The sequence below is a fragment of the Cetorhinus maximus genome, chromosome 21, assembly GCF_964194155.1.
Source record: "Cetorhinus maximus chromosome 21, sCetMax3.hap1.1, whole genome shotgun sequence".
NCBI lineage: Eukaryota > Metazoa > Chordata > Chondrichthyes > Lamniformes > Cetorhinidae > Cetorhinus > Cetorhinus maximus.
The window spans coordinates 20,214,091-20,286,179 of NC_135899.1; the positions used below are offsets into that span (position 1 = coordinate 20,214,091).

A 72,089-nucleotide genomic window follows, 5' to 3' on the forward strand; every position below is an offset into this window, starting at 1 on the left:
GGGTCCTGCAGTCTCTTTCCAATTAAATTATATGTTGCTTTTCTATTCTGCCAAAGTGGACAAGTTCACATTTTCCCACATTATACTCCTGTTAATTGTTCTATTATTTTTAATGGCAAGGTAAACCTATCCATTTAAACTTATTGTTAGCTTAAAACCGCAACCAAGAGAAACTTCAGATCATTGAAGGAACTTAGCCTATGAGCTATAAACTGGGTCCTGAAATGAAATATCCTCCCTCCTAAGTGTTTTCAAACCAACAAAATTATCTCAGGGTAGAATATATCTACATTATAGCAGAATAAACTCTTATTAAGCTTACCAATATCAGCACTTCATATCCTAAAATTCTAAGTTAGGATTCTGTTATTATATGTGGGCTTGTGATGATATCATTAAGAGACTACAAATCTTTTATACTTGTTTATGAATATTTATTGTAAGAGCCAATTATAGATTATAGTAATGAAGACTATATCACAGAATAAATGGTAATTAAAGCTACTTATAACATGACAGTTCTACTTAAAATAACATACAATTTTTGAATCCACCTTAATAATCAATTTGGATATGCAAACAAATATTAATTTAAGGAAAACTATACTTACAGTCCAGTATGATATTTAATAGTTTGAAGTGTCTTTGCTTCAAAACTTTAGGGAAATTCTAATTTAGAACTCGACTCTTTGTGTCCTAAGATGGCTGACTTATGTCCCTCTAAGCTGTGATGGATTTTTTCGAGAACATTTTAGCTGTTACTAGACGGAATTGTATGACAGAAAAACAATTTTTAAAAATAATTCTTACCAAACTCAAAAATCTTTGAGGGCCCTTTCATTTGTTTACTAGTCTGAAGTTTGCTGGTGGCTGAATGGTTGGCTGGCCTCCAAGCAATCCAAGACCCTTGTCTGAATTCCTGCACTTTTGCCATAAAGCTAGTCAGCGCAATGATTCAACTGCTGTACAATGTATTTTAATTCCTTGATCCAATTTACCCCTCAATTTCTTCATTAAATGTGTGACTTTTTTTACAGTCCATCTGCCAATTGTTTGACCACTCACTTAACCTATCCATACCCCTTGCAGACTCTTTTTATGTCCTCTTCATAGGTTTCTCTTGTACCTATCTATGTGTCATCAGCAAATTTAGCAACATTTGGTCATTGGTATAGATTGTAAATAGTTGAGGCCCCAGCATTGATTCCTATGGCACTCCACTCATTACACCTTGCTAACCTGAAAATGACCCATTGTGCCCAGGGCTAGAATAGCCTTCTCTCTGGTTGGCTCTTAAATGTGCTGCTCTAAGAAATTGTCCAGAAAACACTGTGAACTCACTTCCAGGCTACCTTTGCCAATCTGCTTTGTCCAATCTATATGTAGATGGAAATTACCCATAGTTATCGCCGTACCTTCCTCACAAGCTTCATTATTTCTTCTACACCCTGTCTTACAGTGTGGCTACTGTAGGAAGCCTATACACCATTCCCACAAGTGACTTCTTAGCATTACTATTTCCTACCTCTATGCAAACTGTTAATACGTCTTGATCTGCATAACTAAAGTCATCTCTCTCTCTCTCATACCAATGTCATTCTTAATTAACAGAGCTACCCCTCTACCTTTTCCTAGTATCTTGTCCTTCCAAAATGTCATGTGCTCTTCAATATTCAGGTCCCAGCCATTGTCATCTTGCAGCCATGTCTCTGTAATGGCCATCAGGTCATGCATATTTATTTCTATTTAAGGTATCAGTTCATTATTTTTTGTATGAATGCTACGTGTATTCACATACAGAACCTTTCGTTCTGTATTTTTAAAATTTTTGCAACCTCTAGCCTTATCTACTGGCGCATGAAGTTTTTATGCTCTGTGGCAGGAAGGGACAATCTGGTTATCATTTCCCTTATTGCTACCTTGCTTTCTTGTCTTCACCTCTCTCTTAACCACATCTCTCCTCCCTTGATCCCTCAGCCCTCTCTACTGCTCTAATTATATGAGTCGCTAGAACACTGGTCCCAGCACGGTTCAGGTGAAGACTGTCCCAACGGTACAGCTCCCACTTTCCCCAGTAGCGGTGTCAATGTCCATTCAATCGAAACCCATTTCTACACCAATTTGCTTGTGGCTCAGGTAATAATCCAGGTGGTAAGATATTATTGCCTTTTTGAGGTTCTGCTTTCTAATTTAGCCCCTAGCTGCTCATACTCCCTCAGCAGAACCTCTTTGGTAGTCCATGTCATTGCAGCTAAGTGGTCGACAATAACTGGTTCCTCCCCCTCTCACTGCAAGTTCCTCTCCAGCCTAGAACAGATGTCCGGAACCCTGGCACCGAGTGGGCAACATAGTCTTCTGGACCCTCTATCTTAGTTATAGAGGACAATGCCTATCCATTGACTATATTGTTCTATACTAACATTACATTCCTGTTAACCACCCCACCACCCCCACCCCCGTCACTTGAATGGCATCCTGTACCATGGTGTGCCATGGCCTGTTCACTGATCCCCCCCGCTATCATCCATACAGACTGCAAGAACCTGGAACCTGTTGGACAGTTGCAGAGGCTCCTCCACCTCGACCTTCTCAATCCCCAAACCTGCCTCACTAGCAATCACACCCTCTTGTCCCTGCCTACAGGCCAAATCTGATGTCCCGACCCTCCAACAGTGAGATTGTCTCCTGCATCAAAGTGTCCAGATACCTTTCCCTGATGCATCACAGTGTCTGCAGCTCAGCCTCCAGCTCAATGACTCTGAGCTGAATTTCTTCCAGCTGCAGACGCTTGTTGCAGATGTATTTGCCTTGGATCATGCTGGTCTCCAGGATCTGCCACATTCTGCAGCTGTCACACGTCACATGCCCTGCCATCTTTATAACATTTAAGTCTCTATTCGTGCCTATGCTCATGTTACTTTTATTTCAATAAATGTTCTACTTACCCTGATTGAAATTCCCTAGCTAAGAAAAATAGAAACTACTCAGAAGCCAATCTAATAAACTTTCCTATTATTAGTAAACTGTCTACTAACTGATAAAACTTTTACACTAAGTAAAATTACTCGAGCTTGAAAAGATAAATGAGAAAAAATACTCGCCAACCAATCAACTACCTGTTTTCCTGTGATGTCACATTTGATTTTCCCAGAGCTTGGCTGGTCCCCTCTGGAGCCATGGATTGGCTCGGCTCGTTTAACCGGCCTGCCCCCGCTCTCTGTCTCGGCTCGTTTAACCGGCCTGCCCCCGCTCTCTGTCTCGGCTCGTTTAACCGGCCTGCCCCCCGCTCTCTGGCTCGGCTCGTTTAACTGGCCTGCCCCCGCTCTCTGTCTCGGCTCGTTTAACCGGCCTGCCACCACTCTCTGGCTCGGCTCGTTTAACCGGCTTGCCACCTCTCTGGCTCGGCTCGTTTAACCGGCCTGCCCCCGCTCTCTGGCTCGGCTCATTTAACCGGCCTGCCCCCGCTCTCTCTCTCTGCTTGTTTAACCGGCCTGCCCCCGCTCTCTGTCTCGGCTCGTTTAACCAGCCTGCCCCCGCTCTCTGTCTTGGCTCGTTTAACCAGCCTGCCCCCGCTCTCTGCAGGTGTTCCCTTTGCTGCTTTTGTATTTGTCTAGGAAAAACCATGTCAATAAACCTAGCCTGATCAAAATTATTTTATAAACACTATTATTCTTGGTGTGTGAACATCATTGGCGAGGCCAGCATTTATAGCCCATTCCCAGTGCCCTTGAAGATGGTGTTGAACTGCTGCATTCTATGTGGTGAAGGTGCTCCTACAATGAAGTACGTCAGGTGTAGGGACCCCCGGCATGTTTGCCCACTTGAGTTAGCGGCGACTCTACCGGCTCTGTCATGTGAGCCAAATGGATGACAGCCACATCCCCAAAAACGTGCTTTATGGCGAGCTTGCTTTCAGCATGAGACACACTGATAGTCCACGACTGCTATGTCAGGATGTCTACAAACGAGATCTCAGGTTGACTGGGATAAGAGTAGCTACATGGGAAATCCTTGCTGTTGACTGGAGTGCCAGGAGATGAGCAGTCAGGAAAGGCATAGAAAAAACCAAGGACAGAAATGATCAGAGTGTGGAAAAGAGAGATCACCAGAAGGAAAAAAAACAGCAGCCTGCCACGAGCCAATGCTATTCATCGGTGCAGAAGGAATTGCCACTCTCAAACTGGCCTCTACAGCCACAAGGGATTATGTTCAATCCTGAAGTGACCTATACCCATGGTGCAATCCATCATCTCTCAGGATGGATGGACACTAAGAATGCTAATGAAAGTCATTGCAAGATGGTTAGATATTCTCATGTTGAATGTCGTCATTTTCTACTCCTTGTGTAGAATGAATATCACTTGCCACTGATCAATCCAAACCTGAATATTGCCCAGGTCTTGCTGCATGCAGGATCGGACTGCTTTGTCATCTAAGGAGTTGCGATTCTGAACTGAACACTCTGCTATCATCGGCGATCAACCATACTTCTGACCTTATGATGGAGAGAAGGTCATTGATGAAGTAGCTGAAAGTGGTTGGGCCTGAAACACTGGTCTTCACCAATGGGATGTGATGATCAGCCTCTGACAACCGAAACCTCGTTATGTATGCTCGGCTGAGAGCCCAGACATCTATTTGAATAACAGAACACCTACTTCCCAGTGTAAGCATTGCTTGATAGGCATCCTCCTCTCTGCAGTGAATTTTCCAATGTTTATTGGCACAAGTTAAGTGGATTCAAGAGCTTGTGGTTTGTCATTTTTGAAACTTCAAAGAGCCTGAATAATTGACACTTTTGATTAGCTTTCACTCCAGACCTTTTTTTCTGAATAGGAGAAATTTATCAATGGAGTTGATTTTTTTTTTTTACTCGAGGATTATTTTTACACATCCAATTTACACAGTGATGTTCATTGGTTCTAGAAAGTATACAGCGTCAGTGGTTCTGGTGGGGGCAGAGGGAGTGGATTGGAGAGCAGAGCCTGGCATAGGGGGCGGGAGTGGACATAGCAGGTGAAAGGTCAGAACCTAGCATAGGGGGGGCCTGAGGGGGTTGTTGTGGGGCATGAGGTGGCATGCCTGGGCATGGGAGTGTTTGGGGGTTGGAGGGGTTTGAGGGGTGAGGGCTGGAGGGCCTTTGTGTTGTTTTTTTCCCTGTGGAACAAAGTTCCAGGGTACCAGGCCAGCCTTTTAAACAGCCCACCTCGACACCCGGTAGCCACTGTGGCTGCCTCCACACTTCTTCCCAGGTCAGGTGGCCTGACTTCATCTCGCAACCCTTGCCCCCAGCAATGAGGACCCCACTTTGGTGGGCATTTCCACCCGAGGCGGGTGGGCTGAGGTGGGAATTTTCCTGACTATCCAAGCATTTGTGTGTGTGTGTGTGTGTGTGTGCGCATGCGTTTCTGGCTCACTCTCAGTTTCAGGGTGCTCACCCACCCTCAACTCACACCCTCTCAGGCAGCGGGTGAGGATGAGCGAGTGAGCACCCTGAGACTGGGAGTGAGTTGGACATACACACACTCACCCTCTCACGCTCTAATGGCCGTCTTTATTCAATACCCATGTTTTAAAAATATATAAATTTGCTGCTTTGACATTTTTCCTCAATCAGCAAGTTTTTCTTGTCCTTTTTTTCACACCTCAACTTTATTTTTGAAATTCATGTTTAACTTTCCTAAATTTTCTCATCGGCCTCTTGAGTGAAGGACAAGAAATGAAATGTGGCCTGTCACACAAAGGGACACTCGAGTCTAACAAAACTGAGAGATTCCTTTCTTTAGCAGAGGCAGTAAAATGAGCAGATCAATAATATGGATGGGGGAATTTCACATGAGCTGTTCAACTTTGGTAGACTGTACGGTAACATTTGATGGAGAAAATTTTTTGGGAGAAAAACATTGCAGACTGATATTCTAATCATCTATTTAATGAAATCTTTAGTCAGTTCATTTTTGCATGAATGTAATTCATTGTATGTTTACATCAATCAACAAATAAATGCAGTAAAACAACATAACAGGAACGATGTGCATAGTCCAGTGTAGAAATCATGATGAAATGTAATTACCTGTAAGTACTGTGATCAAATACAACTGATAATTTGGAAATACAGCAGTTTTAGCCAGAATGGAAATCTTGCTTTATTTTGTTGAGAGTAATTACTGTAAGAATGGGAAGTGCTCCAGTATCTTCTGAGCAATGCATGCATATCATGATGGTGTACAGGAAGCTGAGGTGTTTGATCTGAGATTATTTCTCCAAAACTCGGTTCAACACCTAAAAGTGAAATTAAATAAAACCAACTCTCTCCTTGTAAACAAATCATATAGGATTAAATATTCAAGGGTTTAACACTTTGGAAGGAGTAATTTGACAAGGAAGTATTCAATGAACGGCATGGCACTAGGAAGTTCTGAGGAACAAAGGGACCTTAGCGTGTGTGTCCATAGATCTCTGAAGGCGGAGGGGCATGTTAGTGGGCTGGTGAAAAAGGCATATGGGACACTTGCCTTTATCAATCGAGGCATAGATTACAAAAGTAGGGAGGTCATGTTGGAGTTGTATAGAACCTTGGTGAGGCCACAGCTGGAGTACTGTGTGCAGTTCTGGTCGCCACATTATAGGATGTGATTGCACTGGAGGGGTTGCAGAGGAGATTCACCAGGATGTTGCCTGGGATGAAACATTTAAGTTATGAAGAGAGGTTGGATCGACTTGGATTGTTTTCGTTGGAGCAGAGAAGACTGAGGGGCGACCTGATGGAGGTGCACAAGATTATGAGGGGCATGGACAGGTTGGATAGTGGAAAGCTGTTCCCCTTAGCTGAAGGGTCGGACACAAGGGGGCATAAGTTCAAGGTGAGGGGCAGGAGGTTTAGGGGGAATGTGAGGAAAAACATTTTTACCCAGAGGGTGGTGATGGTCTGGAATGCACTGCCTGGGAGGCGAGTTGCCTCACATCCTTTAAAAAGTACCTAGATGAGCACTTGGCACGTCATATCATTCAAGGCTATGGGCCAAGTGCTGGTAAATGGGATTAGGTAGGTAGGTCAGGTGTTTCTCACGTGTTGGTGCAGACTCGATGGGCCGAAGGGCCTCTTCTGCACTGTGATTCTGTGATTAACACTGGAAAGTTGAAAATTTATAACTAAGTTTGTCTTTATTGAACTACAATAAATCTCTTGAAAAGAGCCTTAGCTTAAGAAAATAGGGGGGGATATTGAAACTGCTGCATGTGTGGAGATAATTTAAGGCACTTTAAGTACCAGTCCATGAAAAAGACACATGACTAGTTGGGGTGATAACACGATTTACAAAAACACCTTGGCTATAAGCTTTTTCATTTCTGTAACGGGGGAAAAAAAACTTTATTTGAAAGCATAATTTAAAGAGACAAGTCAAATACACATCACAAATTTGTTTTTCCTCATCTTTGTTATATGAAGAAAAGAATCAACCTTTTTTCAGCTGTTTGCAGACATTTTAATTCCCTTTGTCTTTATCCTGTGTGAGCTGAAAGAACCATTTCCTAAATCCAGGAGCATTGTTCCCTTAAATGCCTTAATTTGGGAGTATGACCGCAATTGAGGAACTACCTTAAATTGTGACTTTGAGTACCTGCGTACGATGAGCTCCCAACATCTTTAGCCCATTAATTTTAAATGCTGAAGGACAGATCTATGTTGATCGATAGTTGCACAACAGATATACCTTCCAATTCTTCCTTCACTGTCACAATTGATGAAGCTGGCTGTCAGAGAGAGTATGACACAGGATCATGCAGATGTTTCCAACCAGCTGTAAATGTGCTATGTTGTTGGTAAGCGGATGGGTCTTAATTGGACCGCCCACGTAAAATGGCGATGGGGCACGCTTCTCCGGTGGGGATCAGCTCCCCACCCGCCAGAAATTGGGTTGGGCCCGCCCGCCTGGCAGGCAAAAAATTCTGCCCTTTATTTCTAAAATTAACATTCAATGGGCAGTGCTTGGTATAACTTTAGCAGTTTTCAGGTGTGCAGAGCAGAGGTAATGTCAGATCAAAGGGCAGCTGCAAGCCTCCAACTGTCACCACAGGAATCAAAGTGAAAAGAACCTCACTTTCAATTTGTAAGGTGAAAATGCTTTGCCTGGAGTTTGGTTAAGTCTGTGGGTTGCTGTTGCCTTCGTGGAGATTAGTTTGGGAATTTGTTAAAAGTGATTATAGTAATTTGAAGCCATGTGTGTATATATATTTTAACTTGTGTAAATTAATAAAATGTTTCATTTAGTTTAACGTAAAGCCTTGAGAACTGGTGGTCTGATTCCTGAATTTAGAATCACATCTCAAACATAACACATAAAATTATAGGTTATGACAGTTGTTTAAAGATCCCTCTGGGGATTTTAAATAACTCAGCTTTACCAGTTGCATCGGTCATAACAGTTGGGGGTTGTGCTGGGATAAATTATATTTCTAATTCCTTGATTGGTTAGGAATTGGTAAATCTTAAGCTTACGAGTAAGAGAGGCACTTTGAATTCGGGATTGGGTGAGGTATTTTAGAAGTGGTGAGACTGCAAGATGACTTTGGCAATTGCTAAGAGTTATCTGGGAGTAGAAGAGATAACTCTGATTGGGTTGGAGAAAATAACCAAAAGTAAGTGAACAGAGTTGGCAGATAAGTTAAAATCGGGGTTACCTGAGGGTGCTAGGAAATCAGAGATAGTTACAAGTATAGCACAGCATCTACAGTTGGAAGTGAAACCTGACACTGTGAGTCAAAGCATAGTGAGACTTCCATTACAAATGAAGATGCTAGAATCTGAACAAGCAAAGGAACTGAAAAAGTTTGACTTTGAAGCAAAAGACAGAGAAATGGCTTTTAAAAGGGAATTAGAAATTGTGAAGATAGAGAAGGAGGAAAGAGAAAAAGAGAGAGAGGGAGAGAATTCCAACTGCAAATGTTAGCAGTTAAAAAAGAGCTGTCAGTAGGTGAGGAAGGATTTATCTCTAGAGTAGAACCCAGTGGGGATATGTATAAATTTGAGGAAAGATATTGAAGCATTCTTTATTTCATTTGAGAAGCTAGCTAAGCTTAAAACCGAATAATTTTGTCCAGTGTATACAGGCATTAAAAATAGAGACAACCTATGCAGCTCTTAGGAAAGTCGTTCTTCTGGAACAATTTAAAGATTCAATCCCTTTGGTAATGAGAACTCATGTGGAGAAACAGAGGGTTGATTCTGTAAGACAAGCAGCAGAGATAGCTGATGATTGAGTTAGTTCATTGAACTTAACCTTTTTTCCGTCACCCTTTCAAATTGGAAAAGGATAAAAAGTGGGATGGTAAAAGGAATGCAGGTCATCAGGGAAGAGAAGGAGCAGCTGGAAGTTCCCAGAAAGTTTTTTCTCAGAACAAAAAGGAAGGTGCTGAAGGTAGAAGTGACATTCGAAAATTGAGATATTTTCATTGTAATAAAGTGGGGCATACGAGGTCAGTATGTTGGAGGTTGCAAGGAAAATCTGTAGGAATTATTGGGGTACAGAAAAGCTCTGGAAGTAAAAGTACTGTGGGTTCTGAGGTTTCAGGCACAGGAGAAACCAGTGGTTTGTGTACAGGTGAAACAGGGAGAATCAGTGAAAGGTAAAGAAGTGGGGATGTGTTCACAGTTTACTCGAGAATTCTGGAGAGTAGGTTGCAGAAATGTTTAAAAACTTTGTATGTGAAGGGAAAGTCTTCCATGTGTACAGGGTGGGGTAGGTAAAGATGTTAAAATTTTAAGAGACACTGGGCTAGTCAATCCTTAATGTTGTGGGATAGTATTATTTGTTGTTCAAAGGGACTATCACAGGAGAAGATAATAATAAGTGGGGTTCGTGGCGATACTAAATCTATTCCCTTGTGGAAGGTAAATTTAAAGAGCAAGTGGAAGGTGGGTAAAGTTATAGTTGGAGTGGTGAAAAAATTGCCCATTGCAGGGGTTCAATTTATTCTGGGTAATGATACAGCTGGATCGCAAATGTAGGTGATGCCTATGGTAGTTGAGCAGCCTGTAGAAGTGTTTTTAACAGAAGTGCTGCAGAAGGAACATCCTGGATTGTTTCCTGATTGTGTTATAACGAGAGCAAAGTCCCATAGGGTAGAACAAAATAAACAAGGTGAGCAGGCATTTCAAAGGCAAGTAGAAGATGTCAAAATCCAATTAGCTGACACTTTATTTGATAACATTGTTCAGGAGGAAGGAATGCAGGACAGTTCAATTGAAGTGTTAACTCAAAGAGGCTAGTGGAGTTACAGAAAAATGATTTGCAATTAAAACAGTTATATCAGGAAGCTTATTCAGAAACTGAAGCAAAATGTATTTCGGTATGTTATCTTCGGGAAGGTATTCTGATGAGAAAATGGTGGTCTGATTATGTCACAGCAAATGAAAGCTGGAGGGAAGTGCATCAGATTGTTATCTGATTTAGGTATAGAAATGAGATTCTGAGGATTGCACAAGAAATTCCAATGGGGGGACATTGAGGAATTAGGAAAACACAGGAAAAGATAGAGGTTTTTTTTTGGCCAGGATTGCATAGGGATGTAGTCAAATTCCATAGAACCTGTCATATATGTCAAGTAACAGGAAAACCACAAGCAGTGATTAAGCCAGTGCCTTTAATCCCAATACCAGCATTTGAAGAACCAGGGTCACGATTGATTGTGTATGACCCCTCCCTAGTACTAAAATTGGAAATCAGTACTTACTAACAATAATGGATGTGTCTGCTAGGTTTCCTGAAGCGATACCTCTAAGAAATATTACAACTAAGAAGATTATGGAGGAGTTAATTAATTTTTTTTTACAAGATATGGTTTACCTAAAGAAATACAATCAGATCAGGGGTCAAATTTCATGTCACAGTTGTTTAAGGAAGTAATGAATAGTTTGGGGATAAAACAGTTAAAGTCAACAGCTTATCATCCGGAGTCACAAGGAGCTTTGGAAAAATGGCATCAAACTTTAAAAACTATGATAAGAGCATACTGTCAAGATTATGCACAGGATTGGGGTACAGGAATTCCATTTTTGTCATTTGCTAAAAGAGACACTCCTAATGCATCTCCTGGTTTTAGCCCTTTTGAACTAGTTTATGGCCATGAGGTAAAGGGACCACTGAAATTGTTTCATGAGGAATTGGTAGGAAAAAATTCAGAAAATACTCTCCTGGATTACGTTTCAAATTTCAGGGAAAGATTGAACAGAGCATGTGAGTTGGCTAAGGAACATTTAAAGACATTAAAGACAATAAATATTTGGATGTGCACTTGCGATTCCACGGCATACAAGGCTATGGGCCTAGTGCTGGAAATAGGATTAGAATAGTTAGGTACTTGTTTGACTGGTGCAGACTCGATGGGCCGAAGGGCCTTTTTCTGTGCTGTAGAGCTCTATGACTCTATATCACAGCAAGTGATGAAAGTGAAAGCAGATAAGAAAGCTAAAACAAAAACAAAAATAGCTGGAAAAACTCAGCAGGTCTGACAGCACCTGCGGAGAGGAAGACAGTTAACGTTTCGAGTCCGTATGAATCTTCATCAGAACATCTGACGAAGAGTCATACAGACTCGAAACGTTAACTGTATTCCTCTCCACAGGTGCTGTCAGACCTGCTGTGTTTTTCCAGCTATTTTTATTTTTGTTTCAGATTTCCAATATCCGCAGTATTTTGTTTTTCTCTAAGAAGGCTAAAATTCGTAGTTCTGTTTCTGGAGAGGAAATACTAATTTCCTGGGTCTCTGGAATACTCATCTAGTGATAATACCACAATGCCACCGCCTCCACCTAATAACGTGAGATGGGTTATTAAAATGAAGTCATCTTTTAGAATTATCAAGGTTCATTTTCCGATAAGGAGGGGATGTCTTGAATATATTATTGTATATAATATTTTGGAAAATATTTTTCTTTTAAAGTAGAGGTTTAGTCTGTGGGTGTGTCTTAATTGGATTAAAGTCAGGTAGCCTGGGTGCTTTGATGTGTACTAATTTGATATGTAAAGGAGAAAGCATGCATTTGAATTTTTTGAATAGAACATTCATGAAGTGAGGAGAAAAATGATACCTATCTAGCAGATACCAAGCCATATGTTTATATTACTAATAAAATTGGTACTATGAAAGGGGTTTTATTGTTAGAGAAGTTTAGTTCAGAATATATTGATACAATGAGAATTAACATTCAATGGACAGTGGTGGGTATAACTTTAGCAGTTTTCAGGTGTGCAGAGCAGAGGTAATGTGAGATCAAAAGGCAGCTGCCAGCCTCCAACTGTCTCCACAGGAACCAAGATGAAAAGGACCTAATTTTGAATTTGTAAGGTGAAAATGCTTTGGTTAAGTCTGTGGGTTGCTGTTGTTTAAATGGAGATTAGTTTGGGAATTTGTTATAAGTGATGATAGTAGTAGTTTGAAGCCATGTGCAGATATATTTTAACCTGTATAAATTAATAAAATGTTTAATTTAGTTTAATGTAAAGCCTCGAGAACTGGTGGTCTGATTCCTGAATTTAGAGTCACATCTCAAACATAACACTTAAAATTATAGGTTATGACAGTTGTTTAAAGTTTCCCCTGTGAATTTTAAACAACTCAGCTTTACCAATTGTATCGGTCATAACAGTTTTCCTGAAACTGGATCCTTTCCAGTACAAAGAGCTGTCGATAATTGAGTGTTGCAAATTGACACTCTACAAGACCTGGGATTACATCCTAAGGGACACTAAACCTTGGGGCATTTGCCACAAAGCCTCAATAGGCAAAAAGCATTGTACACTCATAGTCTGGAACCCATGTAAATTCTTGGGTTGTTTGTACCAGAGAATGACATGAAATGTAATGTCTATTGTAAATATAACCTGTGATGACAAGTGTAGTGGGAAATCTCATGTCCTGTATTGAAAGAAACTGATCCGTATTGCACTTGATATAATGTGAAACTTGAACTGTGATCTTATTGCAAATTTTATCAATAAAGTATATTTTTTGGGAAGAAGCTGGTTGGTTCCCGGGTTTATTCCAGCGGGTGTGTGAGTGACTTTAACATACACCGTACATTAATCCCAGATCTACGAGCTAGAGGTTCTGTCAAAGACTGCAGCAGGTTTGAGCCATGAGGTTTATTGATATTTGTAATGTTGTGTAACCAAATGAAGAATCAATGCTTCAGTTAGGGAATGGTTTGATTGCACAGAAGTGTGGGACTCACATCACTTAGTATAACAGCCCCAGCTTCTCTAATCTATACATCTCAAGTTCCTCAGCCCTGGAATCATACTTGTGAATCTTTTTTGTACCTTCTCTGAAGCATTCATCATTGTTGGGCATCCTTCTAAACACATAAGATGATAGCCATGCAGCACATCCATTGGAGATGGCTGCAGTGCAATTGGAAACGTACTATATGACCAACGTACCCACTCCTATGTCGAATTTCATGTATCCAGCAACTTCTGGGCAAAAACAAGAGAAGCTGCATACACAACATCTTAGAAGACTCCTGCCCTGGCCACTCTGAGTCAACCTGCATGCTCCAGATGGCCTGCAACTGATCATGGACAAGATAAAATCAATAGCAAACCCCCATCATTCTCATTTGACTGCAGACTCCAGAAGGAATTGCATTACTCCTGTATGACACAATCACCATGTGCAAGTGCGCGCACATATACACTCAAACAATGTAGCAAAATGCTGGGAATCTGAAAAAAACTGAAAGCTCTTGGAAACACTTAGTCAGCATCTGTGGAAAGGGAAGTAAATTAAATGGTTCAGATCAATGTAACTTGAGGAGGACGAGGAAGTAAAATATATTTGAATGTGTAAGTGGAGACTATAATTGCTATTACCTTATTGTGAATTAGAGCAGAGAGGAGATTAAAGAGCGAGTCCGAGCCAGGAAACAGTTAGAAGGGAGGGGTGTGTGTGTGTGTTGGATACATTGCAACATATAAGAGTGGGCCTGGTTTCTAAACCAAACATTGCTCTATCTTCATTAATGTCCCTTCTTTTCATTTATAATTCTGACTCTTTCCACACTCTGTTCACAGCCATTTCTCAGAATAAGATTTGGGCATTGCTGTTGTGACAATCCTTGGCCAGACCCTGGGATGTGGGGGGAGATCCGGTTAGGGACTAATAACGTTTTGTAGATAAAGGTTGAGATTCAAGACACTTTCTTTTGGAATAAAGCCACGAGATTCCTTGGATTTTGAACAAACAAAAACAAACATTACTACACAAGTTCAGAAAGATAAAACAGTTTCAAATCTGTCTTACACTCTAACATTCAGGGTAAGTATGCGGTACATGTGAATTAACAGATGAACTGTGGTCGAACACACCACACTACAGAGTAAATGGCAGAGGCAACCAAGACACAGCCCATGGATTTCTCAAGAACCCACCCAGACATCAGTAAACACCAGTCAAACAATCTCATTAAAACTCTGCCCCATGAGGGATTCCCAGCTCCTCCTTCGAAGAACTCTCCTTGGAATTCTCTCTGGGCACTTTAACAATGACCCATCTTACAGGGTTTCAATCTCGCCTTCTGAGATTCCTTCTCCCTAGATTCCCCAGTACAGTCAAACACTAGCTCACAAGCATACTTTCAGATCTATGGCCATGCCAAGCAGAGTAACACTGCCTACAGCCCACTTAAGGGGCAGGATTTTACCGTCGGTGAGCAGGGCCAGGGCCCGCTCGCCGACACGTAAAATGACACAGGATGACATTGGGTGGAACCCCCAACGTCACCCCGCTCCATTTAAATTTTCCGGGAGGCAGGGGCGCTGACCAATCTTGAGGCCATTGACAAGATCAATTAAGTAATTAAAGGACCTGCCCGTCCAACCTTAAGGTTGGCGGGTCGGCCAGGAGCCCCGGCAGCAACTAGAAAAAACATGAAACCTCATCCAGCGGCGGGATGAGGTTTTACGTAGGGTTTTTAAAATTGTAATAAAGTTGTTATGGAAATTATGAACATGCCCCAACTCATGTGACATTGGAGGGACTTTTCTTTCCTCTATTTTTAATATTTTTAAAAGTCGAGGCGATCTCCCTGAGGCTGCACTTAGCCTCAGGGAGATGAGTGCGCTCTTTCGTGTGCATGCACGAAAGTGCGCACTCTCAATTTTAGGGATTCCCCCCCCGCCCGCACAGGGAGCACATAGCGCTTCCTGGCAGACGTCACGCTGGGCGGGCCTTATTGGCCCACCCATGTAAAATGGCGGTGCAGTCCCGATCGCTTGCCGTGATCGGCTCCGCGCCCGCCCGCGATTGGGTCATGCCCGCCCGCCTCATGAACGGAAAATTCAGCCGAATGTCTGCTCCCCACAGCTCTTTCTTTAAATTGACTGAGACCTGTTCCTGTCCCTGTGTCTGTGACACTTGAAAGCCAACTTCTTGAAACTGACTGCTTCAAGGAGAGCTGTGCACTGACCCTTGAATTTAGCTGGGGACCAACTAACACTCCCAAGAGGGTCCCACCCTTGTTACTAGGCTGGAATCATTGTAACAGGCATTGGAACATCTGTACCTTTAAATATTACAATCGACACAGACTGCAAATTTAGCATCCATGGACACAAAAGATCAATGCATTTCATGACACTGTGTAGCATGTTGTCCAGAGGTGGTGCGACTTCCATGCTGCTTGCTTGCACCATACCATCTATTCTTGTTTCCCTTTTTCCATGTACAGCTATGTTTTTACATACCTGTGAAATGGGTTGGTTAGTTTTATTACAGTCTTTTATGGTATTTGAAATGCTGTTCAAATATGATTGTGTTAGACATTGGAAAGGCTGGTATTGGTGTTTTCCTTCTTGCAATGGTCACTTATTTAGCACATGGTGGAATATCGATAATAACTTCATGGTGAACTGTTTTGTGGAACGTTGTAAGCCTGCTCAGTTAACTCGAGTAACTGCACCTCATTGTTCAACTTGTCCGTTACAGCCTTCTGGGATCAACATTGAGTTCAACAATTTTAGATTCAGCATTTGCAATATTTTGCTTTTATATTATTGGGTTCAACAACCTTAGATCATAACCTCTGCCTCCATCTTGTTCTAGTTTTTGCTTTGCTGGATTGGTCTTGTCTCTTTATACCTTCTTTGCATTCAGGTGGTTGTTACATAGCCTTGTCTGGACAGTTTTGCTCCTCCTAACTATACCCATTTACCACTCTCTTTGGCTGTTGCATCATGAAACCTTGTGGGGGGGGGCGTCTGTTAGCTACGTTGGCTGGATAGCTGGCGTGTGTTACAGAATGACGCAACAGCACCGGTTCAATCCCCATCCCAGATGAAATCTTGTAGTATTTAATCTCCCCTGTCCTGCATAGACCTTCCCTTTTGTTCTTCCTGCCCTTTCCACTGACTTAATAGCTCCTCCATTTCTATCTTTCAACACTTCTGATGAAATCCCACCTCGATATGAAACATTAACTTTTGACCTATTTGTGTGTGTGTGTTACGGTTTATGGTGACGTTACCCTGTCCTTCAGATACACACTCCGCCCTTATCAGACGTGATGCCTTTTGCTGAACACGAGCCGCAAGTTATTTGTTGCCGCATTAGCCCCGCCCTTTATGCAAATCCGATTTTCCAGCTCCGGCGCTTCATGGTCGAAATGTTCGCCGGAGTCAAACACTTGCAGAAGGGGGGCAGATGGAGGGGAGCTCTCCGCCGCTGCTCCTCCACCTCCGTGAATGAACCGGGAGACGGGGGCTCGGAGCCGGGAGCCGGATTTGAAGAAGCTGAAAGCGTGTCCGCTTTGACTTTTGGGGGAACAAACGGATCAATTTGGATCCTGTCGACATGTTGCTCCCCGGCCCCCTCCTCCTTTTCCTCCTGCACCTCGGGATCGGTTCACTCGATACAGGAGGTAAGGACCTGGAATGGAGAAAGGGTTTAAAGAGATCGACAGCAGAGAGTCCGGGGCGGTTGTTTTTTTGCTGAAGGTGTTGGAGATATTGTTAAAAAAAAATGGCGCTTTGTCTGAGCTGAAGCTCCGAGTTTCCTTTCTACTCTTGTTCTGTTTATTGCCTTTTTGCCCCAGAGTCTGGGCGGTGGCTCAGAGTTTATTACATCCCCAGAGGGGCAACAGAGCAAATGGTGTTCAAACTGGAGGGGATTCCTGCAGCTTTTAGGTCTGATCATGTGCCATTTGAAAATGTTACTGTATTTACCTTGGGATTGGTTTTCCCCCCTCCCTCACTGTTCAGTATTTTTTTTATCTCTGGTCCCCCCCCTCCCTCATTGTTCAGTATTTTTAAAAAATATCTCTGGCTTCGTGTCAACATCTGTTTGTGGAGGAGCTTCCACCAAGTGGGGAAATCAAGGGTGGGGTAGAGAGGAATCCAAAGGCCGGGAGAGCAATTTATGGGATTCGGGACCAGGAGGAACTTCAATTCCACCAGTAACCTGTAATTCATTTCAAATGATGCTGGTAAGGAATAGTATTCCTGCTAAACTGGTAACCCCAGAGGCGCAGGGTAATGCTATGGGGACCGGAGTTAGAATCCCACCACTGCAGATGGTGAAATTTGATTTTTTTTTAAAAATCTGGAATTAAAAGTCTGATGATGATCACGAAACCATTGCCGATTTTGGTAAAAAAACCACCTGGTTCACTAATGTCCTTCGGTGAAGAAAATCTGCTGTCCTTACCTGGCCTGGCCAACATGTGACTCCAGATCTACAGCAAAGTGGTTGAATCTTAAAAATGCCCTCTCGACAAGAGCCGTGAGACATAATGGGGTCCAGAGTCGATGTTCAGGATTCCTAGGGCAACTCCCTCCTGACTGTATACCACTGTGCCACTATCTCTGCTGGGTCTGTGCTACCGGTGGGACAGGACATACCCAGGGATGGTGATGCTGGTGTCTGGGAGGTGTCTAAGTAATGATTCTGTGAGAGTGACTATGTTAGGCTGCTGCTTGACATAGTCTGTGAGACAGCGCTCCCAAATTTGGCACAAGCCCCCAGATGTTAGTAAGGAGGACTTTGCAGGGTCGACAGGGCTGAGTTTGCCATTTCCGGTGCTTAGGTTGATGCCAGGCTGTCTGTCCAGTTTCATTCCTTTGAGACTTATTAGTAATTCAATATAACTTGCTAGGCCATTTCAGAGGGCGTTTTAAAGAGTCAACCACATTACTGTGGGTCTGGAGTCACATCAGGATAGCAGATTTTCTTCCCTAGGGAACCAAATGGGTTCTTACCACAATCCGCAATGGTTTTGTGGTCATCACTAGGGAGTGTGGTGGAAATCGATTCGATTGTGGTTTTCAAAATGGATAAGCACCTGAAGAGAGGCAAAAAAATAAACTAGCAAGGGAAAGCACAGAGGAGTGGGACTAGAGGAGTGGCACTTGCAGAGAGCAAAAGCCGACCAAGCAGCCTGAATGGCTTTCTCCTGTGCTGTAAACATTGAGGATCCAAGTCATTGAGCCTCAATGCTGTCCACCAGCTTCAATCAATCCACACAAACTGAGCTCCTTCAGCCATGGGACCATTCTTATAACTCATTCCTGCAAAGCCCTCTAAAGCCGTCAACTGAGGAGCGGAGCTCAAAAACGGGACGCACTGCTCCGCTTGTGGTCGAACCAGCGGTTTATGAAAGTTGCCCGCGATGTGCGACTCAGCCGACAGCACCCAGCATCATTATTGTACCGCCCCAGCTTTCCGTTTTCAATATAGTCACAGTCCAGGGACCGCCCTGTTTCTTACAGTCAGTGAATCCCGATCGCTTCAGCAGCGAAGCAGGTCGGGGTGGGGGTGGTTTCTGTGTCGATACCGCTGATTTGTGGATGAGCTGGGACCGGGAGTCGGATTTGAACAACCTGATGTCGATGTCGTGATGTCCTGTTCGCCTTGACGTTCGTCTTCAGCGGATTAGATTCTGATTTTCTCCCCCCTCCCCCGAATTTACTGTCATGTTGCTCCTCCGCCTCCTTTACCTCAGCCTCTCGATTTGGCTGATGGACGCAGGAGGTAAGGATCTAAAATGTGGATGGGAAGCCGAGGATCCGGGTGGGAGGCCCTACTAACCGGGAGTTATTTTAATGTTGTTTTAACGGCCGAGACCGCAAGTTGATGATAAACCCAAACCCCGGCCGCACCGCTGTCCCCGCCCCTTCCCCCCGATTGGTTGATTGGCCCGCCCATCAGCGCCATCTGGTCGTCAGTTGGTCGGTTGCCCAATCAGAGGTTTTAATCTACGCGCTCGTGCGGGGGCGGTTTGAACGCGCACGCGACGTAACGGACGTGACTGTAATAAACAAAAATAAAAATAGCTGGAAAAACTCAGCAGGTCTGGCAGCATCTGTGGAGAGGAAAAGAGTTAACGTTCCGAATCCGTATGACTCTTCAACAGAACTAAGTAAATATAGAAAAGAGGTGAAATATAAGCTGGTTTAAGGGGGTGGTGGGTCAGGTAGAGCTGGATAGAGGCCAGTGATAGGTGGAGATAACCAAAAGATGTCATAGACAAAAGGACAAGAGGTGTTGAAGGTGGTGATATTATCTAAGGAATGTGATAATTAAGGGTAGAAAGCAGGCCAAGCAAGGTACAGATAGCCCTAGTGGGGGTGGGGTGAAGGTAAGGGATCGAAATAGGCTGAAAGGTAGAGATAAAACAATGGATGGAAATACATTTTAAAATAATGGAAATAGGTGGGAAAAGAAAAATCTATATAAATTATTGGAAAAAACAGGGGGGAATCGGAAAGGGGATGGGGATGGAGGAGAGAGTTCATGATCTAAAGTTGTTGAGCTCAATATTCAGTCCGGAAGGCTGTAAAGTGCCTAGTCGGAAGATGAGGTGCTGTTTCTCCAGTTTGCGTTAAGCTTCACTGGATCAATGCAGCAGGCCAAGGATGGACATGTGGGCATGAGAGCAGGGTGGAGTGTTGAAATGGCAAACGACAGGGAGGTCTGGGTCATGCTTGCGGACAGACCGAAGGTGTTCTGCAAAGCGGTCACCCAGTCTGCGTTTGGCCTCTCCAGTGTAGAGGAAACCACATTGGGAGCAACGAACGCAGTAGACTAAATTGAGGAAGTGCAAGTGAAATGCTGCTTCACTTGAAAGGAGTGTTTAGGCCCTTGGACAGTGAGGAGAAGGGAAGTAAAAGGTGTTGCACCTTCTGCGGTTGCATGGGAAGGTGCCGTGGGAGGGGGTTGAGGTGTAGGGGGTGATGGAGGAGTGGACCAGGGTGTCCTGGAGGGAACAATCCCTGCGGAATGCCATTGGGGGGGTGAAGGGAAGATGTGTTTGGTGGTGGCATCATGCTGGAGTTGGCAGAAATAGCAGAGGATGATCCTTTGAATGCGGAGGCTGGTGGGGTGATGAGTGAGGACAAGGGGGACCCTATCATGGTTCTGGGAGGGAGAGGAAGGTGTGAGAGCGGATGCGCGGGAGATGGGCCAGATACGGTTGAGGGCCTTGTCAACCACCGTGGGTGGAAAACCTCGGTTTAGGAAGAAGGAAGACATGTCAGAGGAACTGTTTTTGAAAGTGGCATCATCAGAACTGATGCGACGGAGGCGAAGGAACTGAGAGAATGGGATGGAGTTCTTACAGGAAGCGGGGTGTGAGGAGTTGTAGTCGAGGTAGCTGTGGGAGTCGGTAGGCTTATAATGAGTATTGGTGGACAGTCTATCACCAGAAATTGAGACAGAGAGGTCAAGGAAGGGAAGGGAAGTGTCAGAGATGGACCATGTGAAAATGATGGAGGGTGGAGATTGGAAGCAAAATTAATAAATTTTTCCAGGTCCAGACGAGAGCATGAAGCAGCACCGGAGCAATCATCGATGTACCGGAGAAAGAGTTGTGGGAGGGGGGCCGGAGTAGGACTGGAACAAGGAATGTTCCACAAACCCCATAAAGAGACAGGCATAGCTGGGGCCCATGCGTGTACCCATAGCCACACCTATTATTTGGAGGAAGTGAGAGGAGTTTAAGGAGAAATTGTTCAGTGTGAGAACAAGTTCAGCCAGATGGAGGAGAGTAGTGGTGGATGGGGATTGTTCGGGCCTCTGTTCGAGGAAGAAGTGGAGAGCCATCAGACCATCCCGGTGGGGGATGGAGGTGTATCTCTACCTTTTAGCCTATTTCAATCCCTTCCCTTCACCCCACCCCACCCCCACTAGGGCTATCTGTACCTTGCTTGTCCTGCTGTCTATGCTTAATTAGCACATTCCTTAGATAATATCACCACCGTCAACGCCTCTTTGTCCTTTTGTCTATGACATCTTTTGGCTATCTCCACCTATCACTGGCCCTCTATCCAGCTCTAACTGTCTCTCCCCCCCCCACCCCAAACCAGCTTATATTTCACCTCTTTTCTATTTTTACTTAGTTCTGTTAAAGAGTCATACGGACGCGATACGTTAACCGTGTTCCTCTCCGCAGATGCTGCCAGACCTGAGTTTTTCCCGGTATTTTTATTTTTGTTTTGGATTTCCAGCATCTGCAGTTTTTTGCTTTTATCTAACTGTTTGTAATAACCTGCTCGAGAGATGTCCTTTTAGCGAAGGGTATGAACATCGCTCTTTCTGTTTGATTAGAAAATTAACCAGCTGTAGGAATTTATTTTTTATGGGGGGGATTTTGGGAAATCGCTCTGAAGCGGCTTTGAGCGTGAACTGTGTTATGAAATAATGGGGGATGGTAATTTTTGAAAGCACTAGGTTTAAATGTTTTGGCTTGGGTTGTGGTTAATTTCATTGAATAGACTTGGTGGATAGATAAAGCAAAATACTGCGGATGCTGGAAATCTGAAACAAAAACAAAAATAGCTGGAAAAACTCAGCAGGTCTGATGGCATCTGCGGAGAGGAAAACAGTTAATGTTTTGAGTCAGTATGACTCTTCATCAGAACTAAGGAAAAAGAGAAATGAGGTGAAATATAAGTTGTTTAAGGGGGGGTTTGGACGGGTGAAGCTGGATAGAGGGCCAGTGATAGGTGGAGGCAAAGGAGAGATTGCCAAAGATGTCATAGACAAAAGGGCAAAGGGGTGTTGACAGTCGTGATATTAACTAAAGGATGTGCTAATGGTGACATTAAGGGTAGAAAGCAGGATGAGCAAGTGACAGGTAGCCCTAGTGAGGGTGGGGGGGAAGAGATCGAAATAGGCTAAAAGGTGGAGATAAAACAATGGATGGAAATACATTTAAAAATAATGGAAATAGGTAAAAAATACATATATATATATAAAAAATTTTAAAAGGGGGGGATCGGAAAGGGGGTGGGGATGGAGGAGAGAGGTCATGATCTGAAGTTGTTGAACTCAATATTGAGTCCGGAAGGCTGTAAAGAGCCGAATTGGAAGATGAGATGCTGTTCCTCCAGTTTGCATTGAGCTTCACTGGAACATTGCAGCAGGCCAAGGACGGACACGTGGGCATGAGAGCAGGGTGGTGTGTTGAAATGGCAAGCGACAGGGAGATCTGGGTCATGCTTGCGGACAGACCAAAGGTGTTCCGCTAAGTGGTCACCTAGTCTGCGTTTGGTCTCTCCGAGAATAGACTTGGGTAAAATCCTAAGAGTTGCGGAACTGTAAGAATAATGCGCCAAATCTTCCGATCCCCTCACCCCAGGGACAAAATTTAGAGAACCTTCGCGTGTTCTGCCTCCCATGTAGTATATCCTTCCAGAAATGTGGAGACCAAAAATCAAATTATTGCACTGATGTTAATTAGTGTCACTTTTTTTTGATTTTTAAAATTGGAATCATCATCGAAACTTCTGATGTGGTCAAATAACATTTGAGTTTTCCTGAGGATAGAATGTGAGAGAGCAGCCTGGATTGCATTGGAATTGTCAAGTCTCGAAGTAATGAAGGTCTGTATGAGGGTTTCGGCAGCAGAGGATGTGGTGAGACTGGGGTGAAGAGTGATAAGATGGAGGTGGAGATAGGCAGTCTTTGTGATGGCACAAATGTGAGGTTGGAAGCTCCTCTCGGGGCCAAATGTGACGTTAAGATTGCCCATTAACTGGCTTAATCTTGGAGACTTTTGCCAGGAGAGGGATAGGGTCAGTATTTAAGGAATGGGATTTGAATCATGGATCAAAAACAAGCTTCAGTTTTCTCTGTTTAATTGAATTTAATACAATTTCATTGCACTTCCAACTCACCCATTCAGGGTAGCAGTGCAACATCAGGGGAGGTCGATAGCCTACGCTCAGTGAAGTGCATCTGTGTGGAGTTGTGTTCAAATACTTATCTCATTGTTGCAATTCCAAATTCAGTCCACAATACAAATGGGATGAATTCAAAACAAGGGCACCTCTAACATATTGCAAAAGTAATGTATGTAGAGTCATAAAGGTAGAGGCAGGACTTCATTTTGCTTCTGATTAATTTATTTTGCAAAGGAGAATAACCAAAAAGCTAAACCCAATATGGGCAGAATTTTGATGCCAGCTTTCTGTGGAAATGAGACAGTAGCACCCTAAACATCAGGCTGGATCCTTTGCAACTCCTTTTTATGATTGGTATATCTATTGCTTCCTTTCATTTTTTTTAATGCAGCACTGACCATGGATTACAATAAAAACTCTAATCGTTGATGATCTGGGTTTATCTCTGGCATTTTCTATTATAGTTCGTCCATCTCTTCTGAGGGAGTTGTTGCCCATCTTATTGAGGATAACTGCCAAACACATCCCCAAACCCCCAACCTTCACTGGGGTTGATTACAAATTATATAGGGACTCATTTCAGTTCAGTTCATCCTGTCCACCAGCATTTCCTCATCACTGCTCTCTTTCTCTTTTTCACTCCCTTTCCCTTTCACTCCCTTTCCCATGCTTCCTTCCTCCTGTTCCAACTCTCACTCTCTCTCGGGAAAGATGGTGGCATCGTGGTAATGTCGCTGGATTAGTAATCCAGAGATCCAGGCGAATGGTCTGGGGACATGGATTCAAATGGAATTTAAACTGAATAAATAAAAATCTGGAATATAAGGCTGCTCTCAGTAATGGTTACCATGGAACTATCATTGATTGCCATAGAAACCTATCTGGTTCACTAAATGCCCTTTCGGGAAGGAAACCTGCCGTCTTTACTTGGTGTCTGTTTTCATGTGACTCCAGACCTGCAATAATGTGTGAGTCTTATGAAATAGCTTAGCACGCCGCTCAGTTCAAGGGTAATTAAGGATGTGCAGCAAATGCTGACCTTGCCAGCCACTTCCACATCCCATGAAAAAATAAGTGTCTCAACCTTTCAACCTCTCACTCTTCTTCCCATCACCCCTTTCCAATTCTCTCACTGTCCTCCCTTTCCCACTCTGTCTCACTTCCCCTTTTTCCCACCCTGTCTCTCTCATTGTCCCGCTTTTTGCACTCTCTCCTCACTCTTTCTCCCCTTTCCCACTCTGTTTCTCTCTCACTCTCTTCCCCTCTCCCATTTCCTACTGTCTCTCTCACTCTCTTCCCCCCTTTTCTTTCTCTGCCTCCCTCTCCTTTTCCCACTCTCTCACTATGATTTCCCCGCAAAGGGTTCAAATATTACACTTAGTTTCAACGTACTTCAGCATACACAGCCTTCACACCAGCACATCCATGTAAGTTCCTGGTTAGTCACTCGGCACATGTTGACAGAATGGGCAATCAGGTCACTGAAAGGTGTAAGGCTGTCCCATTGAGCAAATTTGCGAGTGCGGAGGCTCCTTAATCATAATGTGCAGGCCACAAACCCTGAATAAAAATCTATGGGTCCCTTGTTTGTACCAACTGAGTGGGGTGGGTTCATCCAGTGATGAGCCATGTTCACTGCTGCCATCTTGATAGACACCATTGTGCCTGCACTAGCCAAAAAAGAAAAAGAAACTAGCAACTCATTTTAATTCCACTTTCCAGCACCTGGAAATTATGTAAAGCAGGCAACAAGTGCAACAGGGTCCATACGCACCCATCTTTATAAGGGGCAATGTGCAGCAGGGTGTAATTAATCTGGGTCATGAAGTAGGAGGAGAGAGGACTCCTCTAAGACTGCTATCACGTCAGACATGCAAAGACGATTAGTACTCAGCACACCACCGTAGTGATGCAGCAAATCATCGAACTCTTCTGAGCTGGGCTGGATGGGGTCAAGGTTCATTGTGCCGCATGGAGTGTGGGGGAATATTATTCAGTTTTTAAGTAGTTGGATTTGAGATACTCTACCGGTAACAACACATTTCCAAAGTACTGTTAAGACACAGGTATTTATGTCTGATCTATAACATGTGAATTTTAATGATGGTCTGAATGTTACTATGTAGCTTTATTGCTGTTTTATTTTTAATGCCGCTTGGGATCATGTTAAGTTTCAAGTGTTAAACTTGGGTCACATGGGAAAATAATTTGAGAAGTACTGTGCTCACAGTAAAGATGGAAAGGGGTAAGCTTCATGCTTGGTTAGGTGCCATTTGTTGCCTTGGGTTGACTACTCTGTAGCTAAGTATCTTTGTTCCTGGCTTAGAGCCAGCATCTGTTACGGATGAATGTTTTAGAAAAAGGGGAAGGCAAAACCACCTGTCACAGGTTGAAGAGGAGAAACCAAAGGCAGAGTATGGGCTAGATGGAAAACCAAAGGCCAGGAGTGATTTGTATGCGTTTGCAAAGAGCAGTCACAAGCTGAGAGGAACTTGAACTTGAATTCTGCCAATAACCAGTGTTAATTAATTGAAATATTGCTGAGAATGAATAATAATGCTGTTAATATGCTGATTCTCCAGTGAGGCAACAGTAATATAATAACTTGGTGTTGGTCTATGTGCAACGAATAGTAATAAGTAATGATGAAAGCAAAATAGCAGATGCTGGAAATCTGAAATAAAAACAGAAAATGCTGGAAAAACTCATCAGGTAAAACCATGGAAATGTAACGGTGCAGAAAGAGACCATTTTGCCTGTACTAGCCAAGAAAGAAAAAGAAACTAGCGACTCATTTTAATTCCACTTTCCAGCACCTGGTCCGTAGCCTTGTAGGTTACAGCACTTCAGATGCAAATCCTATTTTTAAATGAGTTGAATGTCTCAACTTGAACCACCAACATAGGTATTGAATTCCAGTTGCCCACCATCCCCTGGGTGAAATAGTTTTTCCTCATGTCCCCTCTAATCCTTATACCAATCACCTGAAATTTATGCTCCCTGATAATGGATCCCTCAGCTAGGGAAATAAGTCTTTTCTGTCTCCCCTGTCTAGGCCCCTCATAATTTTATACACCTCAATTAGGTCATCCCTTATCCTATTTCGTTGTAAGGAAAATAACTCTAGCCTATCCAATCTCTCCTCATAGCTTCATTTTTCAAGCCCTGGCAACATTCTTGTAAATATCCTCTGCACTCTCTCCAGAGCAATGATGTCCTTCCTGTAATGTGGTGACCAGAACTGTAGACAAAATTCCTACTGTGACATGGCAGCATCCGTGGAGAGAGAAACAGAGTTAGCATTTCAAGTGCGTATGTCTCTTCCTCAGAGCTAAAGAGAAGTAATAAGTAATGCAAACTATAACTGGTAGTAAGCTAGTTGATGTAATTTATTTGGATTTTCAAAAGACCTTCAATCAGGTTCCCCATAACAGAATAATGAATAAGGTCAGCATATGTGGAGTCAGGGGACCCAAGTGGTATAATGGGTTGCTATAGCTTCATGACCGAAAACAGCGATTGGGAATAAAGGGTAATCACTAAGTGGTAGAAAGTGGGAAGTGGTGTTCCACAGGGATCAGGGCTGGGACCACTGCTGTTCACAATTTACATTAAAGATTTGAACTTTGGAACCAAAAGCAGAATTTGTACTTAAGCTGAAATTGTGTGGATAGTCAATACTGAGGAAGACTGTAGTATAGGAGGAAATTAATATACTTGCAGAATGGGTAAATAATTGCCAAATGAAGCTCAACACGGATAAATGTGAGTCAGCGCAATGTGATAGGAAAAATAGGAAAGTCACTTATTACCTTGAAGCTTCAAAGCTAGGCAGGGTAGAGGGACAAAGGGATCTCAGAACTACAAATATACCATTCACTTAAAATTTGTGCCACAGGTTATTGAGGCCATAAACAGAGCAAACCAATACTAGGTTTTATTTTTGGAGGGATGGAATTAAAAAGTAGGGGAAGTTATGCTGACCCTGCATGGAACCTTAGTTGATCCACGCTTAGTACCATGTATGGTTCTGATTGCCGTATTATAAAAAGGATAAAGAAGCAGAGGAGGAGGTGCAGTGAAGATTTTCAACATGATCCAGACCTGAAATACGTGGGTCTCACTATTAGGAAGGAGACAATAAACTCAGCCAGTAAATGTTGATAAAAGGAGGCTGAAGGGTGACCTAATAGAGTTTTTTAAAATATGAAAAATTTTATTGAGTGGATACACAGAGAATTTGTGGGGAGATGCATAACTAGAAGCCGTCAATATAAGATAATCACCTAGAAATCCAACAGGGAATTCATAGGAAACCTCTTTACCCAAAGAGCAAAGAAAATGTGGAACTCGGTGCCACAGAAGTGGCTGAGGAAAATATTATGGATCCATTTTGAGAAGGGAAAAGAGGGTTATAACAATATCTTTAGATGAAGAAAGATGGGAGGAGACTCAAGTAGAACATAAATACCAGCATGGCCTGGATGGGTGGAACAGCCTATTTCTGTGCCATACATCCTATGTAATCCTATAAACTGTAGATCGTCACTTTGAAACATTTATCCAAGCGCTCAGTTATTCTGTCCTCAATAACAAGTTTGCAGATGCTTCCCCATAACTAGCCAGACCTGGCCAGACCACATAAGGAAGAATTGAGTCCTGCTCTCCATTGTTAAATTATCTCTTGAATGGTATTGAGCCTGGTGTCAGGGATATGAATGACATGTTCTGCCAGTGGAGCTGATTTTGAGTTATTAGTGTCTCAATGCTGGTCCAATTGGCAGAGGAGAGGCAATTGCTTTTGGCCTTTTTTGCTACCTGATTTGGAGGATCTTGCTAAGGAGATGTCTGCTACAGCTTGTCCAAGTCTCCAAAGCTCATATGACACAGGGATCACTGTTACCTGGGAAATCATTGCCTTACTCTCAGATTTGAGATCCTGCTTCTCAAATACTCTTTTTCCCAGCTGACACATTGGAGGTGATTAGGAATTTTGTCTTCTATGTCTGCCTTTGTCGCGAGGATGCTCCCAAGGTACAGAAAATTATTCACATTTTCCAGAATCTCGCTGTCCACCTTAATGGATGTGGGGATATGTGTTTTGCTGTGGGAGCTGGTTGGAATAGAACCTTAGTTTCCTGGGTGATTAGTGAAAGCTCAATGTACTTGAATGCATCAGGGAAGGAGTGAGCAATGACCTGGAGCTCAGTTTCTGATTAAGCGTACACACAAGCATCATCTATATACTGAAGCTGTGTGTATGATGTTCAAGGGGGTCTTAGTTTTCGATTGAAGGTGTTGTAGGTTGAACAGATTCTTGTCTAGTCTGTAGATTATCTCCATATTTGAGTAAATTGCTTCAGGTGAGGCATAGTATTGCAGCGAGGAAAATGGAGAAGAGAGTTTATGCAATGGCACAACCTTGTTCGACTCTAGTTTTCACTGAGATAAGGATTGTGGTGGCTCTGTTGGTGAGGATCGTGGCTTCCATGTCATCCTGGAATAGGCAGAGGTGGTAGCAAATTGCTGAGCACAGCCAAATTTGAGGAGGACAATAATGCATAAGCCTTCATGGTCAACAGAGTCAAAGGCATTTGTGAGGTCAGAAAAGGCCATATGCAGCGGTTGGTGCTGTTCCTTACACTTGTTGAATTTGCCCCACAGTGATGATTGTCTGTGGGCGAATGCCACACTGCAACCCTGGAAAGAGTTTCTTGGCCACTGGGAGGAGGCGGTTGAGAAGGGTTCTTGTAATGATTTTCTCTGAGGCAGACAGCAGGGAGACTCCACTGTAGTTACTGCAATTATACTTGTCTCCTTTCTTGAATCTAGCCCTGATCACAATGTCCCTTCGATCCCTGGCATCTGCTTTTCTTGCCTGATGAGGGATGTGAGGTTGTGCAACTGGGCCGGGAGGGTATCTCTGCTGTTTTGAGAATTTCAGCAGGGATTCTATCTGCTCCGAGGACTTTATTTTTAGCTGTCAAATGGCTTTTTCAACTTTACTCCGAAGCAGGGTAGCACCGACACTTCCGTGTCACCATTCCCTCTGTGACACTCCTGTCACTCCCAACACCTCATCCCCTTCCCACAGCATCTTCACATGAAATTGCAGGAGGTGTAACATCTGTCCCTTTACCACCACTCTCCTCAGACACCTCTTCCAGGTGAAGCAGCAATTCTCTGGATTTGATTCACTTTAGTCTTTTGCATTCGTTACTTACGTTGGGGAGACTAAAAACAGAATGAGTGACTGGTGTGCGGTACACCTTTTCTCAGTCCACAAGCATAATCCCAACCTTCCTGTCGCTTGCCGTATTAATTCACCATCTTGCTGTCATGCTCACATTTCTGTCCTCGGCCTGTACAACGTTCCAGTGAAGGTCAAGCAAACTGGAGGAACAGCACCTCATCTTCCGATTTAGGCACTTCACAGCCTTCTGGACTGAACATTGAGTTCAACAACTTCAGACCATGAACTCTGTCCTCCACTTGGATTTTTTTTTCAATACCCCTCCCCCACCCGGCCCCTAATGCCAGTCTGTATCTTTTTGTCATGTTTTGCTTTTAGAAAGTGCTGACCATTGTTCTGTTACTAATGCATTGTTATCTTGCTTCAGACAGGGCTAATCATTCTGCTGCTATTAACATCTGCTTTGGTCTCTAATACTATCATTACTACTCTCTTTGTCATTTAATCTCTCCTGATCTCCCATTTTGCTCCACCTGCTGCACACCATCTTCCACCACATCTTTCCAACAACATAAAACCCATCACATTTTTACCTCTCCAGCTCTGAAGAAGTCTCATGGACTCAAAACGTTAACTCTGTTTCCCTCTCGTTGTTGCCAGACCTGCTGTGTATTTCCAGCATTTTCTGTTTTGATTTCAGATTTCTAGCATGTGCAGTTTTTTGTTTTTATATTAGTCTGGTGAACCTCTGTTGCCTCCATCTATGGCAAGTATATCCTTCCTTCGATAAGGAGACCAAAACTGTGCACAATATTCCAGATGCAGTCTTGCCAAGGCTCTCTAAATTGCAGCAAGTTATCCTTCCTACATGTAGATTACATGATTATTGCAGTCCTTTTCTTACACACGCCATTTATTTTTTTTACCATGTACTCTGTCCTATAGTGTAACAACTGTTAGTGGGCCTATAAACTACTCCCACAAGTGACCTCTTAGTTCTCCTATTTCTTATCTCTACCCAAATTGATTTTGCATCATATTTATTGAGCTAAGGTCATGTCTCTCTCTATTGTAGGAATATCATCCATATTTAACAGAACTGCCTCACCACCTGTCCCCAGCTTCCTGTCTTTCTGAAGGGTCAAATCCCCTTTCACAATCAGGTCGAGGCCTTGGGCACCCTGCAACCAACTACTGGCCATCAGGTCATACACATTGCCTTCTGTTTGTGCTGACAATTCCTCAATTTTGTTCTGAATCTTGCGCACATTCAGATGCAGAGCCTTTAATTTATCTTTTCTACCATTTTTGTAATCTCTGGCCTTATCTGCTGGTACACCCTTGTCCCTTCCTGCCATACTGGTTACCATTACTCAAATTGCTACCCTGCTCTATTACCTTGTCGTTTCCCTTTAATTTACCACGTCTCCTCTCATATGATCCTTCCCCCCGCCCACTATATAGTGTAGAGCCCTCTCTACTGCCCTAATTATATGACTTGCCAGAACACTGGGCTTAGCATGGTTCAGTTGAACCCAGTTGGATACATATCGTTAGATTTCCACTTACAAATCCTCGGATTTGAAGAAGCTGAAACCGTGTGCACTTTTCATTTCTGAATAAATATAACAATTTCAGTTTTTTTGAACCTGTTGACATGTTGTCCCTCGGCCTCCTTTAAGCTTCACCCAGGATTGGGCTGAATGATACAGGAGATATGAACCTGAATAGGAAAGGGGCTTAAGAGATCGTCAGCAGAGAATCCAGCTGCTGGAGGAAATGTAATCAAAATAGCGGCAATAGCGGGCTGGGATGCCTATTTCCAGAAGGCCGGTCAGTTATTGTGTTGTGTACACTCCTGAGTTGGATTGGAGTAAGGCCAGCCTGCACTTTATCAGGAGACTGGTGCTAACAGTCAGGATGAGCAGTTCTTATTTGCGGAATTCCATTTGAAAATGTTATTGCCTTTATTTTGTGTTTGGTTCCCTTCAAAGTTCAGTTTATTCTTAGTTTATTACCAGTATCTGTTGTGGAGGAATTTCTGTGGAAGATGTGAAAGGCAGGTTGGTTTGTAGGGGAGCCGAAAGGCAGAGGGTGAACGGGGTGTGGTAAGAGGGAACCAATTCATGGGGGTGCGAGACACGAGAGATGAAGTATAAATGCTGCCTCGATCTCCTATCTTTCCGTTATAAGTATTCCTTGACGTGTTTGAGAGTGATAGAATTAATAGCAAGCTGGCTAACAGGAAACATTGTAGGAGTTAAAGGTAGTTACTCTGGCAAAAGATGGGATTGGTGTTGTTACCATTACATTTTGGGTTGGGAATTAAAAGTAATGCATTCCGCAAATTTTGAAATTGTAAGGGATGCAGTTCATACAGTGCAGCACCTCAACAAAACAAGGAAGATGTTAATAAACTTGCAAGATGCGCATATAAGTGCCAGATAATAGATGAGTGTGAAGCGTACATTTTAGTGGGAAGAATAAGAAGGCCACATGTTCGTTGGAAAGTCAGTGTCTAAGTGGGGTTCTGCAACAGAAGATCCGGGAGAAGAGAGAAATCACAGAATTGTTACAGCACAAAAAGAGGCCATTTGGCCTGTTGTCTGCACCAGCTCTGTGAATGAGCATTTCACCTTGTGCCATTCTCCTACCTTCTCCCTATAATCATGCACATTTTTTTTTCAAATAATCAATATTCCCTCTTGAATGCCTTGATTGAAGCTGCCTCCACCACACTCAGACAGTGCATTCCAGACCCTAACCACTCGCTGTGTGAAGTTTTTTTTTTCATATCGCTTTTGCTTCTTTTCTCAGTTACTTTAAACCTGTGCCCCCTCATTCTCGATCCTTCCACCACTGGGAATAGTTTCTCCCTATCTGCTCTATCCAGGTCCCCCTTGATTTAGAATACTTAAATGAGATCTTCCCTCAGCCACCTTTTCTCCAAAAGAGAAAAGAGTCTCAACAACTCCAATCTACCTTCATAACTAAAGTTTCTCATCCCTGGAATAATTCTCGTAAACCTCTTCTTCTCTCCAATGCCTTCACATCCTTTGTAAAAATGAGGTGCCCAGAACTGTGTGCACTCCAGCTGAGGTCTAACTAGTGTCTTATACAAGTTCAAGATAACCTCCTTGCTCTTGTAGTCTGTGCCCCTATTAAGAAAGCACAGGATACTGTATGTTTTATTAACTGCTCTCTCAACTTGTCCTGCCACCTTTTAATGACTTGTGTACATGTACACCCAGGTACCTGTGCTCCTGCATCCCCTTTAGAGTCACTGACTACAAGTTCTGCAAGTAATGATCACAGGGTTAACGAGAGCATAAGAAAAAACAAACCCCACACTGGGACTTATTTCTAGAAGGATAGAATTGAACAAAAGAAATTCTGGTAAACTTATAGAATCTTGGTTAGTCCATGCTTGAGCATTTCTGATCTCCACAATATTAAAAAGATTATCAAGAGCCTGAGGAAGGTGTGTAAAACATTTACAAGGACAAATGAAAAGGACATTAAGTATGGTGGAGGTATGCACTCAGTGTTAAACTATATTATTACATTTATTCAATTATTCATTATAACATTTTATTCAACAGAATTTTAAAATCAGGTGTTCTTCAATATTCCAGAGACTTTTCAAATTTTGTTTATTTGTGATGGCAATGATCTGGATCTTTATGGACTTCGTAACAAAGACTGATAGGACAGAATTAAAGGATCCTTCAAAAATTCACAGATGGTAAACTGTGTATACTGATCTCAGTCAAAAACTGATCAATGTTTCTTAGACCATGGCTAATCTGTGTACAAGTCTTTGTCCAAATCCATCTATTTTAATTGTTGCAGCTAGCAAGACAGAAACTGCATGAAAAAAACAATTTCTATCATCGGGAATATCGATTTTGTTATATTTATGGTTCCTTGCTAAAGACCACAAACAGTGATAATCATTTGACACAGTTAATGAAGGTTGTAAAGAACATGTCAATGGTATTTAGTGGTCCATCTGTGCGTTGTACATCATCTGGTTGAATTGTAGCCATAATTTTGAATGGTCAATGAGTTATTATTTTCTATAGTTCGGCATTTTCCCATTGGCTCTCCCAATCCTTACAGAAGACTTTATCCTTGTACAATGTGTTGTTTTGTTTGAGCCATCTGAGAGCCTCCATGACTTTGGTCTCATGTACTGGTGCATGCGCTGTCCCTTTTGAAAACAAGCTTGCATTTCAATTTGAGTGGTACAACATTAGCATTTTGTGGCAGTTTCAGTAAATGGATTTCATTCACTGTTGATGATACATTGACAGTACTACAGTAAATTGCCTTCTGACCTTTTTTGTAAAGAGTGTCATAAAAGGGGATGCATTGGCTAATCAATCTGATTTGAGGGGGTCTGAGATTTTCTAACTCTGGAGGCCCCACATCCAGTGATGATTCATTTGCCCATATGTAGTTGTGTAGGTATCTATCGTCTCTTAAGAGCAGTGTGACACACGTTACAGATCCTTGATGTTCCATGCGTTTGCAGGTTCACAGTTTGAGGTTACTTTCAATGGACACTTTGTATGTCTACTTATGCTCCTCCATCTCATTGTTCAGCAAATACTGTCCAATCGCAGAATCACATCTAATGTTAGGCATTATGTTCTCAGTTATTGTTACCAAAACTACAGATTGTGTAATAAAAAAGTGTTTGACTATCTATTTTTTTTAAAGTGCAAAGAATAGCAGAATGTTTGTCATTGATGAGTGAGTTAGATACTGAAGCAGTCCATGTCCAGATGCGGCAAGACCTGGGCAATATGCAGGCTTGGGTTGACAAGTGGAAAATAACAAATCGCACCGCACAAGTGCTAGGCCATGATAATCTCCAACAAGACAGAATCTAACCATCGCCCCTTGATATTCAATGGCATTACCATCGGTGAATGCCCATACTATCAACATCCTGGGGGTTACCATTGACCAGAAACTGAACTGGACTAGCCATATAAATACCGTGGCTATAAGAACATGTCAGAGGCTAGGAATTATGCAGTGAGTAACTCAACACCTGACTCCCCCAACTCACCAAGGCTGCTCAGACAGCATCTTCCAAACCCAAACCCACAACCACTGCCATCTAGAAGGACAAGGGCAGCAAACACATAGGAACATCACCACCTGCAAGTTCCTCTCCAAGCCACCCACCATCCTGACTTGGAAATATATCGTCGTTCCTTCACTGTCACTGGGTCAAAATCCTGGAACTCCCTTCCTAATAGCACAGTGGGTGTACTTGCACCACAGGGATTGCGGCGGTTCAAGATGGAAGCTCACTACTTCCGTCTCGAGGGCAATTCGGGATGGGCAATAAATGCTGGCCCAGCCAGTGACGCCCACATCCCAAGAATGAATAAAAGAATTTGCCTGGGTTTGTATATACACTGTATAACTCCTGCCAACGCAAGGTGGGTTCCAATCGGGATTCACTGCAAACATACTTGTCCAGGTGCAGAAATCCACCCTCATAAATAGTGATAGCTTAATTTCCGTGTATCCCCAAAATGGCAACAAATTTCTTGGGTTTGTGAGGCCCAGGGCTTTACCTCTACACCTACTTGGTTTTGACTTCAACCTTTTTTTGGTTTATCAGGCTATGATTTTTAGCAAAGTTTGTGGAGATTAGTGTTCGCTATTAAAGCAGAGGTGCAATTGTAAGGAGCATTTTAGATTTGTGAAAGAAATTATGATTCAAGGTTGGGTGAGTTGTTTAATGTGGGCAAAAAATGAAACTGGGGGCACGCGCAGCTTTGAAAAAGGGTGTGGCGGTGCTGCTGGAGGGAGAGGTTGAGTGTGTTCATATGGCGGTGCATGGCACTGAGTGTGGATCTCAGAATGCGACGGGAACAGCAGTCCGAGAAACGTTTTATGTCCCGGAGACGCCTGTAATCCTGGATGGGTTTGAAACAAGATGGACCCCCCCCCCCCCCGACCTCCGCCCCCCCACCTCCTCCCCCCCACCACCTCTCCCCCCCTCCCCCCTCCCTCCCTCCCCTCTCTCCCCCCCCATCTCTCCCCCCCATCTCTCTCCCCCCCATCTCTCTCCCCCCTATCTCTCTCCCCCCTATCTCTCTCCCCCCTATCTCTCTCCCCCCTATCTCTCTCCCCCCTATCTCTCTCCCCCCTATCTCTCTCCCCCCTATCTCTCTCCCCCCTATCTCTCTCCCCCCTATCTCTCTCCCCCCTATCTCTCTCCCCCCTATCTCTCTCCCCCCTATCTCTCTCCCCCCTATCTCTCTCCCCCCTATCTCTCTCCCCCCTATCTCTCTCCCCCCTATCTCTCTCCCCCCTATCTCTCTCCCCCCTATCTCTCTCCCCCCTATCTCTCTCCCCCCTATCTCTCTCCCCCCTATCTCTCTCCCCCCTATCTCTCTCCCCCCTATCTCTCTCCCCCCTATCTCTCTCCCCCCTATCTCTCTCCCCCCCCACCATCTCTCCCCCCACCATCTCTCCCCCCACCATCTCTCCCCCCACCATCTCTCCCCCCACCATCTCTCCCCCCACCATCTCTCCCCCCACCATCTCTCCCCCCACCATCTCTCCCCCCACCATCTCTCCCCCCACCATCTCTCCCCCCACCATCTCTCCCCCCACCATCTCTCCCCCCACCATCTCTCCCCCCACCATCTCTCCCCCCACCATCTCTCCAACCCCCATCTCTCCACCCCCACCATCTCTCCACCCCCCCCATCTCTCCACCCCCCCATCTCTCCACCCCCCCCATCTCTCCACCCCCCCCATCTCTCCACCCCCCCCATCTCTCCACCCCCCCCATCTCTCCACCCCCCCCATCTCTCCACCCCCCCCATCTCTCCACCCCCCCATCTCTCCACCCCCCCATCTCTCCACCCCCTCCCCTGTAATTCTGCTTTACTTTTGTGTTTAATGGGGGCGCTGTTTAGCGTGTGAGTATTAATGAGCGCGCATGCGCTCTACTGTGCAATGCTCCCTATAAAGACTGGCGGCGCCACAGAAGCTGTGAGAGGAGCGGCGGTTTGGTGGCGGTGCAGAGACCGGGAGAGGAGCCGGGGCTTGGTGGCCGAGCAGAGACCGGGAGAGGAGCAGGGGCTTGGTGGCCGGGAGAGGCGGGGTGTTGCTGACAAACGGGAAGCCTCCTCGGCGACGTCTCATTCGCGCTGAGCTGCTGCCCCGGTGACTGTTCAGTGGCAGCAGATTGTGTTTAGCTTCGAAGTGGATCAGACTGAAGCCTCTGGTCTGCAGCCAGTCCGAGAGCCGCTCCGACTGGAAGGTGTCTCTATGTATGAGCGCTGCAGATTTGTGGATAAACTGGGAGCGGGATTTACTGTCATGTTGCTCCTCCGCCTCCTTTACCTCAGCCTCTCCATTAGGCTGATGGACGCAGGAGGTAAGGATGTAAAATGTGGATGGGAAGCCGAGGATCCCCGGTAACCGGGAGTTGGAAATGTTGCTGGAGTTGGTTGAGTTTGTGTGTGTGTGTGTGTGTGTAAACTGTCGGAGCCGAGTCAGGACTGAGTCGGAGTCAATCCGGTTACACAGTTTCCCACTGGATGTGTTTGTGAGCCCCTCTCCCCGTCCTCCTCAGAATCAAACCGGCACCGCTACCAAGGCCCAGCCGGTGTCCGGTCCGACCCTTCCCTTTACCTGCTCGAAGGGAGCGATAAACCTGGCGGTGGACGGGGAGGTTTTGTGACCATCTCGTGTAACCGCAGAACCGACATGTCGGTGCCGCATTAGCACCGAGTTTGGGGGGAGGGAGGGTGTTCGTCCTCAGTCGGCCGGGGTGATACATCACTGCGATTGGTTGTTCGCTCGGCGGACTGTGCATTCATTGGTCAACCGGGCTGCTACATCCACTGGGATTGGTTGTTCGCTCGGCGGACTGTGCATTCATTGGTCAACCGGGCTGCTACATCCACTGGGATTGGTTGCAAAAACAGAATTACCTGGAAAAACTCAGCAGGTCTGGCAGCATCGGTGGAGAAGAAAAGAGTTGACGTTTCGAGTCCTCATGACCCTTCGGCAGAACTAAGTAAAGTTAGGAGAGAGGTGAAATATAAGCTGGTTTAAGGTGGGGGGCGGGGGGAGAGAGACGTTGAGGGTGGGGTGGTTGTGGGGATAAGCAAGCAGTGATAGGAGCAGATAATCAAAAGATGTCACAGACAAAAGGGTCAAAGAGGTGTTGAAGGTGGTGATATTATCTAAGAAAAGTGCTAATTAAGAATGAATGGCAGGACACTCAAGGTACAGCTCTAGTGGGAGTGGGGTGGAAAGATTGACAAGGTATTAGTTGTAGATTTAAAAATAATGGAAATAGGTGGGAAAAGAAAAATCTATATAAATGATTGAAAACAACAAAAGAAAAGGGAGGGGGAGGAAACGGGGTGGGGATGGGGGGAGGGAGTTTAAGATCTAAAGTTGTTGAATTCAATATTCAGCCCGGAAGGCTGTAAAGTGCCTAGTCGGAAGATGAGGTGCTGTTCCTCCAGTTTGCGTTGGGCTTCACTGGAACAATGCAGCAAGCCAAGGACAGACATGTGGGCAAGAGAACAGGGTGGAGTGTTAAAATGGCAAGCGACAGGGAGGTTTGGGTCTTTCTTGCGGACAGACCGTAGGTGTTCTGCAAAGCAGTCGCCCAGTTTACGTTTGGTCTCTCCAATGTAGAGGAGACCGCATTGGGAGCAACGAATGCAGTAGACTAAGTTAGGGGAAATGCAAGTAAAATGCTGCTTCACTTGAAAGGAGTGTTTGGGCCCTTGGACGGTGAGGAGAGAGGATGTTCTCCGACTGCGATTGGTTGTTCGCTCGGCGGACTGTGCATTCATTGGTCGGCCGGGCTGTTACATCCACTGCAATTGGTTGTTCGCTCGGCGGACTGTGCATTCATTGGTCAGCCGGGCTGCTACATCCACTGGGATTGGTTGCTCGCTCGGCCGGGCTGATATATTCATTAAGGTAAAAGCAAAATATCGCGGATGCTGGAAATCGACAAAAATTGCTAGAAAAGCCCTGCAGGTCTGACAGCATCTGCGGAGAGGATACAGTTAACGTTTCGAGTCCATAGGACTCTTCATCAGAACAAGAAATGTGAAATATAAGCTGTTTGGGGGGGGGGATGCGGGGCGGCGGTGGGACAGGTGAAGCTGGATAGAGGGCCAGTAATAGGTGGAGGCAAAGGAGAGATTGCCAAAGATGTCATGGAGAAAAGGACAATGGGGTGTTGACGGTGGTGACATGAGCTAAAGGATGTGCTAATGGTGACATTAAGGGTAAGAAGCAGGATGAGCAAGGGACAAATGGCCCTAGTGGTGGGGTGGGGGGTAGGGATTGAAATAGGCTAAAAGGTGGAGATAAAACAATGGATGGAAATAAACTTTGAAAATAATAATAGAAATAGGTGGGAAAAGAAAAATATATATCGAAAAAAATAGCATAATTATTAGAAAAAAGGGGGTGAGGATGGAGGAGAGAGTTCATGATCTGAAGCCGTTGAACTCAATGTTAAGTCCGGAAGGTTGAAAAGTGCCTAATCGGGAGAGGAGGTGCTGTTCCTCCAGTTTGCGTTGAGCTTCACTGGAACATTGCAGCAGGCCAAGGATGGGCATGAGAGCAGGGTGGTGTGTTGAAACGGCAAGCGACAGGAAGATCTGGGTCATGCTAGCGGACAGACCGAAGGTGTTCAGCAAAGCAGTCACCCAGTCTGCATTTGGTCTCTCCAATGCAGAGGAGACGGCATTGGGAGCAGCGAATGCAGTAGACTAAATTGAGGGAAGTGAAAGCATTCTTTGGTTGGCCGGCCTGCTACATCCACTGGGATTGGTTGCTCGCTCGGCAGGGCTGATTTAACGGCAGCCATCTTTATGTGAGGCAGGGGAGGATGCGTAATGTGAACATGTGCCCTTCTTTAAAAGGGGCATTGGGCATGATTTAACCTGAGCCAGAAGGAGAGGGGGCTTCACTGAGACCTCTATCACCGTCTATTATGGAGAACTTAACTGAAACCTACAAAATTGCATGACTTTACATTTTTATCTATGATCTATAACATTGGAAATGTAATACTGAATGCTCAGAATCTTTCTTTATTGCTGTTGTATCTTTTTTGTTGGTGCCTGGGTCTATGTCAGTTTTCCAAGTGTTGAACTTCGCTCACATGGGAAAGTAATTTGGGAAGTACAGTGTTAACAGTCGGGATGGAGAGGTTTCTTTGGGGGTGTTCCTGCAGCTTTTATGTTTGAATAGATGCCCATTTGTAAACGTTACTGCATATTCCTGGCTTAGTGCCAGCATGTGTTATGGATGAAGAGATGAGTTGAAATGATACTGATAACGAATAGTAACACTGACATGCTGAATCTCCTCCAGGGCAACAGCACTATATTAACTCAATATTGGCCTGTACGTAACTGATAGTATTAAACTGATGGGGAAGCAATGGTGTAGTGGTATTGTCACTGGACTAGTAATCCAGAGACCCAGGGTCCTTTGGGGACCCAGGTTCAATAAAAATCTGGAATTAAAAGTCTAATCGCAGAGTGCAGAAGAGGCCCTTCGGCCCATCGAGTCTGCACCAACACGTGAGAAACACCTGACCTACCTACCTAATCCCATTTACCAGCACTTTGCGCATAGCCTTGAATGTTATAACGTGTCAAGTGCTCATCCAGGTACTTTTTAAAGGATGTGAGGCAACCCGCCTCCACCCTCCCAGGCAGCGCATTCCAGACCACCACCACCCTCTGGGTAAAAAAGTTTTTCTCCTTATGCTGCCCCTCACCTTGAACTTCAGTCCCCTTGTGACTGACCCTTCAACTAAGTGGAGCAGCTGCTCCCTATCCACCCTGTGCATGCCCCTCATAATCTTGTGCACCTCTATCAGGTCGCCCCTCAGTCTTCTCTGCTCCAGTGAAAACAACCCAAGTCTATCCAACCTCTCTTCATAACTTTAATGTTTCATCCCAGGCAACATCCTGGTGAATCTCCTCTGCACCCCCTCCAGTGCAATCACATCCTTCCTATAATGTGGCGACCAGAACTGCACATAGTACTCCAGCTGTGGCCTCACCAAGGTTCTATACAACTCCAACATGACCGCCCTACTTTTGTAATCTATGCCTTGATTGATAAAGGCAAGTGTCCCATATGCCTTTTTCAACACCCCACTAACATGCCCCTCCGCCTTCAGGGATCTATGGGCACAGACGCCAAGGTCCCTTTGTTCCTCAGAACTTCCTAGCGTCATGCCGTTCATTGAATACTTCTTTGTAAAGTTACTCCTTCTAAAGTGTATCACCTCACACTTTTCAGGTTAAATTCCATCTGCCACTTATCTGCCCATTTGACCATCCCATCGAGATCTTCCTTTAGCCCAAGACACTCAACCTCACTGTTAACCACCCAGCCAATCTTTGTGTCATCCGCAAACTTACTATTCCTACCTCCCACATAGTCATTTATGTCGTTGATATAAATGACAAATAATAGGGGACCCAGCACGGATCCCTGTAGTACGACACTGGCTTCCAGTCACTGAAGCATCCTTCTGTCATCACCCTCTGTCTCCTACAACTAAGCCAATTTTGAATCCACCTTATCAAATTACCCAAGTCTCCCATGTGAGACCTTGTCAAAGGCTTTGCTGAAATCCATATACACTACACCAACTGCACCACCCTCATCTACACACCTGGTCACCTCAAAAAATTCAATCATGATGACCAAGGACCATTGTTGATTGTTGTAAAACCCATCTGGTTCACTAATGTCCTTTTAGGGAAGGAAATCTGTTGCCCTTACCCAGTCTGGCCTCCGTGACTCCAGGCCCATAGCAATGTGGCTGACTCTGAATGCCCTCTGAAATGCTCTAGCCATTCAGTTGTATCAAACTGCTTGTTATGACAGAGCATTTGGCAAAGCTGAGTTATTTAAAAATCGCAGAGGGAATCTTTAATTGTCATAACCTATATTTTCATTTGGTATGTTTGTGATGCAACTCTGAATTTGGGAAAAAACAAGTTCTGAAGAGGTTTTTATGTCAAATTACATGAGACATTTATTAATTTACACAAGTTAAACATATACGTGTGGCTACAAATTACTACTGTCATAACTTCTAACAAATTCCCAACTAATCTCCACTAAGGTGACCTATTGACTTTAAGCAGAACCAGGCAAAGCATTTTCACCTTACAAATTCAAAATGAGGTTCCTTTGCAGACAGCGTGGTAGGCATACAGGTTTTGATGTTGTATGCCTGTGCTCTGCACACACACAACTGCCGTCTGTTATACCCAGCACATCTCTTTGAATGTAAATTCTCATTGTATTACCAGCTCCTTTGATCAGCCTCTTCTAACAATAAAACCCTTTTCATAGTCCCAATTTTATTAGTAATATAGACATTGCTTGGTCTTTGCTAGCTAGGTGCCAGATTTCACTCCCCTTGAATGTTGTATTCAACAAAATGCCAATGCACTCTACTGCTCTTAGATCTCAAAACTAGTAGACATCAAAGCACTCAGACTAGCTGGCTTTAACCCAGTTAAAAGACACTCTCAGACTAAATCTCTATTTTAAATGCCATTACCATTAAGCCAGGGGATCAACCCTGGTTCAATGATGAAAAGTAATTTCCAACAATATCATATACATTAATAGCTTCATGAGACCGCTACAAAGTCACAAAAAAGGAATGAAACCAGACGGACCACCTGGCATCGATGTAGACACCAGAAGCGACAATGGCAATCTAGAACCTGCAAAGTCCTCTTTGGTAACATCTGGGGACTAGTACCAAAATTGGGAGATCTGTCTCACAGACTAGTCAAGCAACCGCATGACATAGTCATCCTCATGGAATCATATCTTACAGATAATGTCCCAGACACCACCAGCACCAACCCTGAGTATGTCCTGTCCCACCGGCAGGACAGACCCAGCAGATGTGGCGGCACAGTTGTCGACAGTCAGGAGGGAGTTGCCCTGGGAGTTCTGAACGTCGACTCCGGACCCCATGAAGTCTCGTGACATCAGATCAAACATGGGCAAGGAAACCTCTTGATTACCACGTACCGCCCTCCCTCAGCTGATGAATCAATGCTCCTCCATGTTGAACACCACTTGGAGGAAGCACTTAGGGTGTCGAATGTACTCTGGGTGGGGGACTTCAATCACCAAGATTGGCTAGGTAGCACCACTACTGACCAAGCTGGCTGAGTGCTAAATGACATAGCTGCTAGACTGGGTCTGCAGCAGATGGTGAGGGAACTAACCAGGGAAAAACGTACTTTACCTCATCCCCACAAACTTAACCTGCCTGCCATAGCTGTATCTGCCCATGACAGGTATCGGTAGGAGTGACCACTGCACAATCGTTGTGGAGACTAAGTCCCGTCTTGACATTGAGGATACCCTCCATCATGCTGTGTGGCACTACCACTGTGCTAAATGGGATAGATTTCAAAGAGATGTAGCAACACTGGGCAACCATGAGATGCTCTAGGCCGTCAGCAGCAGCAGAATTGTACTCAAACACAATCTGTAACCTCATGGCCTGGCCTATCTACCACTCTGCCATTACCATTAAGCCAGAGGATCAACACTGGTTCAATGAAGAGTCCAGGAGGGCATACCAGGAGCAGTATCAGGCTTACCTGAAAAGTGTCGATTTGGTGAAGCTGCAGCATAGGATTACTTGTGTGCCAAATAGCATAAACAGCAAGTGATGGACATAGCTAAGCGATGTGACAACCAACGGATCAGATCTAAACACAAAAAACTACCGCGGATGCTGGAAATCCAAAACAAAAACAGAATTACCTGGAAAAACTCAGCAGGTCTGGCAGCATCAGCGGAGAAGAAAAGAGTTGACGTTTCGAGTCCTCGTGACCCTTCAACAGAACTAAGTAAAACTCGGAGAGGGGTGAAATTATTATTTCACCCCTCTCCTATTTTTACTTAGTTCTGTTGAAGAGTCATGAGGACTTGAAACGTCAACTCTTTTCTTCTCCGCCGATGCTGCTGGATCAGATCTAAGGTCTGTAGTCTTGTCCATCCAGTCATGAATGGTATGGTAGTGGACAATTAAACAGCTCACTGGAGGAGCCTCCACAAATTTTCTCCATCCTCAGTGATGGAGGAGCCTAGTACATCAGTGCAGAAGATAAGGCTGAAGCATTTGCTGTAATCTTCAGGCAGAAATGCCAAGTGGATGATCAATCTCGGCCTCCCAGTGGTCTCCAGCATCACAGATGCCAGTCTTCAGCCAGTTTGATTCACTCCACGTGAGATCAAAAAACGGCTGAAGGCACTGGATGCTGCAAAGGCTTTGGACCCTGACAATATTCTGGCAATAGTACTGAAGACTTGTGCTCCAGAGCTTGCCACGGCTCTAGGCAAGCTGTACCAATACAGCCACAGCACTGGCATCTACCCAGCTCTGTGGAAAATTGCCCAGATATGTCCAGTCCACAAAAAAGCAGGACAAATACGACCTGGCCAATTATTGCCCCATCAGTCTACTCTCGATCATCAGTAAAGTAATGGAAGGGCTCATGGACAGTGCTATCAAGCGGCACTTGGTTAGCAATAACCTACTCTGACGCCTAATTTAGGATCAGCCAGCACCACTCGGCTCCTGACCTCAATACAGCCTTGGTTCAAACATGGACAAAAGAGCTAAACCCCCAAGATGATGTGAGAGTGACTGCCTTTGACATTAAGGCAACATTTGACAGAGTGTGGCAACAAGGAGCCCTAGCAAAACTGGAGTCAATGGGAATCAGGGGGGAAACTCCATTGTTTGGAGTCATACCAAGCACAAAGGAAGATGGTTGTGGTTGTTGGTCAGTCACCTCAGCTGTAGGACATCACTGCAGGAATTCCTCAGGCTAGCATTCCTGGCCCAGCCATCTTCAGCTGCTTCATCAGTGACCTCCCTTCCATCATAAGGTCAGAAGTGGGGATGTTCGCTGATGATTGCACGATATTCAGCACCATTCGCGACAACTCAGATAGTGAAGCTGTCCATGTCCAAATGCAGCAAGACCTGGACAATATCCAGGCTTGGGCTGACAAGTGGCAAGTAACATTCGCGCCACAAGTGTCAGGTAATGACCATCTACAGCAAAAGAGTATCCAACCATTGCCCCTTGATGTTCAATGGCATTACCATCACTGAATCCCCAACTATCAACATCATCCTGGGGGTCGTCATTGACCAGAAACTGAACTGGACTAGCCATGTAAATACTGTGGCTACAAGAACAGGTCAGAGGCTAGGAATCATGTGATGAGTAACTCGCCACCTGACGCCCCCCCCTCCCACCACCAAAAAAGCCTGTCCTCCATCTACAGGACATAGGGCAGGAGTGTGATGGCATGCTCCCCACTTGCCTGGATGAGTGCAGCTTCCACTACACTCAAAGCACGACACCATCCAAGGGAAAGAAGGCTGCTTGATCGGCACCACATCCACAAACATTCATTCCCTCCACCACCGACGCACAGTAGCAGCAGTGTGTACCATCTACAAGATGCTCTGCAGGAATTTACCAAGGCTCCTTAGACAGCACCTTCCAAACCCACGACCGCTATCATCTCGAAGGACAAGGGCAGCAGACTGATGGGAGCACCACCCACCTGGAAGTTCTCCAAGCCACTCACCATCCTGATTTGGCAATATATTGCCCTTCCTTCACTGTCGCTGGCTCAACATCCTGCAACTCCCTTCCTAACGGGACTGTGGATATACATACACCACATGGACTGCAGTGATTCAAGAAGGCAGCTCACCACCACCTCAGGGGCAACAAGGGATGGGCAATAAATGGGATGGGCCCAGCGAGTGAAGCCCATGTGCTGTGAATGAATTTTTTTTAAAAATGTAATGCCCTGGTATCCAGCCTATAACTGGCAGTAACCTGTAAATACTATTAGCTAGTTGATGTAATTTATTTGGATTTTCAAAAACCTTCGATAAAGTGCCCATACAGAAGAATGAATAAGGTCAGTGTATTGGAAGTCAGAGGACCCAAGTGGCAGAATAGGTTGCTAGATAGCTTCAAGACGGTAAACAGAGTTGAAGTAAAGGGTAGTTCCTCAGAGTGGCAGAAGGTGAGAAGTGGTGTTCCACAAAATCAGTGCTGGAACCACTGCTGTTCACAATTTACATGAAAGATTTGAACTTTGAAACCAAAAGCAAAATTTGTAGAAAGCAACAAATTGAGGTGGATAGTCAATAATGGGAAGACTGCAACTCAGTACAGGAATTTAGAGTAAGAAGTGACGACTGAAACAGTGTTAAGATCCTGAGGGGTCTTGAGAAGGTGAATGTAGGAGAATCTAGAACTAGAGGTCACTTTTTAAAAATAAGGAGCTGCTCATTGAAGACAGATGAGAATTTTTTTTCTGAAGGTGGTGAGCCTTTGGAACTCTGCTTCCACAGCCTTTTGAGGAATAACGTCTTCGAATAGTTTTAAGGCAGTGCTAGATAGATTCTTGATAAGCAAGAGGGGGTGATGAAAGGTTATTGGGGGTAGGAGGGAATGTGAAGTTGAGGTTACAATCAGATCAGCCATGAAATTAATCTGAAGGGTGACCCATTAGAGGTTTTTAAAATTGAGAAGTTTTAATGGAGTGGATACGGAGATAACATTTCCTATAGTGACGAAGGGCTGATTCAGTGATCCATTGCCAGATCTGGTTAGACCACACAAGGCTGTATTGAGTCCTGCTCTCCATTGTTAAAAGAGCTATTGAATCATAGCCAGAGAATCACTATTCAAAGACCATTCAAGAATGCAAAAGGAGCAGCAAAGACATCATGGACCAAATAGCCATTTGTGTTGTAAATGTAAGAGGGGAAATGTTTTATGCTGGATGCATTCCAACATATGACTTGCATCTCACCATCTGAATTCATTTCCATCTTATTCAATTTTAAAAATCTGCTTCTTTTCACATTGTGTTCACAACTGGCTCTCAATCTCAGAATAACATCTGCACGTCGCTGTGCAGCATCATTGTCCGTACATGGTACGGCAACCATTATGCAGGCTATCTTTTTGTTTGCCTTTTCCGTGTTTCTTTCACCAAGTCACTTCACAGGCATATAGTTTTTTCTGAGGAATAATTCCAGTCTTTTGTGCTATTTGGTATGAAGTGGTTTGGATGTGTGTAACATTGGAGAGGTTGGTGTTTTTACTCTTGCAGTGGACGACTTGTTTGAACACATGATGGGGTGTCAACAGTAACTTCATGGTGAACTGCTTTGTAGAACAGTGTAAGCCTACTCGGCTGTCTTCATTGTCATGTATGCCTCTCCAGAAAGTTCATCATAGACATAACACTGGATATCCTAGACAGCCATTGAAGACGACCAGTTCTGTCAAACTATTTCCGGTTTGTTTCCAAGGTAGACTTGGTAGGGGCTCCAGACTGTTGCTGCATCTCCAATTTGAGATGGGACCAAAGTCTTGTCAGCAGAAATCTTGACATTTATGCTGTATTTAGTTATATTTCTCCTTAAAAATCCTAGGATTTTCCAAAATGGTTTTATGAGGCACCTTGAGGAATAACACCTCATCATTCAACTTGGCGCTCTCCAGCCTTCTGAACTCAACATTGACATCAACAGCTTTTGATCATAACCTCGGCCTCCCCTTTGCTCTAATTTTTGTTTTGCTGGGTTGATTTTGTCTTTTCCTTTATCACTTCATTGTGCGTTCAGATGGTTGCAATGTAGCAGGCTAGTCCAACCCCTAGCTCACTATCCAGCCTGCCATGCTCACGGAGCCAGTTTTCAAATTGCCACTAAGGGAAGTGAAAGATTCACTTAGTGAAAGTGAAACAAGGAGCTGACCCTCCATTCACAGTCCATTTCTCTCTTGTGTTTCAGCAGCAGAATGTAACAGTTCACACTTATGCATTAAATTTCATCAGGCACATGTCTGCCCATTTTACTATCCTGTCTATGTCCTCATGGAGTTCCTTTTCTGAAGGTTCACTTTGTGTAACGCCCCTGTTCAAATTTTCCTGATACTTTGAACTGATTTGGTTGATTTTTCCCAGATTACACCGGTATTGCTAACGTAAATGAGTGGAAACTCTACACCCAGAAATCCAGGTCCTGAACTCCCAATCAATAACTGAATATTTACTGATATAACATGTGCTGTCATTTACTGTAGTTTTTCTTGGCATTTCACTGTTTCATTGCCAGAGTTTAACTTACATTTTTTTGTCGATCAGTTGGACAGGAAGAAGTATTTGGTGTCGATGGTTCATCACCTTTACTGGATCCTAAAATTGAAGCTGATCTGAGCAAAAATGATGTTGTATGGGAGTTCACTGGCAGTGATAGAAGACTTCTTACTATCTTGGATTATGTTCCTAATTACTCTAAACTGGAGCCAAATGAACAGTTCAAATTACGTTTATGTTTTAATGTGTCCACTGGCTCTCTGAGAATAATTAATGCAAAATCTAGAGACCAAGGAGTTTATAAAATCACTGTAGATGGAAAACTGAGAGGAAGTCGAGTTTTGAAACTCATTGGTAAGTAATTCCATAACTTTGAAAGTGATGCAGCTTGTGAATTATTGACTACCAAACTTAAGAAACATGACATAGGATTTGTGGTTGTTGCTTTTGTTGAAGACAAAACTAGATTCCTTACCTGTAAAGAAAGACAAAAATGAAATGCGAAAAAATTGATTGTAGCCTTTCAGTTCCTGTCCATTGCTGCGATATGTTTCTTATCCCATGGAGTAGGGGGAATAGATGAAGAAAGGATTGAGGTTAAGGTGGGAAGAGGAGAGATAGGATGGAAGATGAGGAGAGAGTAGCATGGAGGGGATAAGGTTGGTGTGAGGATGAGGCAGAGGGAGGCTGGCAGGATCAGGAGGTGTGTATGGAATAAAACCTTGAGTTCAATCCACAACTGCCAAATTGCCCCCCAAAGCATTTGTATTTGACATGATAATTTTATTGGACTGCTCGCATTGCCTTGTCTTAAGCATTATTTTTTTTCTCTTGGTTGCTCAGTGCTGACAGGAAGCTGGAAACCTGGGAGGCAACTGAGGAGGATGGGGTACAACTGGTACTTCTACATTTTTTTGGAAGTCCACAGCCTCTGACAACTGAATAAACTCAATTCATTAATCCTTCCCCAGAGCTTTAACATCTATATGTGGACTTTAAGAACTTTTGTCCACACAGCTCTCATCGGTATTCTGCCTGTTGTAACTTCCCCGCTCTCATCTGATCCCATTCACCTCTTTTATGGTCAACACTTCAGATGCCACCAAACATTTTGAAACTCCTTACATTTTGAAACTTCTTAAATAATCACTGGTGAGGCTCAGGGTGATCTCGGCAATAATATGAGTAGAGATACATTTAAAATACTGAGGCATCAAGGCTCTATGACCCCAGGTTAAAAGCTCAAATGGATTCCTGTAGAACAGAACCACAAATGGAGCAAAGATATGAAAGCTTAAGTGATCATTTTAATAATACACTCAACCACTTCTCAGGTCTGCACTTAATTGCTTCCACTTCAGTACCTAACTCGATCAGATCTCAAGAACGAAAAGAACGCAGTCATACTGCACATATCCACCTCTGTTACTACATCAATGAACTGAATTAGTCAACTCAACCTTTACCTTTTAACCAATCCATGCTTACTTTCAATTATTTTTCAAGTGCCAACCAATTTTGTCCTGGATTATTGTTTCTAAAAGCTTTCCCACCACTTCCATTAGGCTGCCTGACCTGTAGTTGCTGGGTTTATTCCTCTCCTTTTTAAAGAAATAATTGAATGGTTCACGCTACATGCAATGGGGAAGTGCCTCAGCACATGAGGCACAGCAAACTTACCGGAGGAAATGCAGAAGACCCACTCAGAGTTTGTTGCTCCCAGAGCCAAGCTGCTCCAGTGTAGTGATGACAATGTCATTTACACAGAAAAGAAAGATAATCCTAAAGTGGCCATGTACAGTCCACCTGTCGACCAAAGCATAAAATGCTGGACAAGCTCAGCAAGTTGAGCTGCTTCTGTGAAGAAAGAAGCAGGGAAAACATTTCAGACTGATGACCTTTTGGAATGTGGAAAATGTTAACTGTTTCTCTCTCCATAAATGCTGCCTGATTAATTGAGGGTTTTGAGCATTTTGTATCCAGCATGTGCAGGATTTTGTGTTTTAAAGAAGTGGAGTGATAGTGGGAATTGGCGGCAGTGCCATTGCGCAGCACCTAGACGATGCTGACAGTTTTTGTGATAGGGTTATGGCATTGGAAGTTCAGTTCCGGATTGATGTAGTGAGGCACGTGTGAAGGGCAGAGCTCTTTTTAGTTAACTACCTTAACTTAATGTGAAGCGGTGATGTCCTTATGCACAGTCCTATTAGCTGTTCATTCATTGTCTCCTGCAGAGCCACTATCTGAACCTTCGATCAATGATTCCTGTGTGAATACCACCATTGAACTGACTTGTCAAGTTCCTTCGGGGAACGCGAGTTCCATTCAGTGGTGGAAGGATGGTGAAATGATAGTGAATGGCCAACATTATCAGTTGGTGCAAAGCAACAGCACATTGATTATTTTTGAAGCCAATAAATCAACCTGTGGAAACTACACTTGCAGCGTGGAGAACCCTGTTAGCAAGAGTTCACACTCTCTTTCTGTGAATGGTGAGTCAAGCCAGTCAGTCAATTCCATTTAATAGTTGAAATCAATATTCCACTGATGTGCATTGAACTCTGTCTTGCTAAAGATGTGTTAATGTAAGAATATTGTATCTTTCCATGACAAGGGAAAGAAGTAGGATGGGAAATCACAGATTGGTAGTGTAAAATGTCCTGTTGCACACCCAGCACCAGAATAAAAAAATCTCGCAGTTTTCTTCAGAGTAAACAGGCTCCCAATGCAGGAAATGGAATATTGCTGCGGTGTCGCGCACCCTTCTGATCAGAGAAGCCCTGATAGATTGTTGGGCAGAATGAAGAGGACTTGGAACCATAGAAAAGTTATGGTGCCGAAAGAGGCAATTCAGCCTATTGTGTCTGCGCCAGTCAAAAAAGTGAAAAAGGAAAACTAGCCGCTCATTTTAAGCCCACTTTCCAGTACCTGGTCTGAAGCCTTGCGGGTAACAGCATTTCGAATGCCGATCTAGGTGCCTTTTCAAATGAGTTGAGCGTTTCAGCTTCAACCACCAACATAGGCAGTGAATTCCAGATACCACCACCCTCTGGGTGCTCCCCTCTAATCCTTTTACCAATCACCTTAAATCTGTGCCCCCGGTAATTCACCCCTGAGCTAGGGAAAACGAGTCTTTCCTGTCTACCCTATCTAGGCCTTTCATAATGTTGTACACCTCAATTTGGTCACCCCTTAGCCTCCTGTTCGAAGGAAAACAACTCTTGCGTATCCATAATATCAAAGCAAAGTACTGCGGATTCTGGAAATCTGAAATAAAAATAAAAATTGCTGGAAAAGCTCAGCAGGTCTGACGGCATCCGTGGAGAGGAGGACAGAGTTAACCTTTTGAGTCCGTATGACTCTTCATCAGTCATGAAGAGTCTAGACTATCCAATCACTCACAGCTGCAATTTTGAAGTCCTGGCAACGTTTTTGTAAGTCTCCCTCTCTGCACTCAATCCACAGCAATTATGTCCTTCCTGTAATATTGTGACCAGAGCCGTGTACACAATTCTAGCTGTGGCCTAACTAGCATTTTGCACGGTTCCATCATTACATCCCTGCTTTTGTATTTAATACCTCGTCCAATAAAGGAAAGCATTCTATATGCTTTCTTGACCACCATGTCCAACTGTCCTGCCACCTTCAAGGACCTGTAGACATGCACTGCAGGGTCTCTCACTCCCTCAACTCCCCTCAATAACTTCCTGTTTAATGAGTATTCCCTGGCTTTGTTTGCCCTCCCCAAATGCATTATCTCTCACTTTTCCAGTTTGAGTTCCAGTTGCCATTTCTCTTCCCACTCAACCAAACCATTGATACATTCTGGAGTTGACAGCTATGCTCTTCATTATCAACTACATGGCTAATTTTTGTGTCATCTACAAATTTCCCAATCATGTCGCCTACATGTAAGTCTGAATCATGAATATATACAACAAACAGCAAGGGCCCCAATACTGGCCCCTGTGGAACACCACTGGAAATCGTTTTCCATTCGCAAAAACATCCATCAACCATTACCCTTTGTTTCCTGCCACTGAGCTAATTTTGAAATCCAACCTGCCACCTTCCCCTGTATCCCCTGAGATCTTACTTTCCTGGCTGGTCTGTTCAGTAGGACCTTGTCAAATGCCTTACTGAAATGGACAACATCCACTGCGATACCGTCATCAATCCTCCTTACTTCCTCAAGGAATTCTATTCAGTTAGTAAGACATGATCTTCCCCTCACAAAACCATACTTTGATCAATCTGTGCCTTTCTAAGTGACAGTTTATCCTATGTCTCAGAATTGTTTCCAATAACTTGCCCACCAATGAAGACAGACTGACCGGCCTCCAATTTTCTGGCTTATCCCTCGCGCCATATTTTTAAATATTGGTACAATGTTCCAAGACCTCCAATCCTCTGGGACCTTGCTTGATTCCAGTGAGGATTGGAAAATTATCCTCGGAGCATCCATTATTCCTTCCCCATGGCTTCAAAAGCCTGGTATACAATCCATCCGGCCCTGGTGATTTATCCACCTTCAAGGATGCCAGCCCCTCCGATACTTCCCCTCTCACTGTGCTTATTGTATCTAATATTTCGCGTTCCCCTTCCTTTTAATTAGAATGTCTGCATCACCCCTCTCCTTAGTGAAGACAGAGACAAAGAACTCATTGAGAACACTACTCACATCTTCTGCATCCATCCACAAGTTACCATGTATATCTCTGATAGGCCCTACCTTTTCCTTAGTTATTCTGTTGCTCTTAATGTATGAGTGAAACATCTTAGGATTTTCTTCGATTTTACCTGCCAATATTTTTTTTGTATCCTCTCTTGATTTTCTGATTTCCATTTTAACTTCACCCCTGTAATTTCTATACTCCTCTAAGCTTTTTACAGTATGAAGTCTTTTGTGACTGTCATAAGCTTTCAGTTTCTGCTTTATCTTGGCCTGTATACTTCTGGATAACCAGGGGGCACAGATTTGGCAGTACCAACCTTTTTTCTTTGTGGGGACATGTCTACACTGTGCCCATAGAATCTCACCTTTGCCTCCCACTGATTTCACGCAGTTCTTCTTTCTAAAAGCTGTATCGAGTCCACTCTCGCCAGCTCACCTCTCAGCTTTGTAAAATTTGTCTTCTGTCAATTTGAGAACTTTTAACTCCTGTTCTATCCTTGTCCTTTTCCATAATGATGCTAAATCAAACTCTATTATGGTCACTATCTCCAAAATGTTTCCCCCCACCCCCCCCCCCCCCCCCCCCATCCACCGGCTACTTCATCCACTTGCACAGTTTCATTTCCTAAGACTAAATCTAGAATTGCGCTCCCCCTCGATGGGCTTGTTACTTGCTGGCTGAAAAATTTCTCTTGATTGCAGTTCAAGAATTTTGCGCCCTCTGTGCCCTTCACACTGTTTGTATCCCAATTGATTTTAGGGTAGCTGAAGTCCCCAACGATTACTGCCCTATTGTTTTTGCACCCAGAAATCTGTCTACATATTTGCTCTTCTAACTCCCTTCCACTATTTGGGGGTCTATAGCCTCTAAGGACAGAATTTTAACAATGGAAGGAAGATTTCAGATGGGGCAGGAGATTAAATACACAAATTGTCAGTCCTATAATGCTTGTATTCCTTGGGTTCCTTGTATTCCTTGGGTTCCTTGTATTGCTTGGGTTCCTTGTATTGCTTGGGTTCCTTGTATTCCTTGGGTTCCTTGTATTGTTTGGGGGATTCCATAGTCACCCATGTGGGAGACATGGCAGATCCATCGAAGCTGAATTTTCTGCAGGGGGTGGTCTCCGTGCTGTTGAGATCAGCATAATGCAGGACCTCACTATGTGATTTTTTTTTGTCCTGCTGTAGCGTTTTCATGCTGGACCTCAGGTGTCTGGTGGAAGCCCCAAGCACACTGTTATGAAGCACCAGATATAACCATTGATGGCATCAGTCTCGAGGTTGTAGAAAAATTCTCACATCTTAGTGAGCTCTTTAGGGATGATTATATTGAAAATATAAATGGACACATCCAGAAAGCAAGTTCTGCCTACAGCTGGCTCCAGGATCATGTCTGGAAGCAGAATGGCATTAAGCTGAAAATTAAGTCAAACGCTACCTCACCTTTATCCTCACCGGCCTGCTGTATGGCACAGAATCCTGGTTCTGCCACAGGCACTGATCAAAGCTCTGGTAAGCTAGGATGCAATCAATGGTTCAAGAAAATTCAGTTGCCTCAGAATTAACTTTTCTGCTTTGGCACCAGATTAAAAGTGTATATTTTGGTGCTGTGAGCTTTGGACAATATTACCCTATAAATGAATAGATTATAACTAATAACCTTTCTATTATGGTTACTTCAGTTATTTAATTATCTAACAATCCTACATGAATGTAAATTGAGCAGTTTAGACAATCTGATCAGTAGTGCCTGGATTGTATGAATTATATTATTCCCTCCACAGTCTCCTTTGTGGAAAAGCAGTGTTTCTTTTCATCTCCCCCTGCCAACCCTCGCTGCATTAAGTCAGCGGACAATGGATGCCTTACAACCATGACGCAGATTTTCCTTTTCAGCGCCAGAGTATCGGAGTTTGGCTCACAAAGAACCCAGGGCAAATTCAAAAGCCTGTTGCCCGTGACTCAATTCTCATTCATGGACAGAAAATGGTGCCCAGATGTATAACAGATGCTCCCAGTGGATGAAGCTCTCTTAGTTGGCTGCAATTCTGACTGATTCTGTTTTGTATAAGCAGCTGTAGTTTCAGAAATTACATTACGGTCATCAGGAGTCAAAATGTATTCTTTAAAACGGATCTGTCACAATGTTGCTCACAGTGCATCAGATGATGTGTTGTTTTACAAGGACAATGTGTATTCTGTTGGTGAGATTGTTTTTAAACCACAGGATCTTCATAACAAATATACAGGGGATGGAGCAGACAGTACAAGTTGGGAACCAAAGATTTCTAGTGGTTGTGACATAATAGACATGCCCCTAATGAGGGTTAATTTTTCTAATGGTTTGTGTGTTGTAACTTGAGTCAAAGAATATATATTATATCACTTATTTATTGTAACTGTCTTGAATATATAAAAGTGAGCCTTTCAACTAATGTGCCCATTAGGACTGCAGCTCATTTACTTCTATGATATCCATTGCAGGTCAAGAGTGTGATCCATCAGAGCCAGCAGCCAGTGTACAAATGATTGTAATTCCTGTTGTGGTGCTGCTGCTGGCAGTGGTGATAATTTTCTTGATGGTCTGTGCACATTACAGTAAATGTAAGTATTGATGCAGTTACAGGTTGCTTCAAAAGTGTTGTAATGGATACCAGGTGCTGTGGGAAGGAATTGTGACTGGGATTTCTCACTTCACTCACTCCTTGAGCCCACCAGGAGTACACATTGGGAATTCTGTACCTCTAGCGGCTAACACATAACTAATTATCCACTAATTTTTAGTGATTGGAGAAACTTTGAGCTGATAGTGTGCACTATACTGATATTATTGCCTGGTTTGTGTCAGGGCTGCTGAAATGGGAAATCCTGGCAAAGTTCTTCCTTCTAACATTTGTCTTTGGAGTTTTGTTAAATGAATGAAAGGACTCCATTTAATAACCTGGCAGTTTGACACATTGGAACTCTGATATAATATGTTTGGTTATGGGTTGGCTGGATGGGCGTTTAAGGTCCGCAGTGTATATTCTCATTTTGATTCAGTGCCACCTGGCTCATGTGTAAGTAGACTCCACACTCCTTATGATCAGGAGTCTACCTTTACTGGACAATATCTAGTCACATTATAGTGTGACCTGGGAGTGATAACAATGAAATCCATTTATTGAATGAACTATGTATTTAATTTTACACATGCCACCCACATCTCTTTCTTCAAACTTCTGAAAGACCAAATGATGAACACTCATGAGCGATGAAGCCAATTATAAACCAATGGGCTGGCTTGTCTTCCAAAGGAAATGTCAGCCAGAGAATTCTAAACTATTTTCAAATGCTCCTTATAACATAGAAAATAAAGCATTTGCACTCTCCCTGTTATCAGGCTAAATACACTTTTCTTTGCAGTAATTTCTCTGAAGCTAATTAACTGGAAAGTTCCCTGACTTTCCTGCTTGGTGTTTAGTTGTTCCTGGGACCTGCCTTTGCCTTGTTGATTGCAGCATTGACTTTAGATTGTAAAGTCAGTTTTTGTTTATATTTTTTTGTGTGACTGGTTGATCTGCCGTGCTTTTTCTCCTTCCTACACTCACCTTCTTTTGACTGGCTCAACCCTGTTTGCTGATTTATAAAACGGACCTGAGACTACAGGACACTGTCTAATGTTTGGAAGGAGCACTCGAATGTAACATTCCTTTCTTTAGTGGTGGCAGTAAAATAAGCAGATTAGTAATATGGACAAGGGAGCTGTTCAACTTTGGCATGCTGCATGGTAAAATTTGATGGAGAAAATGTTTTGGTAGGGAGGAAGAATTGCAGACTCATATTCTAATAAATTGAATGAAAAGTTTTGTCAGTTCATTTTTTTTTTGCAGCAATATAATTCATTGTATGTTCACATCAACAGGTAGAAAATGCAAACATACTTGGACAACTGGATCCCAGGCAGTACATTCCAGTGCATAAGATCATGAACTTTAATGTGCTGTAAGTATTGTGATCAAATATAAGTGGCAAGTTAGATATGCAGCTGTTTTGCTCTGAACCTCTCTGTAAATAAATGTCCCTTTTAGTTTTTGCATATTGTAGTAAGAAATTGGAATTCTGTTTCATTTTGCTGTTCGAGAGTAATTAGTGTAAAAATGAGAACTGCTCCAGTATCTGCTGTACTGAGCAAAATGCATGCATGTCACAGTGTGTTTGTTCTTAGAGATAGACCAATGAAAGGGATTATTTCTCATAAATTCGGTTCAATATCTAAAAGGGAAATGAAATAAAACCATCTCTCTCAAACAGAGAGAATTAAATATTCAAAGGTTTAACACTAGAAAGTTGAATATTTATAACCAATTTGTCTTTATCAAATGCAATAAATGATCTTTTGAAAAGAGCCTAAGCTTTAGGAAATCAGGGAAATACTGAGTGCTGCATGTATAGAGATAATTTAAAGCGTATTAAATACCATATATTTAGTGTTTCTGATCAAATACATATTCGACAGCGTGATAACATGGTTCACAAAAAGAAAAACTTGGCCATTAGCTTTTTCTTGTCTGAAAGAAAAAACTTGTGAAACATAATGTGAAGAGAAAAATCAAATATACATCACCCAAGTGTTAAATTGTTTTTAATTTTTGTCAGAAAAAATAATCAAAAATTTTTTCAGTTGTTTGCAAACATTTTGATTCCCTTTTCTCTTTCTTTCTATAGGAGTTGAATGTCCCATCCTTTAAATCCAGGAGCACTGTTCCATTGAATGCCTTAAACCTGGGAGTATGACTGCCATTGAGGAGCCATTTTATATTTGACTTTGAATACGGGTGAACAATGAGCTTCCAATACAATTTTCCCTCGTTCTCAATGAGCGCAGAACATGGATCAAAATCAGTTTTTAAGGCTATTTTTGATTTTTAGCAGCTACGTTTTCAACCTCATTAACCCGTTTACTATGTGATTGTGTCACTTAATGTTGTCTTCTGTATTTGTGTAGACTTTTTTTTAGCTAGATAAGAGCAGAGATAATATATTTATATTGTATATTTATTTGTATATGACATTGGTAAATTAAAACTTTTATCTTTCCTATAAATAGGATGTTTGAATTTATTTTAAATAAACCTCCCATACTCCATTTGCAAAATGCAAATACTACTTGGCCACAGGTAACTTATTGGAAACGTCTTTCGTCTGCAGCTGCTTTTAAAATTTAATCGCAAACAATAGCGCTCCAGCATTCTTTTTGGTTTTTTGCTAATTTCAATTTTCTTTCCCCTCCACGCTCCAGTTTATAGTGCGTGCCGACAAGTACATCAGTATACTGCCTTCCAAAAGTCCAACTGTGCAGGAATGGAAATACACACACATTAATTCTGCAGCAGCAAACTAACCATCGGATAACAAATTGTTTAATTCACATTTTTGATTACTTTTCCCCCAGGCCATTGCACCTTCTTTTATATTCACCTGTGGTTTAATAAACATAGATTGGAGCCCCTTGGCACAGAAACGCCCTAGACATTTACCACTTCATAGAGGCCCTAACTCACTAACCGTACCTCGCAATGCCATGCTTTTTTTTACAATGGGCATTGAAAGCCTAAACAAAAATGTAGAAACAGACAGGTATACATGCTGGATGTCCAAAATATCTTTAATAAATTTCCCCAGCCTGACAGATCACATGAAGCTATCATCTGGCTCCTATGCTTAAATTTAACAAAAAACAACTTTGAATTCATTCTGGAATTCAATCGTCAACTCCAAGGGACTGCACGGGTAAGAAATTTGTCCCAGCTGATGCAAACATAAACCTGGCAGAGTGGGAAGATAGTGTATTTAAAAATATCCCAGGCTCCCTGTGTGTTACTCCAGATATTTGGAGGAAACAGAATGGGGTATTTGGACTCAACTACCTGCCTCATGTTGGGCCCTCCTGCATGACTGACTATGTCTGTCTGACATTCCATTTTCACTATAGGTAAATTGTTGTTGTCAACTGCCTGTCTGTGTTCCTTCCTCTTTGGTAAGCTGTTTGGAAATGTAGCATTTGACAGGGTTCATAGCAAATCCACTCCTAGTTAACTTAAGCCCACCATAAAATGAATACGCTTATTGCATTGGGTGGGACCCTCTTGGGAGTGTTGTGATAGGTCACCGGCTCAGTGGCCATGTTTCGGAGGCAGTTAGTTTTGGGGAGTCAGCCTACAAGGGTCAGAGAGACACAGGACAGGAGCAGGTCCCAGTTAAGTTAAAAAGCATGAAAAGTGCTGCCAGTTAGCAGACTTTGAGAGAAGCGCAAAAGATCCAAGAAGCAGCACGCAGCCAAAGTGCTGCTATTAGCTCTGAGGAGCTGAGTCGGGGACTAGTGAAGCCCTGGGAGCCATTTGGTAGCCCGTGCAGTTGGGGCTAAGAATTAGCCCTAACATGGCTGAGTGGTGTTGGTGTGTGTTTGTGGCTGAGGCAGAATCCGGGTTTGGAAGGTGACTCTGGAGTTTGTGGTAGCTTGGTGCAGCCACAAGTTGGGGCGCAAGAAAGCCCATGTGACTGGGTGTGTGGGATGTGAATGAAAGGCTCCGAGCAAGAGAAGGGCTGCTGTTGCAGACTTCAGGCAGATAGGGCTCAGAAGGTTGGGCAAGCTGAAGAGGGAGCAGAAGTTCATTGGCTCTCTTCTGAAAAGGGTTCAACAGCAGAAGCAGCCCTGGGAGCCATATACAGCTGGTACTGCCACAAGACAGGAGTACGGAGAATCTGATCCCTAACCGGATCCTACCAACAACTGAGGGGGGTGCAGGGGCTCTGACCAAGGATCGTAACAACTCAAATGAAGATCAGCATCATGAGTTTTCTCTTGCTCTACCATCCCATTCAATAAACTATGAATAGAGCAATTTACCTATAGACAGTGAAAATGGAATGTTAGATAGTGATGCAGGAAGACTCAACATGAGGCAAATAGTTTTTAAGGCACCTTCCCATTCAATTGCAGGAGATGCAACAAATGAAAGAAATAAATGAACTGAATCCACCAAATGGATTAATATTTCCAAGACTGAGACCAACAGATTTTTCTGAGATTATCAAAGGATATGGAACAAAGGTGTGTAAAATAGAGTTGAGGTAGAGCCAGGAGTCTGATTGCCTCAGTATACTTCCTTCCGTGCAGCTGCAGTGGAGCAGAGACCATTGCCCACTTCCTCAATGTTCCTTTACCATGCCTGTCAGGGAAGAAATGCAGTGGTTTTAGGTTCATCTCAAGCAGCTCTGTAATGTAGGACTCGGGGCTCTAAAAGCAGTTCCTATGGACTTCGATTGAGATCAACATCAGCTGCTGCTGGAGGACCATCAACTTGAGGATGGACATACTTTGGTCTTCCCAAAACTGGCTGCGCTTCCAGTACAAAGAGCTACCTGTGACCGAGTGTTGCAACTGGCACATTACAAGATCCTGGACTACATCTTGAGGGATGCACTGAAGCTTGGGGCAGCTGCCACAAAGCCTCAATGGCAGAAAGGCACTGTCTAAAGCTTTCTATCATAGTCTACTGAGGATCTGGAACCGATGTAAACCCTCTCAGATGCGTGCAGAGAATGGTGTGAAATGTGAATTTCAGTCAGGTGATGATCCCATTGCACAGAACTGTAGAACTCATGTCACTTAGTTTAACAGCCCCAGCTTCTTTAATCTATCCATGTAACTGAAGTTCCTCAGCCCTGGAACCATTCTCATGATTCTTTTCTGTATCTTCTCTACAGCATTTGTCATCACTGGCATCCTTCCATCAGTGTAAGATGATGGGCATGCAGCAGATCAGTTGGAGATGGGATAGTGCACTTTTGCTGATGGCTGAACAGACCACTCTGTGAGAGGCAGGTTCTGCCACAAGTGTTCCACATGAAGTGCTCATTGTGGGTTATTGTTTTTGGTGTTGGGACTTGTTGCCAAGCCACTGTGGCCACTCATCATGGTAGCGCACACTGGTCCACAAATGATGCTGTATAACTAATCTACAGTATGTAACATGTCAAATGTAGCAAAATGCTGGGAGTCTGAAATTAAAAACAGGAAAATCTTGGGCACTTTCATCAGGTTAGCATCTGTGGGGAAACGAGCAGTTCAGGCCAATGACCATTGATGAGAACACAAATGTAACTTAGTGAGGATAGAAGTAAAATATATTTGAAAATGTAAATTGTGAGAGCTGTAAGTGGAGACTATAATTGCTATTACCTCATTGTAAACGAGAGCAGAGAGAAGACTAAAGAGAGTTAGAGCCAGGAAACAGCTAGAAGGGACACGAGTGTGTGTGGTTTCTAAACCAATAAATTTCTCTATTTTCATTAATCTTCCATCTTTTCAACTTCTATTTCTGACTCTTTCCTCATTCTGTTCACACCAGTTCTCAGAAACTCAGAATAATATTTGAGGATTGCTGTGCAGCACATTGTTCAGAGGTGGTGTGACATCTGTGCTGCATGCTTCCACCATACCTTCTGTTCTTCTTTCCCCCTTTCCATGTCGCGGTATGCTTTACATACCTGTGAAGTGGTTTGGTTAGTTATTTTCCTGGGGAGGTTATTCCAGTCTTTTATGGTATTTGAAATGAAGCTGTTCAGATATGAATGTGTGTAACATTGGAGAGGCTGGTGCTGGTGTTTTTACTCCTACAGTGGATTACTTGTTTAACACATGGTGGAATATCAATAGCAACTTCATGGTGAGCTGCTTTGTTGAACAGTGTAAGCCTACTCCGCTGCCTTCATTGTCATGTAGCCCTCTCCAGAGAGTTCATCATAGACATAACACTGGATATCCTAGCACAGCCACTGAAGACAAAACCGTTCTGTCAAACTATTTCCAGTTTGTTTCTAAGGTGGGTTTGGTAGGGGTCCCAGACTGTTGCTGCATACTCCAGTTTGATACGGTACCAAAGCCTTGACTTATGTTACATTTGGTTAGATTTCTCCTTACAAATCCTAAGATTTTGTTTGCATCATTTACAGCATGTTTTATGTGGTAACTTGAGGAACAGCACCTCATCTTTCAACTTGGCACTCTTCAGCATCTTGACTCAACATTGACTTCAGCACCTTTAGATCATCATGTTCTGTTTTGTTTCGTTGGGTTGGTCTTGTCTCTTTATCCCTTCATGTTGCACTCAGATGGTTGCTATGTAGCCATTCATGCCTTATCCATTTCATTGCTATAAAATAATATATAATATATGTTATATTTGTTTCTTAATGGTAACACTCTCTTTGGCTGTTGCATCATGAAATCTTTTGGTATTTAATCTCTCCTGACCTCCACCCAATCACAGACCTTCCTTTTTGTTCTTCCTGCCCCTTCTCAGTTTTCACGGGCTTGAAAATTCCTACATTTCCATCTTTCTAAAGTTCTGACAAAAACTCATCTCTACCTGAAACCTTAACTCAGCCTGACCTGCTGATTATTTCCAGCATTTTTTTTGTTTTTCAATTCAGACCTCCAGAATCTGCTGTATTTTGGCTTTTTAATTTAACCATTAAAGAAATGGTTTATGTAGTGATGTCCTGCCATTTGTCAGCAAAATACAAGCTCATTTTTTTGGATGTAAGATCTCATTAGGTTATCTTTAATATTGCCACCCCTCTTCCTTTTCGATCTTTTCTGAACATCTCGTATCCAGGAATATTTAATCCCCAGGCCTGCCTTTCTTTGAGCCAGGTCTCTGTTATAGTCACAACATCATATTTCCACATGACAATCTGTGACTATAGCTCACCAATCTTATTAACCACAGGCTGTGCATTTACGTACGTGCACAGCAACCCTAATTTAGACTTTATTACTTTCTCCCATACTCTGAACTCACCTAATCTCTTACTATTTCCCCTTAGTCCACTCATAACAAATATCGAACTATTCCCTTCTCCAGAACTCGCCTAGTGTCTAACTTTACGCACCTCGTTCCTTTTTTTCCCTTATGTGCTGGTGCCTATCCCCTGTGAATTTAGCATAACCATCACCAGCCACACGAGGGAAGCGATTGTATTTGACATGAAGGATTAACTTGAAGAATTCACCTAACATGCATCATAAACTCTCCTTTTTTTGTTTCATCATATTCTTTGTCTCCAACCACTTCCACTAATTGGCCACTTATGGAGCTGAATAAGCCTGAAGGTGCCTGGGCCATCCAACGCCTTCCCCACCCGCTCTGTAAAATTTCAGACAGGTTGGGTGTGGGCGGGTAAGTGGAGTGAAGCCAGCCCCGCTGGATATTACCCCAGCCTTTAAAATAATTTATGGGGGAGAATAAAATCCAGCCAATGAGGATACAAGAGGTATCCTACAAGAGGCAGCCAATCTGCAACAGTAATTTTACATCCGGGTGGCAAATTGAAAATCAACCCCATAGGCCGGGATTTTCCAGCGCCGTCGTGGTGGATTCAGCGGCCCAGCCAAAATCCGTTGACTTTGGCAGGGCCGGACGATCCCAGTGGTGGGCAGGGCCAGTAAATCTCACCCATCATCTTTCACATTTGGCCTAACAAAACCTTTAATCACCTTATAAAGACTCCAAGCAAAGCCAAATTCTGACCATCTCCCATCTAGATAAGCTTCTTTTCATTTATTCATTGGATATGGACATCACTGGCTTGGGCCATATTTATTGCCCACTCCTAATTGCCCTTGAGAAGGTGGCGGTGAGTCGACTTTTTGAACCACTGCAGTCCATGTGGTGTAGGTACATCCACAGTGCTCTTAGGGAGGGAGTTCCAGGAATTTGAACCATCAACAGTGAAGGAACAGCGATATAGTTCCAAGACAGGATGGTGCGTGAGTTGGAAGGGAATTTGCAGGTTGCCATGCATCTGCTGCCCTTGTCCTTCTGGGTGGTAGAGGTCATGGGTTTGGAAGGTGCTTTCGAAGGAGCCTCGGTGAGTTGCTACAGTGCATCTTGTAGATGATACACACTACTGCACTAGTGTGTCGGTAGTGAATGGGGTGCCAATCAAATGGGCAGCTTTGTCCTTGATGGTGTTGAGCTTAGTGAGTGTTGTTGGAGCTTATCCAGGCAAATGGAGAGTATTCCATCACACTCCTGACTTGTGACTTGTAGATGGTGGACAGGCTTTGCGGAGTCAGGAATTGAGTTACTCGCTGCAGGATACCCAGCCTCTGTCCTGTTCTTGTAGCTGCTAGTCCAGTTCAGTTTCTGGCCAATGCTAATCCACAGGATGTTGACAGTGAGGGATTAAGTAATGATAATGCCATTGAATGTCAAGAGGAGATGTTTAGATTGTGTCTCGTTGGAGATTGTCATTGCCTGATACTTGTGTGGCATGAGTATTACCTTCCACTTATCAGGCCAAGCCTGAATGTTGTTCAGTCCTGCTGCAAATGGACATGAACTACTTCAGTATCTGAGGAATCACAAATGGTGCTGAACATTGTACAATCATCAGTGAACAACCCCACTTCTGACCTCATGATGGAAGGAAAGTCATTGATGAAGCAGCTGAAGATGGTTGGGCGAGGACACTACCCTGAAGAACTTCTGCAGTGATGACCTGGAGCTGAGATGATTGGCCTCCAACAGCCATGACCATCTTCCTTTGTGCTAGGTATGACTCCAACCAGTGGATAGTTTTCCCCCGATTCTCATTGACTCCAGTTTTTCTCGGGCTCCTTGATGCCACACTCGGTCAAATGATGCCATGATACTGAGGGCAGCCACTCTCACCTCACCTCGTGAGTTCAGCTCTTTTGTTCATGTTTGAACCAAGGCTGTAACAAGGTCAGGAGCTAAGTGGCCCTTGCGGAACCCAAACTGGGCATCAGTGAGCAGGCTATTACTGAGTAAGTGCTACTTGATAGCACTCTTGATAAGCCCTTCGATTACTTTGCTGATGATGGAGTAGACTGATGGGGTTCTGTGAGATTCTATAGCTCCGAACCTAAGTGAGACTCCACAGTGGACTCTCACACGCCTACAATTTGTAAAGAAATAGGAACACATTGTTATGAATGTGTGCCACATTTTATTGCTACACTACAGTCATGTGCCAAGTAATAATGTGTTAACCTACCAACTACACTGAGAGATGCAAGAAATACACGCGATGAAGCTCCAGCATTTTGAGTCCAAAGTGTGTTCGCTTCAAACTTGTGGGAACCAGAAGATGTTTCCGCAACATAACAGCAACTCCCAACATGTCTGCCTATAACTGGGCACCAAACTCTCCTCCTAACCAATGAGACCATTTGATTTTGAAAATAGCTTCCCGAAAAAGTGGCATTGATGAGGCAGAGGGTCAGGAGGCGAAATTCATCTGGGTGTCAGATTCCTGAGGGGAGATCACAGGGCAGATGCTGATAGGATGTTTCCCTTTGCCGGGAAGTCTAGAATTAGGGGACACAGTTTAAAAATTAGAGATCTCCCATTTAAGACTGAGATAAGGAGAAAGTTTTTCTCTGAGGGTTGTTGGTATGTGGAATTCTCATCCCCAAAGAGCAGTGGTGGCTGGATCATTGAATATATTCAAGGCTGAGTTAGATTTTTGAACAAGGGAGTCGAGGGTTATGGGGGGCAGACAGGGACGTGGAGTTGAGGCCTCAATCGGATCAGGCGTGACCTTATTGAATGGCGGAGCAGACTGGAGGGCCCAGCTGGCCCACTCCTGCTCCTAATTCTTGCCGCCTTGTGTTCCTGTGTTCTTGTGTTCCTGTGTTCCTGCTTTCTCGAATTGGAAACAGCTTTTTGAGTAAAGTGGTCCCTCTTTATATCTCATCCAAGTTACCATTACGAGGCCTGGTTCCTAATCCAGAAACAGCAGGACATTGAGAAAATCATAATATCAGGCAGAGTCAACATGGTTTTTGGTAAAGGGACATCATGTCTGTATAATTTATTGAAGTTCTTTGAGGAAGTAACAAGCAAGGTGGGTAAAGGGGAACCTGTGAATGTGGTGTACTTGAATTTGCATAAGGCATTTGATAGGGTGCCACATGTAGAACATAAGCAATTGGAGCAGGAGTAAACCATACAGCTCATCGAGCCTGCTCCGCCATTCAAGACGATCATGGCTGATCTTCGGCTTCAAGTCCTCTTCCCCCACACGCTTCCTGTATCCGCTGAGAGACTTAAATCTGCCTATCTTAGGCTTGAATATATTCCTTAAATATAACAGAGCATCCACAGGCCTCTGGAGTTGAGAATTTGAAAGATCCGCAACCCTTTGAGTGAAGGTATTTCTTCTCATCTCAGTCTTAACTGATCACCCCCTGATCCTGAAACCGTGCTCCTGTGTTTGAGATTCCCCAGTCCGGAGAAACAATCTCTAGGTGTTGCCCCTGTCAAGCCCCTTCAAAATCTTGTATGTTTCATTGATATCACCTCTCATGCTTCTAAACACCAGAGAGTATAGGCACAATCTACTCAGCCTCTCATGATGAGGGGACCCTCTCATCCCAGGGACCAATCTAGTGAACCCCGACTGTACTGTCGCCAATGTAAGCATCTTCTTCTTGAGTTCTCTGCCTGAGGGCAGGACCAATCCATAGCGCTGCGATCTCCACCACAGGTAGGGGCAAGGAGGCAGGTCCTGAATCCACCCCAGCCAGAATGTGGATGGAACTTCACCCACCCCACGCTGTTGGCATTAATCTGATCCACTTCAGCCATTTGGTGAACTGAGCCAACCGTCTCCCCACTCAAGGAGCCTGAGTTGCTGTTGCAACATACACTTTTATATGCACGTTGTAGGCTCAAGCTACAGTTAGTGTTGGTAGAGGCTCCATTTTGTTTCCAGCGCATGGCTGACGAGGAATCTCTCCCACTCTTATTGCCTGCTCTTGGTGTATGTTGGAAAGGTCTGCAGATTGATACTCAAATTGTTTGGCCGTGTTATGAACACACCTTCCTTGGCTATCAAGTCCTGGTGTGTTCCTGTACTCCAATCTTCTTGCAATAAAGGCTGAACATGCCATTTGCCTTCCTGCTTGCTGTACCTGCATGCTAAATTGTGTTCCTTGTACAAGCACGCGCAAGTCCCTCTGGACAGCAACATTTACAAGTTTCACCCTTTAAAAAAATTATTCTGTTTTTCTGTTCTTATGACTGAAGTGAATAACCTCACACACTTCCCCACGTTATAGTCCATTTGCCAGCTTGCTGTCTGCTTGCTTAACTTGTCCCTATCACTTTGCAGCCTCTCTGTGTCCTCACAGCTGACAGTTCCACCCAGCTTTGTATCATCAGCAAACCTAGATACGTTACTCTCCGTCTCTTCATCTAAATCATTAATATAGATCGTGAATGGCTGAGACCCCAGCACTGATCATTGCTGCACTCTGCTAGGCTGCCACTTGAAAATGTCTAATTTATGCCTACACTTTGCTTTGTATCTATTCACCAATCCTCCAGCCATGATAATACCCTTAATTCCATGAGATCTTATCTTGCCTATTAACCTTTTGTATGGCACCTTGTCAAACGTCTTTTGGAAATCCAGGTACATTTACTAGTTCCCCTTTATCTACCCTACCAGTTACATTCTCAGTCAAACATGATTATCCTTTTGTAAAACCATGTTAATTTCTTCTGATCATACTACGATTTTCTAGGTGCATTGTTAAAACTTTCTTAATAATAGATTCCAGCATTTTCCCAACGACCAATGCTCGGCTAACTGGCCTGCAGTTCCCTGTTTTGTCTTCCTCCTTTCTTGAAAAGCACTGCGACATTTGCTAACTTTTAATCTGCTGGTACCATTCCAGAATCCAGAGAATGTTGGAAAATCATTGCCAGCACATCCATTATCTCTTTTAGAATCCTAGGGCATTGACCATCAGGTCCTGGGGAGTTGTACGTTTAAATAAAGTTCCTCCTTACTTTTTCTCTGTTGAGATTAATTACTTACTTTCGTCTCCTTTTAGCACCTAGTTTACTCTGTATTTCTGGTAGACAACTTGTGTCTTCTACAGTGAAGACAGGCACAAAATATTTGATCAATGCCTCTGCCATTTCCTTATTCACCATATTCATTTCTCCTGTCTCTGCTTCTAAGGAATCAAGGTTTAATTGCTCTCTTCCTTCTTATATCCTTGTCATACCCAGTAACGACCCGTCAAATTAATAACTTTTAGAACATAAACTGTGCTTAGTGTGGAATCTTCTGAAACTGACTTATCTTTTTAAAATGGACAATGATGGGCTGCAAAAGATGGCTGCTGGGCACCACCTGACTCCCGGTTTGTGGATTCAAAAATTGTCACACTGCCCCAAAAGGACACATTCTACACTAGAGGTGAACATAAGAACATAAGAAATAGAAACAGGAGTAGACCATTTGGCCCCTCCAGCCTGCTCTGCTATTCAATAAAATCATGGCTGATCTTCCTGTGTTTCGATTTTCACATTCCTAACTAACCCCGATAACCTTTGCAAAAACAGAAACAGAAATACCTGGAAAAACTCAGCAGGTCTGGCAGCATTGGCGGAGAAGAGCACAGTTGACGTTTCGAGTCCTCATGACCCTTCAACAGAACTAAGTAAAAATAGGAAAGGGGTGAAATATAATCTTGTTTAAGGGGGGAGGGGGGGGGGGCGTTGTTGGGACAAGCAGCCAGTAATAGGTGGAGATAACCAAAAGATGTCACAGACAAAAGGACAAAGAGGTGTTGAAGGTGGTGATATTATCTAAAGGAATGTGCTAATTAAGAGTAGAAAGCAGGACAGACAAGGTACAGATAGCTCTAGTGGGGTGAGGTGAAGGAATACTAAAAGGGCTAAAAGGTAGAGATAAACAATGGGTGGAAATACATTTAAAAATAATGGAAATAGGTGGGAAAAGAAAAATCTATATAAATTATTGGAAAAAACAAAAAGGAGGGGGAAGAAGCGGAAAGGGGGTGGGGATGGAGGAGAGAGTTCAAGATCTAAAATTGTTGAACTCAATATTCAGTCTGGAAGGCTGTAAAGTGCCTAGTCGGAAGATGAGGTGCTGTTCCTCCAGTTTGTGTTGAGCTTCACTGGAACAATGCAGCAAGCCAAGGACAGACATGTGGGCAAGAGAGCAGGGTGGAGTGTTGAAATGGCAAGCGACAGGGAGGTCTGGGTAATGCTTGCGGACAGACCGAAGGTGTTCTGCAAAGTGGTCACCCAGTCTGCGTTTGGTCTCTCCAATGTAGAGGAAACCGCATTGGGAGCAACGAATGCAGTAGACTAAGTTGAGGGAAGTGCAAGTGAAATGCTGCTTCACTTGAAAGGAGTGTTTGGGCCCTTGGACGGTGAGGAGAGAGGAAGTGAAGGGGCAGGTGTTGCATCTTCTGCGGTTGCATGGGAAGGTGCCGTGTGAGGGTGTTGAGGTGCAGGGGGTGATGGAGGAGTGGACCAGGGTGACCCAGAGGGAACCATTCCTGGAGATAGCCGCCAGGGGGGGTGAAGGGAGGATATGTTTGGTAGTAGCATCATGCTGGAGTTGGCGGAAATGGCGGAGGATGATCCTTTGAACGTGGAGGCTGGTGGGGTGATGAGTGAAGACAAGGGGGACTCTATCATGGTTCTGGGAGGGAGAGGAAGGTGTGAGGGCGGATGCACGGCAGATGGGCTGGACACAGTTGAGGGCCCTGTCAACGACCGTGGGTGGAAAACCTCGGTTTAGGAAGAAGGAAGACATGTCAGAGGAACTGTTTTTGAAAGTGGCATCATCAGAACAGATGTGACGGAGGCGAAGGAAATGAGAGAATGGGATGGAGTCCTTACAGGAAGCGGGGTGTGAGGAGCTGTAGTCGAGGTAGCTGTGGGAGTCGGTAGGCTTGTAATGAATATTGGTGGACAGTCTATCACCAGAAATTGAGACAGAGAGGTCAAGGAAGGGAAGGGAAGTGTCAGTGATGGACCATGTGAAAATGATGGAGGGGTGGAAATTGGAAGCAAAATTAATAAATTTTTCCAGGTCCAGACGAGAGCATGAAGCAGCACCGAAGCAATCATCGATGTACCGGAGAAAGAGTTTTGGGAGTAGGACTGGAACAAGGAATGTTCCACATACCCCATAAAGAGACAGGCATAACTTGGGCCCATGCAGGTACCCATAGCCACACCTTTTATTTGGAGGAAGTGAGACAAGTTTAAGGAGAAATTGTTCAGTGAGAGAAGAAGTTCAGCCAGATGGAGGAGAGTAGTGGTGGATGGGGATTGTTCGGGTCTCTGTTCGAGGAAGAAGCGAAGAGCCCTCAGACCATCCCGGTGGGGGATGGAGGTGTAGAGGGATTGGACGTCCATGGTGAAGAGGAGGCGGTTGGGGCCAGGAAACTGGAAATTGTTGATATGATGTAGGGCGTTAGAGGAATACGGTATAGGTGGGAAGAGACTGGACATAGAGATGCAATAGAGATGCTGGCTTCTGACTGTCCAGCAGGGGGGGACCTTTCCCGGTTAGGGCAGAAGTCCTACCGCTGTCCACTTAAGTGCCTGAGTGGCACTTAATTGTGTGCAGGAGCCTCTGAGAGCATCGTCCCAAAGCCAACTACCTTCAGAAGTTTCATCAGTGATATCTTTCATCATAAAGTCAAAAAGAGGGGCTGTTTCCTGATGATTGGAGCATGCTTGTTTCCAATCGCAATGTCTGCACACAATAGGACCAGGACAATGTCCGGTCATAGGTGTGTTCGTGCAAGGTTTTCAATCAAGCTCTTAACATTGAAATCAAATGTCATTGGTTTATTAGGCAAACAGTACAGGCAGTTGTACTGAAACGTGTACATTAAAGGTCATATTTACAACTGCACCCGGTGATTGAATCGAGGATTCAAATGTGCCACATTTCTGAGTTTGGCATCTTAGGTCTTTACGAATCCAAATGCTGATGAGAAACTTCCCCTTTATGCAATTCCCTCACTGCCCTGATGTCACAATACATATGTACAAAAAATATAAAAAAGTTAAAATACAAGTCCGTTGGAGAATTTAACTGACTTGTCCCTTCTTTGGAGCTTTAGCGTTTCTTACTTAATTAGCCCCTTTTTTGTTAGGCTAAAAAGATATATACAATCTTAACAGTGTCATTTTTGCCACATATAATCTCTGTTCTAACAAGCGAAACCTTTAATTACAACCCTGCCTTTGATGCTGTTTCTTCTGAGCCATTTGAAAGGATGATACATGCTGTGACATTTTCCTTTGCAGAGCTAACCAATTTCCCACACTTTGATGTTGTGGGAGGAACCTTCACCGGACAGACCGCAGCGTTTCCAGAACTCAGTTCGCTGTCACCTTCTCAAGGGCAACTAGGGGTCTTGAACAACTGCTGGCTTTGTCAGACATGCCCTTATCCTGAGGATGAATAATGAGAAAAAGAGTAATTAACTCTTCATGATCTCAGCGTAACCAGTGATAGATAATAAATGCCACCTTGCAGGCATTGATCATAAAAATACAGAAAGCATTCATATAACTTTATATAAAATAAAACTCAAAAATAAACATTGAAAATTTTTTTTAAAGCTTTGATAGAAATTGAAGTGTTTTTTTTGAATAATACATTATATTCAGTGAGGTTTCGCCAGCAAAACAAAAGGCAATCTTCATGAAGTCAATCACATTTGGTATGAACCATAACACTTTTACAGTGGAACTTTCTCAGATTAAGTGCCATTGAGAGTGGTTTAATCGGGGCAGTGAGGTGATGTGCAAGTGTACAAGGCATTGGTGAGACCGCACCTGGAGTACTGTGCATAGTTTTGGTCTCCTTACTTGAGGAAGGATGTAATTGCACTGGAGACGGTTCAGAGGAGGTTCACTAGATTTATTCCAGAGATGCGGGGCTTGTCTTATGAGGAGAGATTGAGCAGTTTAGGCCTATACTCGCTAGAGTTTAGAAAGATGAGAGGAGATCTAATTGAGGTATATAAGATGCTAAAGAGGATGGACAAAGTAGAGGTGGAGTGGATGTTTCCCCTTCTGGGGCATTCTAAAATGAGAGGCCATAGTTTTAGGCTAAGGGGTGGTAGATTTAAATCAGAGATGAGGAGGAATTACTTTTCTCAAAGGGTCGTGAATCTGTGGAATTCACTACCTCAGAGTGCAGAGGATGCCGGGATGCTGAATAAATTTAAGGAGGAGATAGACAGATTTTTAATTAGTAATGGGTTGAAAGGTTATGGGGAGAGGGCAGGAAATTGGAGTTGAGGCCGAAATGAGATCAGCCATGATCGTACTAAATGCCGGGGCAGGCTTGAGGGGCTGAATTGCCTACTCCTGCTCCTAGTTCTTATGGTCTTATGAGAGTGTTTGGAATGGGGGCCAGGAAAGGAAGTTAGATGGGCAGAAGCTTAACTGAAATGTGGTTAAGGAAGCAAGAGGTAGGAGTCATGGATGAGGTGAGCTTAGAGAGACAGCATGGCAGGGAAAAAGGGAAAGCACCAGATCAGGAGGATTGGAGGGGTTGTTAGCTTAGAGGTAGAAGCAGCTAAACAAATGGATTCAAACTTGGCAGCAAAGAAATGCACTTGCCATTAGAAATGAAGGTGGAGGGGTGGTAGGATTTGTTGGGGGGGGGTGGGAGTGGGGAGTTGGTGATGGGGTGGATCAGAAAAGCATGTAAGCAGGCAGTTGGTAGAAAAATGGAATTTGGGGTTACCTTTACCCACCTGGATGATCCTCAAATAATAGACAGTTTTGACAGCGGAGAGTGAAGCTCAGTAGAGCTCAACATGGGCCAGTCAGGTAGAAGCATCCAACACAGAGGAGGAGGCCATTTGGTCCATTGTGCCTGTGCTGACTATTTGGATGAAACGTGTTGTGTGGCACTACCGCTGTGCTAAATGGGA

General features: G+C 43.7%; 1 protein-coding gene across 2 annotated transcripts; it reads left to right on the top strand.

The window, feature by feature from the left end:
• Positions 1 to 16,588: 16,588 nt before the first annotated feature.
• LOC144695748 (T-cell surface antigen CD2-like) lies at positions 16,589 to 57,690 on the top strand. Of its 2 annotated transcripts, none has more exons than XM_078566720.1 (6): positions 16,589 to 16,918; positions 47,650 to 47,955; positions 49,836 to 50,093; positions 54,761 to 54,880; positions 56,181 to 56,260; positions 56,984 to 57,690. In XM_078566720.1, the coding sequence occupies exons 1-5, from the start codon at positions 16,852 to 16,854 to the stop codon at positions 56,237 to 56,239; spliced, it is 810 nt and encodes a 269-aa protein (XP_078422846.1). In that variant the 5' UTR covers positions 16,589 to 16,851; the 3' UTR covers positions 56,240 to 56,260; positions 56,984 to 57,690. The 2 variants fall into 2 exon arrangements, with proteins under 2 accessions (XP_078422846.1, XP_078422845.1); XM_078566719.1 differs by lacking the exon at positions 16,589 to 16,918 and adding an exon at positions 36,402 to 36,787.
• Positions 57,691 to 72,089: the final 14,399 nt, after the last annotated feature.

Bases quoted from the DNA above. Each gene is read 5' to 3' on its own strand.
- LOC144695748 (XM_078566719.1), top strand. From the start codon at position 36,679: ATGTATGAGCGCTGCAGATTTGTGGATAAACTGGGAGCGGGATTTACT. The intron at 36,788-47,649 runs GTAAGGATGTAA...TTTGTCGATCAG, and splicing joins TAGGCTGATGGACGCAGGAG to TTGGACAGGAAGAAGTATTT. The intron at 54,881-56,180 runs GTAAGTATTGAT...TCACATCAACAG, and splicing joins CTGTGCACATTACAGTAAAT to GTAGAAAATGCAAACATACT.